General features: G+C 36.8%; 3 protein-coding genes across 3 annotated transcripts; 1 reads left to right on the top strand and 2 right to left on the bottom strand.

Moving 5' to 3' along the window:
- Positions 1-6,741: 6,741 nt before the first annotated feature.
- Positions 6,742-8,152, bottom strand: LOC116123810 (protein IRX15-LIKE-like). Its single transcript, XM_031409540.1, has one exon. It carries the CDS (start codon positions 7,938-7,940, stop codon positions 6,984-6,986), a length of 957 nt encoding a protein of 318 aa, XP_031265400.1. The 5' UTR covers positions 7,941-8,152; the 3' UTR covers positions 6,742-6,983.
- Positions 8,153-15,049: 6,897 nt separating this feature from the next.
- Positions 15,050-18,010, top strand: LOC116123820 (probable inactive receptor kinase At5g67200). The gene is made up of 2 exons (XM_031409552.1): positions 15,050-16,596; positions 17,212-18,010. Exons 1-2 carry the CDS (start codon positions 15,165-15,167, stop codon positions 17,769-17,771), a joined length of 1,992 nt encoding a protein of 663 aa, XP_031265412.1. The 5' UTR covers positions 15,050-15,164; the 3' UTR covers positions 17,772-18,010.
- Positions 18,011-19,565: 1,555 nt separating this feature from the next.
- Positions 19,566-31,688, bottom strand: LOC116123809 (kinesin-like protein KIN-4A). Its single transcript, XM_031409539.1, has 26 exons — positions 31,173-31,688; positions 30,528-30,674; positions 30,299-30,448; positions 29,879-30,132; positions 29,092-29,279; positions 28,884-29,008; positions 28,216-28,252; positions 28,004-28,095; positions 27,733-27,843; positions 27,508-27,621; positions 27,199-27,292; positions 26,594-26,706; positions 25,683-25,781; positions 25,490-25,603; positions 25,285-25,401; positions 25,102-25,182; positions 24,440-24,511; positions 23,281-23,374; positions 23,173-23,204; positions 22,719-22,816; positions 22,528-22,626; positions 22,108-22,329; positions 21,191-21,353; positions 20,698-20,853; positions 20,304-20,618; positions 19,566-19,900 (listed from the first exon to the last, which is right to left on the bottom strand). Exons 1-25 carry the CDS (start codon positions 31,290-31,292, stop codon positions 20,406-20,408), a joined length of 3,105 nt encoding a protein of 1,034 aa, XP_031265399.1. The 5' UTR covers positions 31,293-31,688; the 3' UTR covers positions 19,566-19,900; positions 20,304-20,405.
- Between the last annotated feature and the right edge of the window lie 23,066 nt (positions 31,689-54,754).

Here is a 54,754-nt window from a genome sequence, read left to right as displayed (position 1 = left end):
ACGGACCTTCCCAGTTCGGTCCTAGTACCCCCGCACTTGGCTCCCTGGTTCCAAGGAGAACTTCTTTTAGCACAAGGTCACCGACTTGGAAGTCTCTTCGCTTGACCTTTGAATCGAAAAACCTTTTTGCACGTTGCTGGTAGGCTGCTATCCTTAGCGAAGCCTTGCTACGGTGTTCTTTAACAAGATCCAGACTCGCTCTCATAAGTGCTTCGTTTTCAACCTCATCGTAGAGTCCCTCCGAACAGAACCAGTTCCTACCTCCACAAGAATCATTGCTTCGCAGCCATTGGCTAGCGAAAAGGGCGTTTCTGAGGTGGAAGTTCTCGGAGTTGTCCTGTATGCCCATAGGACTTCGGAGAGATTGTCAGCCCAATTTCCCTTGGCTGCCCCAAGTTTGGCCTTTAGAGTGTGCTTGATGGTCTTGTTGACAGCTTCAACTTGGACATTTGCTTGCGGTCTTGTGACAGAGGCAAATTTTTTATGGATGCCCAACTCATCGCAGAACTGCTTGAACTCCTCGTTGTCAAATTGCTTTCCATTATCCGAGATGAGGGTGTGAGGAATTCCGTAGCGGTACACTATATTCTTAAAAACAAAGTCTTTCATCTTTCTGGTCGTGATCGCGGCCAGCGATTCAGCTTCCACCCATTTTATGAAATAGTCTACCGCGACCATGGCATACTTAACCCCCCCTTTTCCGACTGGCATGGGACTGATAAGGTCGATCCCCCACATGGAAAATGGCCAAGGGCTAGTCATCGTTATCAGCTCGTGAGAGGGGGCTCGCGGAATGTTTGCGAACCGCAAACATTTGTCGCACCTCTTGACAAAATTGCTGGTATCTTTTTGGATCCGGGGCCAATAATACCCTTGACGAACAACCTTGTTCACGAGAGATCGTGCGGCGGTGTGATTACCGCAGATCCCTTCATGAATTTCCCTCATGATATAATCTGCCTCTTTACTAGTCACACATCGGAGGAAAGGGGCACTGAATCCTCGCCTATACAGCTGGTCTCCGACGAGAGAGTAACGAGAAGACCTTGTTCGCAGGACCCGTGCCTCGACCTTATCGTCGGACAAGATCCCATCCTTGAGATACCAGTAAATGGGCGTCATCCAGAAATTTGATTGTGTTACATTCACGGCCTGTTCGGTCGGGCTGATGCTCGGGGCCTCGATGAACCGAACAGGAATGCTATCAGGTGCCTCTGAGTCCAACGATGAGGCTATCTTTGCCAAGACGTCCGCCACAGAGCTGCTATCTCTAGGGATCTAGGTGATCGCGAAGTGCTTGAACGACTCGAGCGCGGCCTTAGCTTCTTTCAGATAACGGATCATGTTTTCTTCTTTGGCTTGGTATTCTCCTAGGATTTGGTTGACGACCAGCATAGAGTCATTGTGGACACTGATCGCGGTTGTGCCCATTTTTCTGGCCAATCGTAATCCAGCGAGCAGAGCTTCGTACTCAGCTTCGTTGTTGATCGCCTTGAATCCGAACCGCAGGATGCCGTGAATGCGAGCCCCTTCGGGACTCAAGAGGAGGAGACCTGCTCCTGCCCTTTTCTTGGTCGATGACCCATCGATGTAAAGGCTCCAGGTTGATAGGTTCTGAATGGTCTCTTAGATGGCTTCGCTGGGTTGTTACTCTGACTCATTCGGGAGATAAGAGAATTTTAAAATGAAGTCAGCAACAGCTTGCCCTTTGATGGTCGACTTGGGCTTGTACTTCAGGTCGAACTGGCTTAATTCCATGGCCCATTTAAGGAGTTTACCCGAGGCTTCTGGCTTCTGGAGGACCTGCTTGATGAGATAATTAGTCATTACGTAGATCGTATGGGCGTGGAAGTAAGGCCGCAGCTTTCTGGAAGCGATCAATAAGGCATAGGCTAATCGTTCCATTTCCGGATACTGCATCTCAGCATCCGACAGGCGCTTGCTCGCATAGTAAACAGGCCATTGAACTTTTTCCTCTTCTCAAACTAGAGCTGCACTGACCGCGAACTAAGAGACGGACAAGTACAAGGGCAAGATCTCTTGCGGAAGAGACTTGGAGAGGAGAGGTGGCTTCCCGAGGTGTTCTTTTATACTTTGAAAAGCCTGTTCACATTCGGGAGTCCATTCGAATTTCTTATTGGCCTTCAGAACATTGAAAAATGGCAAGCAACGATCTGTTAACCTCGATATGAAACGACTAAGTGTCGATATTCGCCCATTAAGACTCATGACCTGTTTTTTGCTAGTTGGGCTTTCCATATCGAGGAGAGCTTGAATTTTTTTGGGGTTGATTTCTATTCCCCGCCGGTTAACCATGTACCCTAGGAACTTACCCGAGGATACCTCGAACGAACACTTGAGCCGGTTCAGTTTCATTCTGTACAGCCGGAGGATATCAAAGATCTCTACGAGATATGCTACGTGATCTGAAGCGACATGGGATTTGACCAGCATGTCATCTACGTAGACCTCCATTGACTTGCCGATCTGGTCAGAGAACATTCGGTTAACTAGCCGCTGGTAGGTCGCGCCAGCGTTCTTGAGGCCGAAGGGCATGACCTTATAGCAATACAGTCCCCGATCTGTAATGAAATATGTGTGCTCTTTGTCTGGCGCATACATCAGAATCTGATTATACCCCGAGTATGCATCCATGAAACTTAGCAGCTCGTGCCCCGAGGTAGCATCCACGGGATGGTCAATTCTTGACAGGGGGAAGCTGTCTTTAGGGCAAGCTTTGTTGAGGTCGCTGAAGTCGACGCAGGTTCGCCACTTGCCATTGGGCTTCTTTACCAGAACCGGGTTGGCGACCCAGATCGGGTATAGTACCTCCCGGATGGATCCGTTATTGAGGAGGTTGTCCACCTCTAGCTTTAGGGCGGAGTACCACTCTGGATCCATCGCTCTTCGTTTCTGGCGAACTGGTTTGGCTTCACTATCGATATTTAATGCATGGAAAATGACATCCGAGTTGATCCCGACCATATCTGCGTGTGACCATGCGAACACATCGATGTTTTCCCTGAGGAAGCCTATTAGTTCGGTAGCAAGCTGGGGATTGAGATTTTTACCGACTCTTAACACCCTGCTTAGCTCTTTCTGGTCGACCAGCACTTCAGTCAGGTCCTCAACTGGCTCACTGGAAGGGCAGTCTTGAATGCGAGGGTCTAGGTTGTCCTCGGCCGGATCAGGTCGTGGATCAATCCTGCTGATTGCCATGGCCTGCTTATGATTGCCGCGTGCGGTGCCCTTTCCTTTATACGCTATCTGGACCGCTTTTACATAGCAGTCGTGCGATACGCGCTGAGATCCGCTAACTTCCCCGATCCCCGTCGGGGTGGGAAACTTCATCTTCAGATGGTAAATTGAAGTGACCGCCTTGAACTGTCTTAGCAGAGGTCGCCCAAGGATCCCATTAAAGGCTGATGGGCAGTCTACCACTAAGAACTCAATTACCTTGGTCACTTCGTCAAAATCGCCCAGCGTGACTGAGAGTGAGATTGTTCCCTTGGGAGTAGATGGTCTCCCGTGAATCCGTATAATGGGAACGAGGCAGGCTTCAGGTCGGTCTCGTCTAGATTCATCCTTTCAAAAGTGGATGCGAACAAGATGTTCACAGTGCTTCCGCTATCCACTAACATTCTCTGGGTATTATAGCGCCCTATCAGGGGAGTGATTACAAGGGCGTCGTCGTGGGGATGATGCAACCTGGCCACATCCTGTTCAGAGAAGGAGATTTCCACCTCCCTGCAAACCTTTTGTGGTCGCTGCTCCGCACTCATCACTCTAATGGGGTCGTGATGTGCTTTGCGAGCATACCTTTCTTGGGCACCTCGCGAATTTCCAGCGAAGTGCGGTCCCCCGAAAATCAAATTGAGACTGAATACCCCTTTCTGATCGCGACGCTTCTTATTCGACTCCCCCCGATCTTTCTCTTTCGAGGGAGCAGAGTCATTGATGTATTCCTTGAAATGCCCCTTCTTGACAAGATCTTCGATTTCTTGTTTCAAAGCTCGACACTCATCAGTATGGTGCCCATTGTCCCGATGATAGCGACAGTACTTTTTATTATTTCTGGCTGTCGCAGGGGTTTTCATGGGCTCAGATTGGCTTCTTCGGATTTATCAAGAATGGCAGATACAGAGGCGTTCAGTGAAGTATATTGGTGCCTGTCGCGATCGCGACGAGGAACAGATGCATAGGACTTTCTAGGCTCATAGCGAGGTTTTTTCCCTTTTCGCTGATCATCGGCGGCCCCTCCGTGATCAGCCCTTCGGCTTTCCCCCCTACCAGACATACTGCCAGAAACGCCGGAGTGCCGCCAGTGAATTTTCTATCTGGAGATATTTCTCCGCAAGGTTATAGAATATGGTGAGGGAAACATCGTCCTCAGCCTGTAATTCTTTCCACAGGTCGGTTTGCGGGCGAACTCCAGCTATTATGAGTGTTCAGATGGACTCTTCGGAAGCATGAGCCACCTTGTTGAGTTCCCTGTGGAAACGGTCAATGTAGGATTGTAGGGATTCATCCCTTTCTTGCCTTATATTGCTGAGATAGCTTAAAGGCATCGAAAACTTTCGATTTGCTTGGAAATGCCGAAGGAACGTCGTGCTCATCTGAGGCCACGAACTGATCGATCCCGCTGGGAGTGACCTTAACCACCGTTTGGCATGAGAAGTTAAAGTCACGGCCAAACAACGACATTTTGCAAGATCAGAAACCTGGTGAAGCTCCATCAAGTCGTTAAACTCATACAAATGATCCTACAGGTCATGGTTCCCATCAAACGGTCACATGTCGGGCATCCTGAACCCCGGTGGGAGTGGAGCAGCTAACACTTCGAGAGAGAAGGGGGATGCAGAGGTGACCTGGGCCTGCTCGTTTTGCTGCTCTCTCAGTCTGTCCAGAGCTCGCTGCAGCTCCTCAATTTGTGGTAACGGAGCCAGTTGGGGATTGCTTTCACCCATGCGAGTCCGGCCCTCACAATTACGGTTCAGGAAAGTCCTGAGGTCGGACTCCTCTTCGCCTCGGCCGGCACTTCCGGCCGCTCTCGACACACGCTGGCTATAGGCGTGTGAAGCGATAGATGGTGCGGGGTATTTTCACGACCCTCGCAGTGGTACAAACCGTCCCGCGAGGTGTAGGGACCACCCGCATGATAGCAATCAGGATCGTTCTGCTGGCGGTGATAAGAATCGCCCCGCCAGCACTTTTGCTTGGGTTCACCTGCGACGTGGAATGGGACAGCTCGGGATTTACTTTTTCGTCGAGTCTCAGCTTTGCCGGAACCCTGCTTGGGGCACGGTTTGTGTTCGCTGGCCCTTTGGAGCCCGTAGGCTTGCTTTTTGCCACTTGCTTACCCTTATGTCTACGTGCTGCAGTGCTCGCGACACTGGCTATTTCCCTTTACCGCGCTTTCGCGAGACCTGCAGGCGTTTTTGGCGGTTACACCGCCCCAGCTGTTCTAGATGGCACGCCTTGGTCCAAACGGTCCAACCTTTGGTTGACCGTCTAGAGAGTACTGTCGAACCTCTCTAGGTAGCTTCTGATGGCAGGGTCAAGCTGCGAAGTTGCTGGGATATCCACCGCAGCATTTTGTGGAACTGGAAGTATCCTGGAAGAGGTATCCCCCTGGGTTAGGGGAACTCCCTCAGCGCGTTGGCGGGCCATTTGTTGCTGTAGGACCAGTAGGTTAGAGATTCTCCTGATGAAGGATGAACACTAAATCGGGCCCTCCTTCTAGTGCCAAACTGTTGATGCGGATTTTGACACCAACTAATCGACACGTGCGCAACGCTGGTTGGCCATGAGACACACGTGTGAGTATGGATAAAGTGTGTAGTAAATGTAGTAGTGAGAGCTTTTTAAAGTAGTTTGGATGCTAAGGTAGCGAGTTCCACGTCCACCGATAGTTGTATTAATATTGTGGGTCAGGTCTCAACAGCGGACTGACTTACAAATGATTAGTGAAAAGTAAATGCAAAGATACAAGAGAGAGAGGGATAGCTAATTCAGAGTGTAAAATGGCCGAATCCCCTCAATGAAGGGTTCTTCTCCTTTTTATAGTGAGATGAATGTAAGTAATCATCATTAAATCTGTGGGTTGGTGTGAATGTCAGGACAAAATCATCTGGCTTTATGTCACATTGCCCACCTTCCAAACTGATTTCACGCGATTTGGAGCAGGGAATGGACACGTGGGATCTCCATAGCGTCTGGCAGGTCTGGCGCGCGCTTACCGTTCTGACGGGAGCATGTCACACTCCATCACGTGATTTCCCACGTCGGCCCTTGATTTTCCAGGCATAACAATTTCTAATGCGAATTAAACAAGTTACATGTGTGACGCTAATACGATATCTAATTGTTCATTTGCTCGTGTTTGATGAAGCCTTCGACTTATCCAATTTTTGTTAGGGGCTTGACACTTGATAGTTAAGTTCATTATTAAGCCAGCCTGGACTTTCCCTTGAAAATGCTAATCTATTTTTGATTAAACAAAACACAAAGTTAGCTGTATTTCGTGTGATACTGATACTTGAATTTGCTTGATGCGAATTATGTTGAACTAGACTATGGTGCCCACATTAATCCTGTCAATTTGGCATTTCATTAACATTAAGATAAATCCCATTTCACCATTTGAGCTATAATAGCTACTCTCTAGTTATTCGGTTCTCATGATTTATTTAAGAGGTCAAAAAAAAAAAAAAAAATTGAAATCACACCCATTAATATGGATTTGTACCAAAAGCTGTAGCAATCTCATTATAATTGAAACTTTCAAATGTCAATTCACTGATTACAAGTTGGATTTGCCAAAAACCAAAAAAAAAAAAAAAATTATTTTTTACATCCCCACAGGAGCAGAAAAGGTCTAAAAATTTCATATAAATGATAAATAACCAGATTTACCTCTTTATGCCATTGCCTTCTTGAGACAGTGCTTATGATCGATAATGACTTGACGATTATCCAAATGACTAAGTGGATGAAGCTCTTGATGATGATGATGTATTAATATTATTGCGGCAGAACTCAAAACTATTCTCATCCATCTTCTCCAGCACAAAATGTGCAAGTGTATCGTAATGTTCCACCAAATTTTCTCTGCACAAGAACTCATCACCGCACATTCTCTCCACCTTCCTATAATAATCATGCACAAAAATATGTGTCTTTGGATTCCCACTCTTCTTGCTCCTGGCAAGAACTCCAGCCGTGAAGATTGGAGACATCCTCCCTGGGCCTTCTGGCCCGTCTCCTCGCGGCCCATCAATCAATATCACATCCCAATCAACCTCATAAACATGGTTAGGCAAATCATTGAGACCAAGCTTGCACTCTGAGAACAATAGATTTTGCACTGGCCTGCATTCATTACGTACTTGTTCCTTCACTGAGGCTATCAGTTCTTTGGTTTCCCTCATCCTGGTGGTGTATTGGACATCGAAAACATCAATCTCAGGATGTAACTCTTCAAAATATGCAGCATAGTAGCGGTTCTCATCGATGAAAACAGTGCGACCATTGTGGTTTAGCGCTTTCCACAGAAGGGTTTCTTGAGTGAGGCCAAAAACGAGAAAGTTACAAGGAGATGAGCACTTGCGGAGGGCATCAGAGATTGGTTTGAGCTCAGCGTGTGTCATACGGAAAGAATCGTTTGATCTCGAGGCATAATGGAGGAGAGTGTTGATGACAGTCGTTGCTAATGGTGCATTGCCGAAAGTAGAAGAAACTGAAGAAGTTTTGGCGGCCATGGGGGTTTTAGTGGTGATTGTTTTAAGAGGTATGGACTCTCTTGTGTAAATAAGAGTGAGAAGAAAAGCAATAGTGAAGAATGATACAAAAGCAAGCAGCCATAGACGATTAGAAGTTCCTTGTTTTTGGATGTAAGGGTGGAGAAGAATCAGCTTTGTGTTGCTGTTGTTGTTCTTCATAGTTTTGCCAGAGAAAATCGGTGTCTTCTCTAGGTCTTTTGCGATGGTAGAGAAGATTTTGAATATCCTGATGGGATTGAGAAAAAGGGTTTGATTTTAAAGAAAGGAATTGCTCAAGGAAAATAGAGATGGTTGAAGAAATAGGGATTAGCAGAAGTTGAAGGTGACATTACAATAACCTAAATCATTATTCTAGAAACCAAAATGGTAGCATATGAAACACAATAAATGAATTTCTCTTAATTTAATATTTCTTGGTTTGTTTCCATGCAATCCTGACTGGGCAGTTCGGTTAATTTATCGACAAGAATTCAAAAAAGCAAAAAATTGGATGTGGATAGGAGGAGAAAACAAGGTGGTTGGGCTGGAGCTGGTGAAAGCAGGGGTAGCTGGTACAGTTGCAGCGACCCAATAACTAATTACAAGCCACAAGTCGCTTTTCCTTGTTCCTTTTAGGTTTATTTCTCACGTAACCTATTAAACTACACACCATTTCTTCAATAATTAGTTTCCATTGAAGGGGACAATCTACCTGCAAAGGACTCCATAATTTCAAACTTTGATTTGACTGTATAAGAAATTAAGTTCATCGTATATATCAGACTCAGAACTTGCAGTTTACGTAGTTGGTATGTACTCTTTTATGTACTTTTATAATACTTAACAGGTGTCTCTCTCTGTGTTGTTTAACTTAATTTACATAAATAAGCAATACATGTTAGCAATTTGAGAAGTAAAGTGGATTTTGAAAATAGTCCACAGGAGAGGAACATAACAAGAACAACCGAGATTTTATACACGCACTTATTTACTTCCAATTTAATTCAGTTTTTATTCCTTTTTTTTCAACATTCTATTAGACACCTACCAACCTGGTTTCTCCAATTAAAATACCTCAAATTCGTTAGGAACAAACACCTTTCTTTTATATCGAACGACGCATAGATTTTATGACTTTATTTGAAATTTAATCATTATGTATTGTTAACATATAATTTTCTTATACTATGATTCAAGGTTGATCCGTACCTAGTCATAAATTGATGCCGGGGCCCAGGCCATGGGATGAATAGTATCAACAGTATCAGAAGGCTGTGAAATTTGGGGCTCATTAAAAAGTAAGTTTTGTCGTTTTTTAGCCTCTTGGAATCGTTCGGATGATTTTTTGGACCTTTTTATTTTTATTTTTTAGGGGTGTTTTTGCAAGTTTCTGAAGTTTTGGGACTTTTTACTTTTCTGATAATTGTTTAATTTTCCTTTTTTCTTTGATTTTTTGGATTAGGTTTTTTTGGGGAAACTATTTAAAGGTTGGTTCAACTGCAACATAGACAGTTTTTTTATTATTATCAATAAACAACATATTAAGAACTTTGTGTGGTTTTTTTATCCAATCTAGTATTTGAATCTTGATACAATTCGGTGGTGGTTATTTGTATCACTTGTTGATTTTCAGGTTTTAGTCATCTCTGTAAATTTATGTAAAAAAGACATAAAACATTATTACTTTTCAAGTATATACTTTTCAAGTATGTATGCCCGTATGCATTACATGAATGGTTTTAGGTGTAATAAAAATAAGTTTTGGTAAGCAGTAGCTCTTTTATTGATAGTATATTATCTGATGAGCTTGCAAAATAAACCCATTGAGCTTATAAATGCTTGATTGGCCCAATTCGTACAATGGGTCTAGGTTGGAGTACTCATTAATGACGTTTTGTGTTGTATTTATAGCTAGGGACCGGCGTTTGCCCCGACCCCGTGGGGATCTGGCCCAACCCAACCCAAATGGGGCAAGGAATCCCCAGAAATGTCAGGGATAAGGTTGGGGACGGTCCTTAAAAAAATCCCCGACCTACCCCGTCACCACCACACCCTCCCGGTTGGAGCCCCACCTTCTTTTATTGAGAATTTTATGTTTTTTTTTCTTTGCAAGATTGCATATAATGTTCAAGTATAAATTTATGATATTTACTTTTATAATACTTTCTAATATTTGTATTAAATTTATAGAAAAAATAATTTAAACGAGAGAGTCTAATAATTAAATATATGTATTATCACTTTGTGAATTTCACAAAATAATAATACATGGCCCAAAAAAAAATTTGATTGTTTATTACAATTTACCAATCCAATATAAGAATATTCATAATTGTTTAATGACTTATAAATTACACAAATTCAATTATCCTTGTAATTAATTAATTGGTCAACTAAATATGATGTTAAACTTAATCAATGTTGAGAACTTGGGATAATGGGATTTGTCCCTTTCACAAATGGACTAATTTTATTAGTTATAGTAGAGATAGTGTTTTATGAACTAATTCATCAATTTACGTAGTAAATTATGAATTTAGTTATATTAATTTTGAGAAAAATTAATTAATTAACAAGGCTAACTAAGCCTAAACCTCCATACAATTGAATAATAAATTAATTTATCTAATAAATTATGTTAAGATTAGATATAGATATATTTATTTTATAAAAAATTAATTAATTAACAGGGTTGATTGAGCCTAATTGGCTAAGCCTTCATACAATTAAATAAGTAATCAATTTAGCTAGTAAATTATGTTAAGATTGAATTTAGTTATATTAATTTTATGAAAAACTAATTAATTAATAGGACAAACTAAACCTAAGCCTCCCTACAATTGAATAATTAATTAATTTACCTAATAAATTATGTTAAGATTAGATATAGATATATTTAATTATGTTCAAGGAAAAATTCCCGTGGGGCAAATTTCTCTATGAAACCTCGCTCATTGAGTTGGGCCAGGATGGGGATGGGAGTGATTCCATCCCCACGGTCCGGGGAGGGTCATGAGAGTTGTCTCCGCAAGCTGGGACGGGTCGAGGACAATCATGAGAGTGGATATCAGAGACGGGGATGAGGAATGTGGTCCCCGGCCTGCGCCCATCCCTATCTATAGCCATAAGAATTTGAATCCCAAACTATAGATATATTTTGGGTGAATGTTGCTTTTTATAAAACTCAAAAGTAAATAGGTGTAGACTAGATTTAAAATGGAAAAATCTTTTAAATTATATCTAAGCTGATATAATTTATACTAAAGTGAACTGGCGGCCGAATGGTGCGGTGTGACAACCTCACGAGAATTAAGGCCCATCAAGTAGGAGTTTATCACTTCTCATTTTGCTAGCTAATAGTAGTTTGAGTCAGTTTATAAAAGCTTATGTCCCTTCCACTAAGTAAAAACAAACTCTCGCACGATAGACTCATTATGAAGAACAACTTCTACTCAAGTTGGTCCAACCTAATACATATTAATTTGAAGCATCATCTATAAACCTAACCACTCCCAGTATTTGCCCAATTTTGCACTTCTATTTTTGCAAAGAGTTCTTTTTTTTTTTTTTTTTTTTTTTTTATCTTTATGTAAATAAAGTATATCAGAGTAATCAAAATTTTTGTTTGCTTGTAATGTTTATGTGTATCTTAAAGCATATATTTAGACAATTCTTTTACAAATTAAATTAGTAAATAAGAATAGTTTCTTAATATTTGTGGATTTGTTTTTATTTTTCCCAAAAAACAATTTAATTTGATATTAGCCACGAATGTAAGTTGATGGATATTAAAAATGATTCAGTTTTGAATAGATAGATTGATTAATTGGTATTATTTTCTCACATTTCAATATACTAAAATCACGAAGGTTTACTATCTTCATTGACTTTCTGGGTTCAAACTATATTGGGGTCACCTATCACATATTTGTGGGTTTGTTTTTATTTTTCCCAAAAGGCAATTTAATTTGGTATTAACCACCAAAATGGAAGTTGAAGGGTATTCAACATGCTTTAGTTTTGAATAGATCAGACTGATCAATTGGTATTATTTTCTCATATTTCAATATGCTAAAATCATGAAGGTTTGCTCTCTTCGTTGATTTTCTGGGTTCAAACTACCTTGGAGTCACCTACCACATATTTGTAGGTTTGTTTTTTATCTTTCCCAAAAAAGCAATTTAATTTGATATTAGCCACCAGAAATGAAGTTGATGGGTATTCGACATGATTCAGTTTTGAATAGATTAGATTGATTAATTAGGTATTATTTTCTCATATATCAATATGCTAAAATCATGAAGGTTTGCTCCTCTCATTGACCTCCTGAGTTCAAACCACCTAAGGGTTACCTACCACATATTTGTGGTTCATCTTGGAACATTGAGATTGTAAAGTGTTCAATGAGCTCTGTAGATTAGTTGAGGTGCGCACAAACTATGGCCCAGACAACTTGATCATATAAAAAAAAAAATCGTGAAGCATCAAATGACAAAATCTACTAGCTTATATTATATGATTGAATTTTGAATTGCTTACCAATAAGGCAATAACAAGAATATTCAACATAAACTAGGCTTCTAGTTATTAATAGAAGGAGAAATATTCTTTTAACAAGAGCATATAATCCTTTATCTAAATATAGAGCTAGGATTGTTTTGCAGGCCCAAAATATTAAGTAGTAATACAGACAAAAAATAGAAAGGTAAAATCAAAGTGCTATTCACCAAAAGTGCAGAAAATTCCAGAATTAAAGAAGGCTTTCGTAGAAAGTTTTGGGCTTTGCCGACCTTTTAAAGCCCATGACTCCATGATTGAGATTTGGTGGCGTCAACGAGGTCTCAGTAGTCAAGAAAGCACCAACTTTCTTTTGGTGATTGATGAAATTGAAATAGGAGATAAAATAAAAGGCAGAACGTCTTGGTACGTGTTTTTAACTTAGAAAGAAGGGACGGATAAGATGGGTTTTCTAAAAGATGAGAAGACGCTATCTTCGATTAACACAAAAATGAACATCACCATTCACCAACCCAAAACAATTGCATCGCTATAAGGCAAATCAGAATTCCAAATCACAAGCCACAACCTTCTTTATGTTGTAAAGTTTTTGAGAGTTTTGCTAATGGGACACACACACACTCATCATCATTCCCTTCAACTCACCCTTTGGTTTCTTTCTGACACTACAACTACAAAGGAGGGGCAGTCAACATTTTATTAGCTGGCTATAAATTTTTTGATGAAGTATTTTCAAAACACATTCTGAATGTGTATTTACTGTTTTAAAATGTTTTGCTGAGAAGCATTTTTGTTGACACTGAGCAATGTTTCAATGCTTTCCAGGCAAAAAAGGAGAATACTTTTTCATATTTCCGTCATCAAGGCTCCAATAAAATGAAAAAAATTATAGGACATTCATGTTATAGGAGGAGTTATGTTTAAGTTACAAATGAATAGAAACATGCAGAATTATAGTTTTTAATTGGTTATAATAAAAACTTAACGTGCACTAAAAGCTCCGATTATTATTACTATCGTTGCAATGCTGAAACGAACTCCAAAAAAGGCCTTAACAATGCAATTCTACTCCAGTACAACCAAACCAAACTTTCTGTGTCTCACTCAATGCTTCACGAGTCACTCAATTAACTCACCAATCCCTGCAAAACTCAGTACAGTACAGTGCAGAGCCAGGCCACCTTAAATATGCGCAGTGACCTGTCATTTGTTGACCAACAATGACCCCAAACTGGTATTTAATTTGATGTATACGTGAAGTTAAATGCAGACAGATCTGCCCTGCCACGCTCTTGGATAATCGGGTGAGATGTAGATCGTAATGGACATATTTGGTGGATGGATTGGAAGGAATGAATTTGGTGGTGATGATTGGAGGCTTGTTTTGGTTTTGTATTATTGATTCTACTGGAACACGCAATCACTGAAGAAGAAAGTAGTAAAATGAAAATGAAAATGATTAAGTTTTTATACTTATAAATCAAATGTTAAGTTGTTGGTGGATATTTTGAGTCAGTTTACGTGTATTTTAATTAATTTTTCAGGATCTTAAAACTATCTATCTAAAAGGACTCAAACTCAAAAGTTCATAAAATATTTTTTTACATTTTTACCCTCAGGTGTACGTGCTTCTCATTGTCTTCTTCTTTCCAGATCCATGTCGAATTTTATGGCTTTTATTCAATTATTTAACGCAACAGATTATGGCATGTTTGGCTTAAAGTCAAAATAATGGCAATCAATGTCTTAGGTACAAGTGCTTTGCCTTGTCTTTTTCAACTCTCCAACTAATATTCTGTAACTTAAACATATCTGTATCCACTTTAGAATTTCATCTACACAAAAAGGCTGCCTCAAAGTCCTTTTGACACCGTTTCCTTTATTTTATTTATTTTATTAACGAATGCATCTCTATGGCAAAATCACTTAACCGGTTAACCCTCAGTCGTGACATTTGTTGTAATACTCTTTTTGTTATTATTTATCTTGATGTAAATAAAATTTCAAAAATATGTATTTTAAGTAATATGTTAAAATTTTAAAATCTTAAATGATAGGTTGATAATACATATAAGATGCTATTTTGATTGCTTAATTTAAATTCATAAAAAATGAATTTTGTACGATGATCAAATATTTGTGACAATCCTCTTAATATAATTAGAGTAAACGCCTTTTTTCCACTCAAGGTTTGCCTTAATGATTTTTCCACCAAAGTTTATATTTTGTTTACTATTCACATTATACTTTTTGATTCGGCGATCAATAGAGAGCAAATTCGGTCTAGGATTTTGAATAGGAGATGTCAATGAGTATTTTAGTGTCGGGATTGATCAGAATCTAACTTGAGAAGGGTGATTGCGTGTTTCATAAAATTTTGATAATTGATGGGATTGACGAGAATAAAATTTGAGAGGTTTTAATACGTGATTATTGAATAAGAAAATGATAGTGGTGTGAAACTGCAAAGATGTCAAAATTGGTATAAACTTGAGGGGAAAAGACGGTATTTTGAAATTTTTTTTTTTATGGTGAAAAAGTCATTAAAGGGTGGGAAAAAATCGTTTATTCTGTATAATAATAATCCGGAAGGAACGGAATTATAACTCACAGTATCAGTACTGTTGGTAACGGTACTCGGAGGGGGCGCAGGCGCACTTTCATAAAGAAGAGTAGTGGGAGTCACGCGCTCCCACGACATGAAGGGAGGAAAGTCATATAAACGAAGCGGTCGACGCCCACAATTTCTCCAATCCCTACTTTCACGTGACTTCACACTCAAAGTCCCACTACATATCTAATCCAGCTGCTCCGCAACAGCACATCGCCACCGTCCCCAGTTCCCTCCTTTTCCAAAACCCTACCAACACTGCAAATGTTACACAAATGACAACCAAAACGTCACCGTTGCTCTCCCTCCTTCTCCTCCTTTTCCTCTCTTCTACTGCCACAACCTCCGCCCAATATCCACCATTAACGAACTCACTTCTTCCATCCGACGCTGTTTCGTTACTTTCCTTCAAATCACAGGCCGACTCAGATAACAAGTTACTCTACGCGCTTAATGAGCGTTACGATTACTGCCAGTGGCAAGGCGTAAAATGCGCTCAAGGCCGGGTTGTGCGCTTCGTTCTTCCCGGTTACGGTCTCCGAGGCACTTTCCCTCCCAACACTTTAACTCGCCTCGACCAGCTCCGAGTCTTGAGTCTACCCAACAACTCGCTCACCGGTCCGGTTCCCGATTTATCTCCACTTGTTAACCTAAAGTCTCTTCTTTTAAGTCACAACTTCTTCTCCGGAACCTTCCCGCTTTCCATTCTATCGCTCGATAAACTTACTGCCCTTGATCTGTCTTATAATAAACTAACGGGTTTAATTCCAGTTAACTTGACCGGTCTAGACAGGTTATACTCTCTTAAGCTAGAGTGGAACCGGTTTAACGGAACGCTTCCACCCCTGAACCAATCATTTCTTGTAATGTTCAATGTTTCCGGTAATAATCTCAGTGGACCGATACCGTTGACGCCTACTTTGTCTCGGTTCGGCACGTCAGCGTTCTCATTGAATCCGGATCTCTGTGGTGAGGTTATTAACAAAGCTTGCAGTTCACGACCACCGTTCTTCGAATCACCGAACGCCACTTCCCCTCCTGCACCGCTCGGTCAAAGCGAGCAATCACGGGGAATAGAAGTTCTAACTCCGCCGTCCTCACCAACGCATCACAAGAAAACAGGTTTAATTATCGGGTTCAGCATCGGTTTTATCTTGTTATTTTCATCCGTGTTGTGTATTTTCTTAATGGTCAGAAGAAGAGGCAGCGAAAGAAGAAACACAAAAGAAACAGAAACGCAGTCGTTTGACAACACGAATACTTACCCTGAGCCAGAAACAACTTCAAGAATAGCTGTTGAAGAAAACAAGTTCCGAGTAGAAACAAAAGCGAACAAAATCCAAGTTGAAGAAATTTCAATATCACAGAGAGTGAAAAAGAGCGGGAGTTTAGTGTTTTGTGCCGATGAATCTGAAGTGTACAGTTTAGAGCAACTAATGAGAGCTTCGGCTGAGTTGCTAGGCAGAGGAACCGTTGGGACAACATACAAAGCCGTACTTGACAACCAGCTGATCGTGACAGTTAAAAGACTTGATGCTTCAAAGACCGCCATTACCAGCGCTGAAGTGTTCGAGCAACATATGGATGTTGTCGGTGAGCTTAGGCACCCCAATTTAGTGCCCATTCGAGCTTATTTTCAAGCTAAAGGAGAGAGGCTTCTTATCTATGATTATCAACCAAATGGTAGTCTCTTCAATCTCATTCACGGTACGTATGAAATTTTCTTCCTTTGGTTTTTCTTTACTCAGTGAGTCAGGGAGCTCCCGAGTTGACTGTAGTTATTTCTGCTTGGCGTGGGAAATTTAGACAAATTAGCGGAAATGCAAGTGTAATTGCGTTTCTGACGTGGCCACTGTGCCCGGAAGAGTGGTATGTGTTTGTGACGTGGAGTGATGTTATTGGTTGAGGAGGAAGCATTCTTGACCATAGGCTAAGATATGGTGATGAGTCGTGATGAGTGTCGCAGCTTTTTAGAATTTAAGACTTTTGGACCCAATTCCATTGTTGATTGCACCCATGCCGACAGTCACGGCATCGTTTTCTATAATGAAAATGAAAAAGTATTGGGACACACCCACCCACACAATGCTCGCTAATGAATAATGACCAAAATTTGAAATAAATAGTTGACTTGACCTTTGTTGCTTAGGGTCAAGTTTTCTTCTGTTCTGGCTGAGGTTTCATGTTAACTAACCTCTTTGATTTTGTTGTATGAGATTAATGAGAATAGTTGTTCTTATAGTAGCAGGTTGATCGTTGTCCAATATTAATTAACCACGTTTCATATTCTTTACAACTAAGAAGAAGTTGAAAATGTGATAGGTTCAAGATCAACAAGGGCAAAGCCTCTTCATTGGACATCATGCTTAAAGATAGCAGAGGATGTGGCACAGGGCCTTGCTTATATACATCAAGTATCAAGGCTAGTTCATGGCAACTTGAAATCCTCCAATGTCATCCTTGGAGCTGACTTTGAGGCTTGCCTCACAGACTATTGCATCTCCATCCTTGCAGACTCTTCTTCTGTTGAAGATCCCGATGCTGCAGCCTATAAAGCGCCTGAGACTCGCAAGTCCATCCGCCAAGCCACCCCCAAGTCGGATGTCTATGCTTTTGGGGTCCTCTTACTGGAGCTTTTGACGGGTAAACACCCGTCACAACATCCGTTCCTTGCGCCCCATGATATGCTTCATTGGGTCAGAACAACGAGGGACGACGATGGTGGGGATGGTGACCAACTTGGAATACTTACTGAGGTTGCTAGTGTTTGTAGCTTGACGTCACCGGAACAAAGACCGGCAATGTGGCAAGTGTTGAAGATGATTCAGGAGTTAAAGGAGACTGTAATGGCGGAAGACAACGCAACTTTTGGTTACTCATAGTCATTTTCTACATCGAAAAGATTGGGGTACATTAAAGAAAATCAAAACTTGGAGGGGACATCATCTGTAATTTTGGATTTGAAGTATTCGCCCCAAAGCTAAGTTGGAAAATCTTACTAGACTTCCTGAGGCCTAGCTGGAGGTTGAGTTTTATCAGTACAGAAAATAGATTGAATTCATCTTTTGCAATCTCGTATATGTATCATAAATTTGTGAAAGCAGCTTTTCTTTTCCTTTCTTTTTCCCATTGTTTTCAGTTCTCACATTGGCTTTAAACGAAAGTTTCACCGTTTAAATTTAATTATGGTCGTCAAATGTCAAATACTCAAATGTACCCAAAAAGAAGTCTTAGCTTAAACAAATCGGCCAATTCTACTACCTGAATTCTTTCTTTTCAAATTCGGGTACTCTAAATACATTCTAAAATTTAAATATTAATTTTTTTTAAATTATTCCTTCGGACTGGGAAAGAAATAATTAATAAGGATGAACGTTTACGTAAGAAAACATTATAAAATTTTGACAGTCAGAAAGCAGGTGCGGTGGAGGTGATGAGTAGGAGGCATGTCTTCTGAGTTCTGACAGAGGAACCATGGCCATGGGAATTGCCCAAGTGGTGCGGCAGGTGTCAAGTGTGTAATTGTTCAACTAACAAAATTCAGGTGGGAAATCTTAATTTATTACGAGTAATTCTACGCCTATAAATAAATTTATTATTATAATAAATTTATTTGTAGAACGAAAGAGTGAATTTGTTTTTTATTTCACTTTTATTTATTTTTTATCATTTTATTTTATATTAAAAATTTATTTGTAAGTGTACTATTATTGTTATAAATTATTTATATTTGTGCTTTCTTATATCTCATCGAAACCTTAAAGTGATTAAGAATTTTGTGTTTACCCATCTCAGACGTGCAGAGTCGGCCCAGGCCCAACTGCAACTAAAAGACAGACGCAAATTTGATATTGGATTATTGAACAGGCCGATTTAGGCCTCACACGCTACGATTTTGAGTGGTTAAGCCCTTAGAAACCTAATCTCATAAATTCTCATTGGAATAGGTGGTATTTTCAGTCTTTTTCTAATGAATTTCCTAAAATTCAAAGTTTATTATCAAAAAACTAAGAGCTGCCACGTAGGGATTATAAAAGAGAGTTTATGAGATTGGATTGTGAATCGATCTTTATTGATATAATAATAATACACAGCAAGGAGTTGAGTTAAAAAAATAAAAGAAAGATGGATTCAAGTGAGACAAATGAGACATATAGGGCTTAATTTCAATATGTGATATTAGCTTTCCCATAACTGGAAACGTGATGAATGAATTTTACAAGCATTACAAGGCCTTTTGTAGCCTGCAAGCCGCATCACATAAGCCAACCAAAACCGTTAGATTTGGAGCAAGTTGGCACTAATCTAAGGGTCATTAGTAAGACACATGTAAGCTGCTATGCAAGTTGATGAACTATAATGGCAGCTGTCTCTTTGGTGGAATTGGAAAGCCACCCAAATTGCACTTATAGACTTATAGTGTAATACAAAATACTTCTATTATTTTTAAAATAGGAGCTCAGATTTTAAAAATATGCCCCATAAGAGCTCCACCATGGCAGATGGAAGCAACAAGTTCATGATTGACATAAATCTTGACAGTAAGGCGCAAGCTGGTTCGCAGATATTCTCAGATTAATTGAGCACAATTAAAACATAGATAAGGCACAAACTAATGAGCTCATAGTCTTATAAAGAAAACAATTCTTACAATAATATGTACAAAAAAAAACTGAGAAAAAAATAATAATAATTTGAAAGCTCGATGTTGCACAAAACTATTGACTTAGCAAGAGAATTTCTTCCCTTTCATTATAACTAACAAAACCTTAAAAAGAATACAACAAAATACATTATCACATCTACAACATATGCAACGATTCTTAGTCACCCTTTTGCTACTTTCTGTATCTTCATGTGAACCCACCAGCCTCACAAGATGCTCTCAATTATCACTATAAAACTTGAAGATAACATCAGGTGAGTCGCGCAAATTGCAATCTAACGTGTCAATAGTCAATACCATTACACAATGGAAGCACCAACCTCCTCTTCCCTATTCACAACATGTCTGCATCCAAGTGAAAGAAAAAAGACAAATCAACTTAAAGTTATGTTTTCAAGTTTTCTTGCTCAGAAATGTCAACATTAATGAATATGACTGCAAATGGAGCTGCCCTGGTTGAAAAACAAATATTGGAGGTCAAATGTATTAGCCACTCAAGATGGCAGATTCCAATTTCTTTTAAGGGAATAGTTATGAAAATTGTCATGGATTTCTGTTTTTCAAATTATGCAACAAATCATGCAGTCAGCTAATTAATTAACAAATCTACACAGCAGGCTGGAACTGAACCAGCTCTACTTTGAAGTCATCAGGAGTAGCAAATTAATGAATTCCAATGAAGCATGAATGAAGTTTCAGTGCTACTATTGAGGTCAATAAAACACCAAAACAGCAAGAGGAAGATTACCTGCAGTCATTCTTGTTATCACTCGGCCATAGGTCAGATCTTATATAGCAATCTAGATGTATATACAGGAAAAAGAGAGCTGGTGAAGATGAGGTTGTCATGTTATATCACATCTATTAGAGCCTGTTGACGGGGCCTTGACCTCATGATTGTCTCATCACTGTGCTTGATCCATTCTGAGAGTTTCCAAGGCTTCTGCCACTTCCATTTGAACTGAAGTAGCCACTGATGATGGCTCCTCTTCCACCTCCACAGTTTACCAGTTTGACCTACGGTAGCCAGTTTCTTCATTGACAAGTGGCCAACTGGAACCATCTGCATTCACAATCACCTCTACTTTGTTGATCAAGCCGAAAGACCAAATCAAAATGAAACCATTGAGCAGAAAAATTACCTTTCTCGTTTGGTCTAAGAATGCTGCTGACCCTTTAACTGACCCATTAGCAATGCCAGGTGTAAATTTGAGTTGTTTTGGTGCTGGAAGTGACACTGGAGATAAGGGTCCACTCATTTCGTCCACAAAGTGTTTTGATGAATTGCGTGAGTTCCCCTGTAGATTGCCCTTCAAAAGTATAAGAACAATAACCAAAACTAAAAATAGGAGTTCAAAGACAATTTTGTCAAAAAAGTACAGCAGTTTTCATTAGAGTGCCTCAAAAACATTAGTCTCGTATTTCAGGATTGTCTCAAATGAACAAAAGCACCAAGTTAGAAGGTAAATGGTACTGTCAATATTTTAACCCAGATTAGGATGCTATATTGAACTTGCTATTTTCATACTATATCATCAATTACAAAGAAAGATACTAATTTCTTCTACCAGCTTACATGAGAACCTTTTCCAATATATAAATAATAAACTGAGAACTGCTGGGCAGATATCTCACCGAAGGTGGTGTAGCCAAGGCAATGGCAACAGCTTGCTCTCTGATCTTTTGCTCCTTAATGAGTTCTTTTCTCTGGGCTTCACTTTGCTGTAATAAAGCTACAAGCTCATTTAGTTGCTCTTTGATGTCTTTAATTTCCATATCTTTTTCCCACAACTGGCACCTGTTGAAAGATGAGTACTGAAAGTATTAACACTAGAGAAATCACTAATATTTACAAAAGATATCAGCTCTATTTACAGTTGCTCACAGTTGATTCCAACCACTGAAACCAAAATCCAGATGTCATATAGGGTCAGAACGTGACAAAGCCGAGGATTTTTCTTATGTAAAATGGTTCTCAAAGTACATTAATGCATTTATATATTTAAAATGGCCAGATAGCAAGGAAAGAAGATTAAATTGTCTTGCAGTTTGCAGCCTGAAAAAAAATGTTGGAACATCCTAAACTAGGGAGATTTAAAATCTTGCACTCTTGTAAACACAAGACTCAAAACAGCAATTTAAAGGTATACAGAAGACAAGAAACCATGCATCATAATTGTCAACATCACTGGAGAAATCAAAGAAATGGAAGAATATATAGGAGATTCATATCAACAATTAGCTATGGAATGTTTTGATTCTTATGTTGATAATAAGAATAAATTCAAGCAGGAATGGAAGTGTTTGTACAAAAAGGATGCATGAAAATAGGTTTTCGCAGTTTCTTATTTATTAGCTTGTAACAATTTTCTTTTTTTTTTTGGGGTTAAACCACAAGAGTTTATTCTTTTCTATTCAACTATTCATAACGGATCATAAAAAAGATACTTAAAATAACTACACTTATCAGATAAAAATCGTGCAAAATTGCACGAATAACAAGTAAAAATAAAATCATTCATATTCTCACTAGTCACTAGGTTAGTTAATACCTTGTTTGTGCAGCAACATTAAACATATACTGAAGCAAGTACTTAGCATCTCCCATAGAGCGCAAATGGTTCCAACGCCCACGACCAATTAAGGAACGCTCTCTTTCCTCTGCCTCTGAAAGTTGTGAAGCCATCGCCATGAGTGCATTTGAAGACATGCTCAGCATGTTCTCCAGAGAAGCCATTCTAGCCATTCTTGCATTTGGTGATAAGGATAACAATCTAAATGGTTATTAAACACAACTAGTAAGCAGAATAGAATTTATTCCTTGTAGAAGTTAAGACATTGCTATAGTTCAATAATTATTGCTATTATAAAGTATATGGCTAAAGTAAAGGTCTCAGCATTTTCGGTGTAACAGTACACAACATATGGGAGGAAAAAAAAGTTCATAAAGAGAAAAATAGCAGATCAGATACCTGGACTGTCCATTTTTCCCTCTCTGGGGACTATGGCCATTTAATGACAACTGTTCCACTTGTTTCAATACAGATAACTCCTGTGCCAATGCAGCTTGCCTGTAAGAGTTGTAAAAATTTTAGAAATTCATAAACAATTTTGAAAGGTTAAAAGTAGCTAATATAAGAAGAAAAAAGGGCCCAAAACATACACTTGGCTTTGCTTCTCATATTTAAAACGAACTTCATGCACATTCACCGTGACTTCTAGCTCGTGGTCAAGCCACTTTTGGAGAGATTTTTCATTGCTCTAAAAAACAAAAACAGAATTAAAAATTTCCTGTCATTATCTCTGTATCATAATTAGTAATAAATTCTCCAATGAGACACCTTCAGATGGCTCCAGGTTGGGTTTCAAACTGTTCAGGCCAGTTGTTTTCGGGTTAAGAAAAAAAACGAAAAATACAAATGGTTAGTAAGTCAACTAAACCAACCTATGAACCCTGTTATATGGTTGATTGTCTAAATATTTTTTTTTAAACACAATTTTCTCTGGTCAGGAAACCTAACCAACCACAACCAAACAGGCTGCTGGATATGAAAAGGCATTGACTAATCAAGGTTAACATGCAGCAGTATGAGGACTGTTAAGTGTAAATTGTGTACCTGTCCATTTGGTGTATGTCCATTGGAATTAACTGAAAGACATAACATCAAAATTAGGAAATAAGCAAAGACTGAATGATTACAAAACAAAAAGAAAATGATATTCACCTGAGCTGTCACGTGTAGATGACTTGCGGGCTTCCAGCAACTCCTTTAGCCTTTTGGTAGCCATTGCCGCCTCCTCAGTCTTTCTTTGAAGAACCTGTAAGAAGAAGTGCAATGATCAGAAACAGTATGAATCTCTATGACTGCATCTCACAGAATCAACAGAAGACACAGACGCAACATGTGTTGTAATCAAAGATGAAAACACTTGAGTTTGACTTTCTTTAGGCAGAAAGAAATACTTCTATGATTGCATCTCAATGGTGTCACTTTTTCAGAGTTTCCAGGCTGATTCTAACTCTTGTTCACCTATATATATTCTGTCAATTTCATACTTGATGATTTTCACTTATTTTTAACAGAGGTTTGGTTAATTACAGTTTGAGTGTACCTTCTTCATCTTCTATTTGCAAAGTTCAATTCTTTTTCTTTTTCCCACCTTTTAAAAAAAAATTCTTGGTCATATTACTTTTACATCTTTTATCCTATTGTTTTGACCTCATACTTACCTTACTATTTGTCAAAAGAAAGAGAAGAATGGTGTCATCTAATTATCTCTATCTTTTCCATCAGCTTTTACCCTAAGGCTGAACGGGATCAATCCTCACTCACAGTGCCATAAAGTTGCCTAAACACTAATATAACTAGGTCAGAATAAAGCTATGACTGGATGTCCAGTGATTAACATTTCAAAGATCATTAATCATCCAAATCCCACGGGAATATTGGTTCAGATCAATAGCCAATCTAAATCCAAGATATATAAAAGTCTGGCACCAAATCCCACTTGAACCCTGTATTTGAAAAGCAAAAAAAGGTGCACCAATATTTTTCACAGTGGACCAACCAAGAGATCTACACATAGGATAAAAGCCCCATGTACTGAACTAGAAACTGGGGATCCATAAAAAGTTTCTTTTTTTTTTCTCTTTTACTGCCCAAAACTTCCCTGACCTCTTCTTAGCGTTCATAAAGTTCTAAACTAATTTGTGCTATATAATGTCTTGACCTCTTGACGAAACCAAAGGTCTTACCCATTCAACCCAATCTTCAGGGTTGCAGATCAGCAAAACACTAATGAGTATTCTTTCCATTAGATAGACATTACAATACAGAATCATGACACACGTTATCAAACAATTGCAAGAAATAATTCTTTTACCATTTTCTGGCGTTGATTCAGTGCTTCAAGTTTATGTCGCTCATATTCATTTCTCCTTCCCTCCTTCTTGAGCTGTTTCAGAAATATAAAAATAAAATTGTGGTCAAGAAATATACATACAAAATGCAAAACACAACATAAAAGAATTCAGTACAATTAAAATTTAAAAAGAAATTCAAGATCACGGCAATCAAAAGTATAGAAACATGATTCCAAATATCATTACGATCAAGAAGAATGATCAGGTCAACAAAAGCACTGGAAAATTTCTACAAATGATTTAGAAAGTGAAGATAAAAACATTGTAATGGCTTCAGTTTCAGTTTTAAAGAAAAAAGAATATTCCAGTCTCTTTTGCTGGAACATTTAATCGGGAATTATTTATCACAATTGATCTATTATGTGTTTCGTGTGTCATGTGTCACTCCAATAAGCACATTATAAATTTCCAAACCACATGCAATGAGAATCTGTCCAAAAGAAATGGACTTCAAATGAAAGCAGAGACTTAGTTGCAAAGTTAAAACACTTCTTTTTACCAGAAATCTTGACTTAGTGATGTATTACAATACATTGTGAAGCATGATTTTTGAAACAGAAAATCCATTGCATTTGAAAATACTTAAAACATTTGACAACTAAAATTTATTGTAGTCAATCACCTGAAGCAATTCCTTCTCTCTAGAGGCCTTCCATTGTCGGAATTGCTCTGATTCTTGTTTTATCTTATGTTGCAGCTGAACCTGCAATGCAATGAAAAAGCAGAAATATCCCAACATCATAAATATTGTGGTCACTTGTGTAGTTGATCTAAACTTGGTAAAAGCACCAAAAATAAAGCCAACCTTTTGAGCCTTGATATACTGAATTTCAGCCTGCAACCGCTTTGCTGCTTCATCGCTTTTTTGTTTTTGCTTTAAAAGCTCAACCTGGCTTTCTTGTTTCTTCTTAAGTTCTAAAATCTGAATTTGACAACGAAATTAGACAGCAATTAAGCAAGAAATCAAGTTCATGGCAATAGATTGATAACTAAATAAAAGACATTCTCACCTGTGCCTCAAGTGATTTTAATTTCTGAGCATGAATATCTTGCGTTTTGTTCATATGACCATCAGAATTGGCAGCAAGGTTCTCCACTTCAGTCAACAAACGGTCTCTCTCTTGCTGTGACAGTACTATATAACATCAGCAATTGAAGTGAAGGTGTATTTAATAACTAAAATGGAATAATTTCCGACTTAACCTGCACAATCCTTTTCTCTTCTTCGAGTTCAACAATTTTCTTCCCAAAGTGCTGCTTGAGTGCTTGAGGGTCAATCCCTCCAAAGAGTTTCATCTCAGACTACATTGAATTAAAAACGGCAGGGCAGATGTTAGATTAAAGATTTTGGATTAAACTCTGTTAATTAAACTCTGAGTGCATTTTCGGATGATTTGTAAAGACTAACAGAAAATTAAACGTTCATGTTATAAGGTGCTTCGGGAGCAATGACATTGTATGGCTGGCCACAGGAACGATATATGCTCGGTGATTACTACACCAGTTCCATATACAATATGTTTGTCATCATTAGCAACTTAGTTCAACAAAAAACCAAGATGAAGTAGGATATGATAACTAAAATCCCAACAAATACCTTGGTTTGCAATTCTTTATAATCAGAACCCTACTTTTGGATATAACTAACTTTTGTGGCTCCTAATGCGGAAAAAAGCTTAAATTATTGGAAATTGAGGAACCAAAAGGTAATTGAGGAACCAAAAGGTAGTAATGATTTCCCAAGATATCCAATACATAATGCTGAAAATCTAGGGGCAACAGATGTCATTCAACAATATTGGTTATGCATGCACACTTAATCCTTTTTTATAGGCTACAGCCATAGAGGTAATGTAGAATGTTGTTAATGATGCAAATGTGAGCAATCCTAAGACACATGTTCAGGAATATCCAAACTTGTCATTACCTTTTAAACTTTTTGCGCAGACCAACATTATACATCATGTGATGAATTCCTAGGTACATACCAATTTCAATTTCTCATGTAAACATAATTTGAGGTTTAAAGTGTTCTCTTTCAAGCCTACAAATAAACAATAAATATCTATGAATAATTTTACGACTGCGGATAAATCAAAGCCTATAAATAAAACCTCTTTCTGCTCCAAACGCTTGTTCAACTCATTCAATTCTTTATCCATGGTACTTCGCCGAAGTGCATGCTCCAATTCTTTTGCTACTTCTTCCATTTCCCCAGAATTTCCATCTGCATAAATGGAAATTTTGCCCAAATTCAGTAAAAAAGAAAAAGAAGAAAAAAGACAGGGAGTGACATGATAAATTACAGTTTTAATAGATAGAGCCATCACCAAGATGATATGGCACATCAGACACACCCACTCAATAAACCCCATCCAAAACAGTAGTAGTATCAAAAGCAATATTTAGGGGACGAGCAATGAAACTTTACCAAAATAAGTAAAAGGAAAAGCCAATAGTGTTCCATGCTTTATCTACAGGAAATACTGCTAAAGTTCATTCACTTTCACTTCCAGTATCCATAATCTAAAGTGGTCTTTATTACAAAATAAATAGAGTAATATCACACATTCCAGCTTCATCAATTGTTAGAACATTTGTATATATATTATTTGTCACATTATCTCATTATCCACAAGTCAATGCAATTAAAGTTTCACCTCAGTTCAGATAAAGAAGTTGGGATCCATAGTATTACTCAAACTAATTGGTGGTTCACCTGATGTGACTTCATCCATTTGGTAGTCAGATGAGTCCATACTCTGAAAGCCCCTCTTAAGACCATCGCTTTTGACAATACAGCCAGGACCTTCCTGAAATATATAAAAGGAAGAATAGACATAATAATCATCCAACATCGTGATAAATATGTCACTGAACTAATAACATGAACATAAAATAAAAAAAAAAATTGTATTAGTATTAAAGTGTATGATTGTCATTCAAAATAATACAAGGGGTGGAAATTTGAGAAAACATCAGGAAGGAGAAAATAACTGATAAACAACTGAAGTTTCTCTTGACATACTTGAGCATCAATTTCACTGTCCCCCACAACTGCACGTCTGCTGCGATATTCATGAAGTTCTCGACAAAGGTCTTCATTGGTAGCCTCCAGCCAAGCAATTCTATCTTTGAGAACCTATTCAACCAAAAACATTACGTGAACCATTAAACAAACCCAAAGGTATCTTCACTTAGAGGAAGAAACAACTAACTTTGAGCAAAGATAGATTTATAGAAGGCTTGATACCTGCACTGTATCTGATGGAGATTCTCCAGCACGAGCACCAAGTTCAGCTTGTAAGAACTTTAGCTGCTCACGCATCTTTTGCATCTCATTGGATATTAAATCTCTATTAACCTGTACAATAAAAAAAATAAAGGAAAAAAGAAAAGAAAAGCTTTTTTCATTGTGAAAAAGATATATGGAACTTAAAACTAGATCAAGTTTCCCAATCTATAAATTGCAGTCTAGGGAGCATAACTAACAAGATATGAAAAAGTCAAATGCAAGAACTCACAACAGGTTTATTCTGAATATTACGAGCACGGTTTGCATATTTCAGAGTGTTAAGACTTTCCTCAGCATTGATGTCAGCAGGACTTACACAAGCTATAAAAAGAGTAACATTCACAGTATATAAGGAAACGAAAAAAGAACATATAATTTCAAAACTTGTAGTTACAAGCATAAAATCCCAATTGACAATCAAAGGATCGCTTAAACATTTACCTATCATGACAGTTTTGCTGTTCCCACCAAGCGAATCCTGCCAAAAGACATATGTAAATGTAAATCAGAAAGTTCTTGAAAAAGAATAAAACAAGCCAAAAAGAGAACAAACTTCCATTAACTAGTACTTCATCACTTCATAAATCATAGTAGATCATGGTGCATTTATTACAGGCCAGAAGAAAAGATCAAAAACAAGTATCAGCTAAAGGCCTAAACAATGAAGAAATAGCAAATACTCAGCCTTGATATGGATGAGGATAATTTTATATATATATATATATATATATAAAAGATAAACAAGAAGATAGAAATTCACAGTTTTGAAACAGATATTAGACAAATACTCATGAGCATGTGCTATTAGACAATATACCGTTAAGATCTAACAAAGCATCAGATAGTAGAGAAGAAGCCAGATTTAATTAGATTTTTATGAGGCTGAATGATCCTATTTAATGTATGTTAGATTTGATGTATCCTCTGAAGACAACTATATGTATGTTACTTAGAATATGACTGATAGAGATAGAGCTAGAGCGAAACATAAACTTGTATGATTTAAATATCAGGTCATCACTTAATATGCTAACATCAGCATTGAGATTTAGTAAGTAAATTATACTCTTAAACAGCTCAATCAACACATCAACACATAGTAATCATACCTGTAAGAGTCGAGTCAATTTACTGTCTCGGTATGGAACATGCACACCCTCTTTCCGCTTTTTCTCATCTCCTAATGCGCTGATGACATTACCAAGTGCAAGAAGTCCTCTGTTAATATGAATACCTGTAAGGTAATAGAAAAAGTGTTAATCATCATTATCATTAGCACAAATAGAAATACAATAAGAGATAAGTAGATATACCAACCTTCTTTCAAACGTAGACCGTCAGAACCTGTTCTCTTAGCTCGTTCTGATCCAGCAAGATCAACCAAATGCAGCTTTGCACAGAAATATTCTTCACCCATATCTTCATCTGGAGTGTCATTATCAGGAGAAACTGAATGGACTTTACGCATCTGTTCTAATGTGATTGTGAAGATTGCATGGGACCGACTTTTATACACATGCAGAGGAATCACATGCCCCATCAGATTATGAAGATTCATTAATTAGTTATAACAATGAAATCTGCTCTTCCTAGTAGAATTTAAATTATTTTCTTTTTTACAAAAATCAACTAAAATAATTGCAAGTTTCAGCAACAACAATATCGATTTTTTTTTTTTTTATAATATTGCACTGGAAAATGAATTCAGGTAGTAGAATTGCCAATCTCAAGTCAAGACCACTACATAAACATCATTATCTTAAACAAAATGATGCTTGAAATCATGGTGTCCAACTTAGTTTACCATAATACAAATCCACTAGTATTTTGTTTATGAAGCCTCCTCTTTTGTTAAATAGTCATGTACCCATGGTCAAACATAGAGGTGCTGCTGTGAAAATCTGGGAAGGACTAGAAAGCAAATACAATGTCTAGATAATTGTATAAAGGAAAGATGGTGATCTATGCTAGAGCTAAATTTCCTCGACAACAATATTCTTTAACACACAATCAAAATTAACACCCTCAAACCAGAAATAAGTAGACAGCACTCCTGTCAGAATTTTCTAGGATGGAAAGAAAAGATTGAATTTCCTAGGTTTACCTGGATTGGTTGTTCATATTTGTACTTCCCGTTGCCCGGCTTAATGATCCTTGCTCCAGGCAAGCAGCCATTTCTTGTAAAGTATTAATGGCAACTTCAGTTGATCCTGCTAGTGTTATGACTCCATTTGATGATTCACGAATTTGTATTGGAGGCCTTCCAGGAACATTAACTTTCCCAGAGTGTCCATTAGTAATCACTGACTTATTCACAGATACAGAATCCAGCAAGTCCCTCACTTCTTCCTTGAAAATCTTCAGATTCAAAACCTCTAATTAATCCTCAGCAATGAATTTTAAAACACAAGAAAGAGCAGTCTTGAACGAAAATAAGGGAGCCAGCCATCACATTCTAGCTTGAAACTAATAGCTTCAAAACTGAAGCAAAATAATAATGATAATAATGATACAGTGAAAGTACCTCAATGAAGGAAACATGTAATTGGAACTCTGTTTGATGTCTCAATGTATCAATTTTATTGAATAATGCATTCATTACTTGAGGAATCAATCCTGTCTGAGTACCTTCTTTAAGGCCAGTACCCATGGTGTATGTTTTGCCAGATCCTGTCTGCAACATTTGTAAATGTCAACTGTAATAAAAGCTTCTGCAAACATAAGGCAATTTTGTACAGAGTAGATATTATTACCTGACCATAAGCAAGCACGGTAGCATTATATCCTTGGAATAAACCCTCAACAAGAGGAGCCGCACATTCTTCAAACATGGCAGAGGACGGAGAGCCACCATTTCCATAGACATGATCAAACGTGAAGGAATGTGTGCCAATTTGTACCTGCGGCACACCCGTTACCATTTTAAGTAACTCGTGATAGTAGCTAGAAAACCACAAAGGTAAATCAAAATTTGATGTATTCACATGAATTTACATAAGTTTCATCGAAGAATGCAGACCTTTCAGCTTCAATTATTGTAATTAGCATGATTTTTGAACAATTCAGTTTCGACTTGACTTCCAGAGTCTTATTAAACTGGAAACAATCTTCTTACTAATAGTGAGATTGGATATTGTAAACCAGTTATTAAATTGCCCTCACAGTTTAAGCTAAAAAATCCATCTCTTTCGTATAAGCTAACACAAAAACAGCTAAGTGGAATATTTATGCATGGATAATCAAGCATATTTGACTAAGAAACAACAAGATGATTTCCGTCATAAAATAAGCTTCAAAAAAAATGAGAATGCAATAGAATTGTTTAATTCTTAAGAAAATAGCTGAAAGCACAATCGATTTAGTTAATCGGAAATGAAATTGTGAAGTGGTGAAGTCACCTGAGGCTTTCCAGGCGTGACAGTAACACATTCTTTACAACCTTGGGCACGTTCATCGCCAATTAAGGGACGTATGTGAACGGCAACCTTAACACTACAATTCTCGGATGATGTTTCCATGATGTGTGATAAAAGTGAGAGAGAAAGAAACTCAGAAACAGACAAAGATAGTTTGATTAATTTAGCAGGGAAAAATTAATCGCATTGTCTAATCAGTTGAGATTAGGATGAAGGAAAACGATGCAGCAACAGAAGAGCAGAGAAGCTTGGGTTTTAACAGAGAGAGGTAAAAGAAAAGAAAGTGGTGGTGGTTGTTGTTGTCGTTGTTGCTGCTGGTGGTTTGGTAACTGAGAAAGTGGAAGCTGAAGCTAGGCGCGGATTGGGCTTTTGTTTGAAAATTAAGGAGAAGAAGTAAGTTACCGCAAGATAGAAGAAGGATATCAACATTCAACAACTACTGATTGATTACTATCATTTTCATTTTCCTTGTGCTTCACTCTCTCTCAACTCTCTCTATTCTTTTTCAGTCTGACTGACCATGCTTTACTGTTAGGTGTACTTTGTTGTGCTTATGCTGTTTCTTTTTACCATTATGCCCTTCCGCTCTGGGCTCCACCCTCCAAAGTCCACAGGCTAATTAATTTATTATTTCTTTTCGGGAAAAAGAATGATTATTGTATTTCCCTAATTAATATTCACACGCTATTTAGGCGGAAAATTATACCATTTCTTGTCCTATTAAATCATTATTTCTAATAGATCTATAAACATAATTAACAATTAATTTACACATATGACTGAAAAAAATCGCACGGATCTGACATTTATCCCGATCTTATAAAGAAAAACAGTAGATTTCATTTATTATGTCTGGTGTTTTTTGGGTTCATTCATTACATGAGTACAGTTTGGTAATAGACTCAACTGTCCTTGTTATTTCCCTTCATTTATCACATTTCTCTGCGCGCTGTTCTGGCATTAAACTACAAGGGCCAAAATTCTGTGATTGTAGCATGATAAATGAATAAGAATATTAAAGATGGATTAACCACTTGATAATAGAAAAACAAAAAGGGAGGTTCTCTAAATTCATAAGTTTGAATCTTCCATACTCTAACAAGAGTGGCAATCGAAAGGTTATTGATTATTCGTTTATCTTTTCAGAATCCTGAGAGATGATGATATATATATATATATATTAAAGATCGATTTACGAAAAGACAATTTGAGATTAAGAAAATATTTGACAATCACATAACATGATAGAAATTTAAAAATGGATATCAGTTTGTTATAACTAATAGAATTCATAAAGAAGCCTTGTTATTTTATATGCATATTGGGATTGACTGCCAGTCGTCCTTTTAAGGAGCCAATGGAATTTGTACAAGAATAAAAAAGAGTTGGTAACTAATTATCATTCACCTTCTCACTATTTTAGAATTAAGTAATTTTAAAAATATGTTGCAAGATTCGTTACCAAGAAAAAAAAAAAGAGTTTGAAAGCGTTAAACCTTGGCTGGCAATGGTGGACGGTGAAATAGAGAGGCAGAGAAGAAGTAAAGGGCAAAAAAGAACCGAAAGCGATAGCCATATAGCAGCAATAAGCCATTGGGGCCTACCTCACATGGCATCTCTACAGCCAGGTGGTCCTACTCACTGTCAGACACCACCGGGTACTACTTTGTTATTGGTAAGTTTCAGTTTTTCTCTTTTCTGTTATTCTGTTTCTGCCCGGCCACGGTTAAACACAAGCTTTACATGCTGTACGTTTGTTGAATTATTATTCCTTACTTCACTACAAATACCAACTCACCGATAAGGCCAAAATATGCAACCAACTCCCGCAAATCAACGACTTTGTTTAGATCATCAATTTTGAATTATGTTGAAAAAGCCATCACTGAACCAACGGTTCAATCAAGACTTTTAGATATATTATCCAAAAAGTCTTGATTTTAACCCATTTCAGTTATTAATAGAGGTTTTCATTATTGGAATTCATCTAACTATCAATTTTAAGGTCTGAGAAATTAGTTAAGGTGTATACAAGCTCACTCAAATACCCTGATTAGCAAAAAAATAAATTCTATTGAAAAGTCTTTTGATTTTATTTTGGTGCCTAAAAATAATTTTGTTTAGTAGTTGAACCATGAAAATTAAATCTAAAGTTATACTTTCTCTTTTTTTAATATAAATCACATTGCTTGAAGCGTGGATTCTGGTAACATTTTAAGTCAAGCAAACTGCCCCACGAAAAATGACTGGCTAGGTACCTTTTACTTCAATCTTCTTTGTCTAGAAGAAATTCTAATTAACCTCAAAGTTTCCCTTAATCTGAATACCTAATCCTCAATTTATACTTCATTCGACCGTTAGCTAAAGCAACCTCAGAAAGTTGACCACTTATATGACTTGAAATAGTCAAATACATTTTGTTTTAGATTAGCTAGTTTAAGTGATGTAATGTAATTAGTTTAACAGATTAATATAATCTGGTTGTTAAAATGTCTTGGTCTGCACCAACCTTATTTCTGCCAAAAAAATAATATGAAATTAAGAAATAATTTGTGGGTTTAAGGTCGGCTTGAGAAAAAAAAAATAATAATAATAAAACAATTGTTTATTTTGCCGGTGAGTTGAGAAGTCATGATTTTGCAACGTTGATGGGAGGGTTTGTTAGGCTGTTATAAAATGATAAGATTTAAGAATTAAGAATGGCTTCAATTGCAGGGAAATGATATATGCATCCACTTAAATCATTCCTTTACTAGAAAGCAATTTACACACTATTAATAGTCCATTTTGACTGAGCGTTACATATAATTTCAAGAAAATGGTTTTCATGAGTTCATATACTGTATGAAATATCAAATATACACCAAAGGCAGTTTTTAGAGAATCTGAGTTTAATTCTGATGGAATTGGCGACTACTTCAACAATGAAGGATTCGCTAATAAGGGACGATGCACACATGGCTTCTAAAAGGGTTTGATTTATACAATCTCTCATTGTTTACGCAACATGTTCCTGAAAATTTGAAAAAGTTGGTCAGATTTTCTACTAAACTATTGATAATACTTTCTTTTTGACCCTAAGTTACTAAGTTTCAGGAATAGAGATTGGTGCTCATAATGTTGATGCATGTTGAAGTGAGATTAAGAATTGAGTATTTATCATGTGCAGCCATTTGGTCCAACTGTAAAAGGTATCCAATGCCATTCTTTTAGTAACACTTAGGTATGTGTGAAACATGGGAAAGATCAAAAGTGACAATAAAATTTTCATCTCTGTCAGAAATACATTTATATATCTGGACTCTTATTAAATTTTGCAGTGATCACTCGGTAACTGCAAAGCTAATAGAGCTGTGGTCCATCTCCAAGGCAAAACTTGGGAAAAACCAGAGTTTGGCTCCATTTAATTTGTTACATAGAAGAATGGAGATTATACAATACTCTTTATTCTTGCTTCTCTGTTCTTTCCCAATATTTCCCTTTCTGAGAAAAAAGAATGCAATGGTGCGGTGCCTTCAGCTCATGTGGGTCTTTTCTTCACATGCATGTTCCCACTTTTTGATCCGATCATTCTCATTGAGTTTACTAGCTTTTATTCAGTGTCAATGATATCTTGGGCTCCCTGGGATCCAATAAGATCTAATTAGGACCTTATAAGTTAGTTTGACACTTTGACTCAGACAAACACTCTCTAAATGAATCAAAAGCTGTAGTCTCGAAAAGTGGGCATCCTATTGCGATGTATATGAATGATGAATTATAATGTAGATTAATGATGGGTATGGTCCTCTGAGTCTGAAGCCAAGCCAAAACAAAACCACCCCGGTTATTATTGCTTTAGTTTTGCTTAACTTTTATTCTGAATGACATTTTTTGTCTTAGAGATCAATGCAATGTCTCCAAGCTTTATAATGCTCAGAGCTTTTATCTTTCTTTTTCCCTCTTTCCAGCCCAGCTTTGAAGATTCACAAACAGATGCATGTGCACCGCTTCCTCTTCTCATCAGTATGCATAAATTACCCTAAAGCACTGGGGTACCATTACCACTTTTGCATTCGACTTTTCTTTATCGTTTTCATCCTCAAAAACCCCATTTTATTGGCTGCCGAGTTTCTGTTCTGATAACAAAGTTTGAGTTCAACGGCTTTATCCCAGCTTCGGTTATTCAAGAAATCAAGAGTTCTACGGCTGTCCATACGGATAATTAGAAACTTTACAATATGGACTCATTTCTGCACATCAAGTGATACATTTCAACTACTATATATTAAGATAAAGTTCTAGCATGATGAGTGATGACAAAATATATACAGAAAACATCTTTTAATTCCAGTCTTTGCAAGAATCATATAGCCATAATACAATAATTAAGGTTTTCTTAGTCATATATCCATAATCTCCTGGGCCCTTCATTTATTCAATAAAATATAATCAACATTTGAGTTTTGATAATATCATGTGATATTTTCATAAAAAAATTTAGAGTTAAAGGACTTTTTTTCACCCAAATAATGATTTAATTATATTTTTTCACCCATAGACTTTTATATTCCTACGGCGAACAGAGAGCAAACTTGGTTCAAACTGTTGGGGCTTTTGAAAATGTGAGGCTGATGAGTCTTTTAGTGGTGGAATGTTGATTTTGGTGGTTGGGATTGATTGAAATTTGACTTAGGAGGGACGACTGTATAAACCCTAATTGCTCAATTGTCGGAGATTAGCAAGGTCGACGGAAGTAGGGTTTGAGGGGTTTTGTTGAGTAACGATCAAGGAAGAGAATGATGGTAGTGTAAGGTCGCAATCGATGATGAAATAAAATATAAAATATAAATTTATATAATAAAATGGTGATTTAAAAGTCGGTGAGAAATTGTTCATTAAGCCACATTATTTGGGCGCAAAAAAGTCGTTTACTCTAATTTTTATTCAAATAAGGTAGGACCTTAAGCATTTGTTATGTACTTATGTTGCGGGAAGGTTATCAAGAGGGAGACACGATTTTGTTTTTAGTCAAGATTTTTTAATTCATTACTCAATTACTCAAATGTCTTACAAATCTAATGGTGGGAAATTTTTTTTTTATTTAAAAAAATTTAATTAATTAATGTACTTGAATATGAGCATCACATCATTAAGGTGATTGATTATCCTCAAAAACATGAATCTTTTAACATATTGACTGTGACATTATTTGCTTAAAATGATCAAGTTGAAAGCTAGCTAATTAGGGCCACCTAATTAAAACCTTATCTTGGTGGGTCTTACAAGCAATAATGAATTTGATCTGTATATGAAATATTTTTTCATACCATAAGATGATATCCAAATTAGTGGTCAAATAACTTTAGAGCTCATCGGCCAACTTCATTTGTCATTATCACTTTGTAAGAGTGGCTGCAATTTCAAGAGTAAAAGTGTTACAACTATTTTTCCTCTTTTTTCCCATCTCATTTTTCCACCAATTGGATGTTGTAACATCAAATTTTTCGATTCTTTAAATCTGAGTCTAAAAAAAGGAGTTAATTTTTTCTTTTTATAGTTTTATTAATTCATATAATTGAATTTCTTGTTAAAAGAAAAAAAAAAATTGGATCTAATCCTAATTCTTGGTTTTTTTTTTTTTTTTTTTTTAACCAGGTGTTCAAGCCAATTTACATACACCTCAATTATTCTTGACGTCATTGAATACCCTACAAGCTCAAAAGACCAAATAAGCCACAATGGGTGCGTTTGGTTTATTATTTTTGATAGAATTTTGGGAATAATATTGGGTAGTTGGATAGGGGAGTATTATGAGGTAAAATTTTAAAATTTATAAAAAAATCTCCTAGGTTTGCTAATTTGATAAACACCCCAATATATTAAAATATTGTAAAATGACAAAAATACCCCTAAGACCCGCAGTGCCAGATTCCGGCCACCATCGCCGGAATCTGATCGAAAAATTTTTTAAGGACACATACCGGTCGAATCTGGTGGGTATTCGATCGATATGGCCTTTTCCGGTCAGATCCACCACAGATCTGGCCGTTTCCGGCCAGATCTAAGACCGGATGTGGCCATCGACGGCAAAAAAATTCCATCTTTAGCCGTCAGTGACGGCCAAATTAGTGAATTACTGGCCATTTCTGGTGGTGGTGTGACTATTGTGAGAGATTCCGGCTACCATCGGCAATGATTGCCGAAATCTAGCAAGTATTGGTAGGTGGGGGTGTTTTTGTTAGTTTTTAAACTTTTTTTCTAGGGGTATTTAATAAAATTAATAAACTTAAGGGGTTTAAAAGTAATTAAAAAATAGACTAATATTTCTGGAATAATGTGCCAAACAATATTTGGGGAATAAGATTGAGAATATGAGTAGAAATAATAGGTCAAACGTACCCAATATTATTGTGGTAGATTGACCCAAGATTTGAACTCAAAACTCAAAAAAGGGAGCAAACCTCTTTGACCATCAAATCAACCCCTTAAAGTTAGTTCCAAGTTATTTAAAGTTTACTTGCCTTTTTTATTTACATGATACGTCATGATCTCACTGGCTTCTAAAGATAAGAAAATGAATGCAATTAATATTGAAATTCTCCTAAGATTCCTTGAGCTTAATTATGCTTCATTTTCTTAGAATGATATGTCTCAATTTCATTGGCTTTCCTAAGATCGTGAATCTTTTCCCATTGTTATATTTTATAAGGGATATCTTAATCAACTCTAATCGTGATTAGTATAGCATGCGATCACAAAGGTCCACTAACGCGAGGATTTGAGTTTTTATAAGTGCAGAATGTAATTAGCAAAAATTCTATTTGAGTTTAAGTTGGGCCATCCAAGCCCACTATAACGAGGCCATATATAAAACAAGGGTAAAAGTCATCCAACTTCATTACACCCATCTTGTTTGAAAAAGTATTTATTACCCCCACATTGAGTCTTAGCATTATTTAACGATGGACTCTAGCCCTTCCAAATCCAACAAACGTAGAAATTCGACTTATTGTTGGTAACAGCAAATATTAACATTTTTTAATCTCCAACAAATTATAAAACAAAACTACAATGTAGAGTATCCGAGAATTATATGTAATAAGCATATTTGTCTTTCTAATAAGCATCCCACAACAATTTTTTTTTTTTTTTAAAAAAAAGTGTTTGATCAAAATTATTTTCCAAACCAAAATGGTGTGTGTTGATGCTTGATTCTAGCACTAACGACCTTGCACATGCAAAAAGTGCTAAGAGAGTCTTAGAAATTACATGTGAATAATTATATGAGTTAAGTATGGAGTATTGTTATCACAGTAACATGCAAAGACGTAAAGTAAATGAGACAAGTAAGATTTTATAGTAGTTTGGATGCTTAAAGTGAATCATACATCCACTGTTTTCTTATATAATAGTGAGTTCTTGGTTATTAGCTAAGATTACAAGAGGTCACAAACCACAATCTGAGTTACAAGTGTTTGGTGTTATAAGCGTTCTTAGAAAATATCAAGGTAGTCTCTTTCCCGTAGTGTGTCATTGTTATAAAATAATCAACTATTATATTAGTAACCGCAAATAATAAATCTATTGAATATAAAACAATAGAATTAAATGACAATAAAATAAAATGACAATATAATAAAATTAATAATACCAACAACGTGATTACGTGTAGGAAATCCTTCAGAATGACAAGAAAAGATCCGGAGAATACAACTTTAGGATGAATGTCGAGGCTTGTGTAATACACAATTTCCTTAAAATATATTCGCATCCTTCAATTGGGCACACAAGGATTTGAGCAGCGTCTGTTTTCTAGAATACAGCAATAGATGAATAGCAAGAGAAACACCATTCTTATATTCTAACGAACTAAATTAAGTCTTAACTCCAACAAAGGAAAACCTTAAAAACTAGAGAGAAAATGAGAGATTGAAAATTTTTTGGTGTGTTTGAAATGAGAGGAAGAACACCTTTTTATACTACTCAGGTGGGACAAAACATTGAATTCCACCATTATTTTCCACCTTTTCACTTTCCAATTCTTAAAACCTCCTCCATGAATGCACTAACCTTTCATCTTTCAAATTCTCAACTTACACCACCACTTTCATTCCATTTATTTCATTCAATTTATTAAAATATTCCAACAATCCCCCTCATGAATGAAATTGATAGATCTAGACACAAGACACAATGATAGAGTTTAACGGTTAGACTTGCATAGGATAGGTAGATGTTACCTTTTGAACCTTCCTTTATGAAAGTATGTTTACTTTGCTGACTGATTAGTAGACATGATGTCCTTGAACTAATTTGTCATTTATGTAAATGATGACATAGTTCACACAAGAATCCTCCCTGACATTATTAAATTCTCATTATTACGTTGTTTTGGCCATAAACATACCCCTGGTTCTGCAAGAAGTTCTTAAAAATTGAGCCCTATACAATTCCCTTTAGAAGCGGCCCTACTTTTTTCTCACATAGGTGATCTCTTTAAGAGTAACTTGCATTACTCTACTCGAAAACCCGACGTATAAGAATCATTAAAAGCTTTTGCTTAACCTTATTCCTTACGGGCATCACTGTTTTATTTAATCATAGAAACAGACTGAGAGTAACTCTCACAGTGATTTGTCTAAGTCTTTATAATTAAGTTGTCTCTTTGAACCTAAATCTTGGGATCTACAGTCAATTAAGTTGAGTTTCCATTATATCAACTTATTTCATGGGCTTTAGTCCCATTCGTCTCGATCATTTTTTAACTACCTCTCTATTTAACCATTTGGTTAGCGGATCCGCTAAATTATCTTTTGATTTCACATAATCAATAGAGATAATTCCTGTTGAGAGTAGTTGTCTAATGGTATTATGTCGACGACGTATATATCTAGACTTATCGTTATACATATTGCTCTGTGCCCTTCCAATTGCAGATTGATTATCACAATGAATGCAGCTTGATTATCACAATGAATGCAGATTGTTGGCATAGGCTTTGGCCATTTTGGAATATCCTTTAAGAATCGACATAACCATTCAGCCTCTTCACCACGCTTATCTAGAGCAATAAATTCAGATTCCATAGTGGATCTAGTTATAACAGTTTGTTTAGAGGATTTCCATGATACATCTACACTCCTAGTGTGAACACATATCCACTAGCAGATTTTGAGTCTTTTATATCAGATACCCAGTTTGCATCACTATATCCTTCTAGCTCATCTGGATATCTAGTATAGTGCAGCCCATAACTATGAATATACCGTAAATACCTAAGTATTCTTATTATTGCTTTCCAACGATCAGCTCAAGGATTACTTGAGTACCTACTTAGTTTACTAACTGTGTAAGCTATGTCTGGTCTAGTACAACTCATTAAGTATATCAGACTTCCTATAATTATTGAGTACTCTACTTGAGAAATACTCTCTCCTTTATTCTTCGATAGATGTTGGCTAGTATCTAAAGGTGTTCTAGCTAAGCTAGAATCATCTTTATTAAATTTTTCAAGAATTTTATCCACATAATGTGATTGACTTAAAATAAGCTCTTTTGAAGCTCTTGAAATTTTAATTCCCAATATTACATCAGCCAAACCCATATCTTTCATGTCAAATCATGAATTCAATATATCTTTGGTATATTTGATCATTTTATCATCATTACCAACAATGAGCATGTCATCAACGTAAAGACATAAAATGACATAACCATCATTCGTTTCTTTGATGTAGACACATTTGTCACATTCATTGATTTTGAAGCCACTAGCCATCATAGCACTATCAAATTTTACATGTCATTGTTTTGGTGCTTGCTTTAATCCATATAAAGACTTGACCAATTTACAAACTTTCTTTTCTTGCCCTGGGACAAAAACACCCTCATGTTGTTCCATGTAGATTTCTTCTTCCAAATCTCCATTAAGAGAAGTTGTTTCTACATCCATTTGATGTGCTTCTAGATTTCGCAGAAATGCAATCGCGAGTATCATCCTAATGGATTTTATTCTCATCATCGAAGAATACGTATCATGGTAATCTAGGCCTTCTTTTTGCTCGTATCCCTTAATTACAAGTCTAGCCTTGAACTTGTCAATTGAACTATCTACTTTCTTTTTCATCTTGAAAATCCATTTGGATCCTAGAAGTTTACAACCCAAAGGGAGATCCACTAGTTCCCACGTATGATTTTGCAGGATGGAGTCAACTTCATTCTTAATAGCCTCTTTCCAAAAAGGTCCTTTTGAAGATCTCACAACTTCTTCAAATGTTTGAGGTTCATCTTCTAACAAACAAGTTAGAAAATCTGGATCAAAGGATTTTATTGTCTTTGCTCTTTTGCTACGTCTAGGTCCATTTTCAACTTCTTGACTTTTTCAACCATAGTCTCATATGTTTGTTTGGACAAACTTGATCCTTCTTTGAATCTACATGGAAATAAATATTTTAAGAAATATGCATTTCTAGATTCCATTATCGTGTTCTTGTGTATGTCTAGGATTTTGGACTCATGCACTAGAAACCGATAACCACTACTATTATGTGCATAGCCAATGAAGATGCAGTCAACTATTTTTGGACCTATTTTCACCTTCTTTGGTGTCAGTACTGCTACTTTGCAAGACACCCCTACACTCGCAAGTGTTTATAGGAAGGTTTCCTTCCTTTCCATAATTCATAAGGGGTTTTGTCTTCCTTTTTATGGGGTATCTTATTTAAAAGATAATTGGCCGATAACATAGCTTCCCCCCACATGTTCTGAGACAACCTAGAACTTATTAGCATTGCATTCATCATTTCTTTCAAAGTACAATTCTTTCGCTCAATAATTCCATTTGACTGAGGCGAATGAGGTGATGTGGTTTCGTGTATAATTCCATGTTGTGCACAAAAATCACAAAACGGTGATTCATACTCACCACCTCGGTTACTTTGTAACACCGTTATATTTTTATTGATTTGATTCTCAACTTCATTCTTATAAAGAATAAACTTATCAATAGTTTTGTCCTTGCTTTTTAGAAAATACATATAACAGTATCTTGTGTTATCATCAACAAAAGTAATAAAATACTTATTGCCACCCTTTGTTTGTACAAACTTTAGGTTTCAAATATCACTATGAACTAAATCAAGAGGATTTGTGATTCTTTCAATACTATTAAATGATGACCTTGTCAATTTTGCCTTAACACAAGTTTCACACTTATGTTTGGAACCGATTTGGAAAATAGGTATGTGATTTAAGTTAATTAATTTACGCAAAGTATTATAACTAGCGTGTCATAGTCTACCATGCCACACATAGGAAGACTCAAGCAAATAAGCAAAAGAAATTCTCTTATTAATGCTATTAGGTTTTATAACACAAACATTGACCTTAACAGCCCATCACTCACATAACCCTTTCCAATATACATTTCATTCTTTGACAAAACTACTTTGTTAGACTCAAGAACTATACAGAAACCATGCTTGTTCGACAAAGAACCAAACACTAGGTTCTTACGGATTTCTGGCACATACAGAACATTGTTCAGAGTTAGCTCTTTCCCAGATGTCATATTTAAGACCACCCTTGCTTGGCCTTTAATCTTGAAGTAGCTGAATTTCCCATGTACAGTTTTTCCCCATTCTCATTTGGTTCAAAGGAATTAAATAGTCTTTTGTCTAAGCAGACATGCCGAGTGGCTCCAGTGTCAAGCCACCGTTCTCTTAGGTTAGACCCAACTAGATTCACTTCTGAAATCATCGTAGAGAGACTTATGTCAAAGACATCCTAAGTAATATTCTACATAACATTTGCCTCTTTGATTCAGTTTCTCATTGGCAATCTACAATCAGAAGCCTTGTGACCCATCTTGTTACAATTAAAACACTTGCCTTGGAACTTTTTTGGCTTCTTAGAGATGCCTCCTTTTGACCCCAGCTTGGCCTTTTTTCCTATCTTCTTAGAATTAGAACTCTGACCATGCTCCATAACATTTGTTTTTGCTGCTGCAGGAGTAAACTCTCTATTTTCAGAACTTATGTTGTCTTCTTCAATCTGAAGTCTAACAATGAGTTCTTCAAGGTTCATCTCATTTCGCTTGTGCTTAAGATAGTTCTTGAAATCTTTCCATGCGGGAGGTATCTTCTCAATAATGGCAGCTACTTAGAAAGTTTCACTTAGCACCATCCCTTCAGAATGAATTTCGTGTAAAATCAACTGGATCTCTTGCACTTGACTGATAACAGCTCTTGAGTCTACCATTTTATAATCGAAGAATCGTCCCACCACAAACTTTTTGGACCTAGCATCCTCAGTTTTATATTTACGGTCTAAAGACTCCCATAATTCTTTGGCCGTTTTCTTTGAAGCGTACATACTATACAATGAATCTGTCAGACAATTCATGACATAATTTCGGCACAAAAATTCAAAATGTTTCCAAGCATCAATAGCACTGATAACTTGAAAATCGTGCTCATCTTCTTGGAGTGTAGGAGCATCCTCAGTCAAAAATCTTGCAAGATTCAAGGTGGTCAGATAGAAAAACATCTTTTGTTGCCACCTCTTGAAATGCATTCCATCGAATTTTTTCGGTTTTTCCGCATGGTTCATAGGAATAGAGGCTGGTGCCACATGAGTTGGTGTGGGAGCCACAACTTGGTTCTTTGATTTAGATGTCATTTTCAGAAAAATCCAAACCAAAAAATTATTGTGTGAATTTTTTAACAGTAGTCAATAAATAATTCCCAAGAAACATTGGAGGGGTCACAAACGGTCCCTCCTAAAATCCAGTCTCCTTAGACGGAATTTTTTTAAATCGTACTATTCAAATTTCGCCACCACACTTTCACTGCACAAGGATGGTAGTCTTTAGGAATATCAAAATCCATTGTTTTTAACAAAATAAACTACGATTACTAATAAAATCAAATCTGTTTTAAGATTGTTATAAAATAATCAACTATTATATTAGTAACTGTAAATAATAAATCTATTGAATATAAAAAAATAGAATTAAATGTCAAAAAATAAAATGACAATACAATAAAATTAACAATACCAACAACGTGATCACGTGTAGGAAATCTTTCAGAATGGCAGGAAGAGATCTGGAGAATACAACTTTAGGATGAATGTCGAGGCCTATGTAACACACAATTTCCTTGAAACAGATTCACCTCCTTCACTCGGGTGCACAAGGATTTGAGCAGCGTTTATTTCCCAGGATACAACGACAGATGAATAGCAAGAGAAGCACCACTCTTATATTCTAACAAATTGAATTAAGCCTTGACTCCAACAAAGAAAAACTTTAAAAACTAGAGAGAAAATGAGAGATTGAAAATTTTTTGGTGTGTTGAAATGAGAGGAAGAACACGTTTTTATACTACTCAAGATGGGACAAAACATTGAATTCCATCATTATTTTCCACCTTTTCACTTTCTAATTCTTAAAACCTCCTCCATTAATCCACTAACCTTTCATCTTTCAAATTCTCAACTTACACCACCACTTTCATTCAATTTATTAAAATATTCCAACAGTCTTTGCTATTTTCTTTTTTGAATTCAGAGTGTGTGATCTCTATTTTGTGAGGGGTAGCTGCCTATTTATACCTGCTGAGCTCAAGATAATGATTACATATCTGTAAGTGGGTTGGGGCTATGCAAATCTCTCCTATCTTTCCATTGGCTGCGAATTTAAGAAATATCCTTAAATTAAATGGGGCTTGGATAGGTGTGCGAACCAAATCAGTCACAGACAAAACTTGAGTCTAGATTGTTGATAGCTATATTCTTTTTGTCTTGGGCAACATGGCAGACTTTGGACGGTGTAAAGTCTTCCTGAACTCTGATTGGTGCTCGTTGACATCAGCTTACGTTAGCCCTGATTTTTGAGGCATAATATTGTGTTTGGTAGTTTAGACTTGATTAAATCAATTTATTAGGATTCTTATGCCAAAATATACGCTGGCATCATTACCACCAATTAGGACTCAATTGACACTCAATGACAAAATAACATTAGGTGTCAAACCCTAAACTGCCTCAAGAAGATATTATAGACACCTATCTCAACTTTATCAAATTTGAGGATAGGGATGAAAGAAGATCTTTACAAATCAAGACAACTTACAAAAACACTCAAGACATTGAGATAAAAAGAGTATAAATAAGCAACTCCTCTCCTCAAAGAGGAGGTTGGATACACACTTGCATATATATATAACTATACTAGAAGGAGATTGGCTTACAATTTTCTAAAAACGCTTTATTCTTGTATACTAAATGATTTTTTCTCTTTGTATGTTGCATTAACAATAGGAGAGAAATTCATTAATGAAACCATAGTGGACATAGGACTTGCTTACAATAGAGCCGGTGGCACGGCATGACCCATGTAATACCCAAGATGTCAAAGGTATGTTCCTAACTCAAAATAGTCCTTTAAATGTTAATTTTATGTTAAAAAGCATAAAATCTAACTAAGGGCAAAATAGTCAATTCATTTGGAACGGTATGAATCAATTATCCATAGAGAGGCTTAGGGGCAAAATGGTTATTTTGCCTATGGATAAGCATTGAAAAAGTCAAGGATGAGTAGGCTTCATTGCATTTAATGGCATTAATTAAGTAATAATTATGTCTAGTGTGAAATGACCAAAATGCCCTTATATGAAGAATTAAGGACTTATGAGTTATACAATTAAAATAATTGGGCCAATTGCATAATTTTGGAAAATAAATGAAATATTTTCCTATAAATGAGATGAAATTCGTTCAAGCCAAAGGAGAGAGCCTTTCTTCAACATTTCTTCCATTTTCTCTCAAATCTTCCATGAAACAAGCTTTCTTTCTCTAGGTTTTCAAGGAGTTTTGCATAATTTTTCAAGGAGAACAAGATAGGAGCCTTGGATCTTCAATTAGAAGGGTTTAAGGTAAGGATTAAAAACTTTAGTTTTGATGTGATTTGAAGATTTGAGGTAGATGTTGAGGTATAATGTTATATATGTAGGATTAAGGTGTAAAAGAAGTCAAAGGCAAAGGATTTGTTGGAGGAAGTCTTTAAAAAGGTAAGGAAGAACCTCCCATGACTTTAGGGTTTATGCTAGGGTTTGTAGATTTTTATGAAACCTTAAATTAAAGCTTTAAGGCATAGAATTAGTTGATGGCAAGTGTAGTTGAACTCATTTATTCTACTTATTGCCTTGAATTCATTATACATGAAGTTATTGCTATTTATGTTTTATGAGTTGTGATGTTTGATTGAAGAAAATGAAGTGTGGATACTGATTGTGGCAAAAATTGTAGTATTGGAGGCCACATGGTGTTGAATGGTTGCTATTAGAAGTGTTGATGTGTTGTTTGCATTAGCTTACAATGTTATAGCAATAATGGATGATTATGGGAATGAGATTTTACACTTCCTTTAAGATGTTAAAGACTATTAAGGGGAGGTTTATTTGATCCATAAGTTAACCTATTGGTTAATGTCAATAGGAATTGATGTGGCATAGTAAATATGAAAATTCGGATTTAGTGGGCTTAGGGGTTTTGTTAACCCTGCTTCAGTATTTCGACCATAACTTGAGTTATAAAAATCGAAATGAGATGATTCTTGAAGCATTAGAAAGCTAAGACACAGACCTATAACTTTTATGTTTATGCCAAGAGCCAATTCGTTTGAGAAAAGGATGGAAAATGGCCTGAAGCATAAACTGGTTATTAAAGTTTAAGATTTAACATAATCAATTCTTATGATTATGAATTGATTATTAATGTATTATTGTAATTATGCCATGTACTAATGTTTACCCATTAGTTAGATGATCTTTGAAAGATATACATGGTCATGATGTCAATGCATGATTAATGTTATGAAATGGCATGAAGATGCAATGTAATACATGTTTTAAGATGATGTATGTGAGCAAGAGGTAATGTAAATGGGTTGATAATCCATAGATGAATTAAAAGTATTAAGCTCACCAAAATATGTATTTACATGCCATAAGATGTTAGAGATGCAAATAGACATGATAGAGATGCATATAGACATGATGGAAAACGCGTAAGCATATCCTCGTATACCGGTTGAGGAAAGATGAATATATGCTTTAGATGCTAAATAACGCGTAAGCACGCCTCCCGATGATATGAGCTCTAGATGAAATTTGAGGCTAGATGATATGAAGTGCTTAAGATGCTAAGAAAGGTCCGATCGGCTAGACGTTAAATGTTTCATATGCATTTAGTTGCATTACATGAGTTATGATGTTATTTACATCATGAGATGATTTATACTCATGTTAGATGATTTTAGATGTTATGTCATGACATGTGATGTGTGTGTACTATGTTTACATACTTATTTGTATGTGTACACATTGATGTTTATCTAGCCATGGGATAAAATGATGAAAAGCATATGAATTAGTAATAAAAGGGGAAGTATCCCTAGATGTAAAAGATAAGTGATGTGTTAATAAATATGTTTAAATAAAGATCAAATAGTACATTCAGAATGAAACGGATCATTCCTTACTGAGCGATTAGCGCTCACCCTTTCATTGTTGATTGCTTTGCAGGTAGACTAGAAGCGAGGGATGCTAGAGACAGCGGGACTACACGTGAGGGGAGATGATTTATTGTCATCTCGATGTTTTTATCTTGATGTAAATAATGTAAATGATAAATATTTGTGAAATACCTTTGGAAGCTTCCACCCTATAAATATGTTTTGATTGTATAATTTCTTAAAGTTTGTAAATTATAAGTTTGGATCCTGCGTGACATTTTATATGCATGTTTTGGATATTATTATTATTATCCTTACACAGATTTTTTCTAAATACAACTCGTTCTCCAGACATGTATCCTCGGGATTCTCATTGAGGGATATTCAGAGGATACCTGACTGGAGGGGGGTTTTACAACCCACAATTATGCAGGCCGTGCCGTGGGCCTTAAAAAAGGCACATGGGCCTACACAGCACGACATGAAAAAAATAAAAAAATAAAGAAAAAATAAAATACTAGTCTATGTTTACAACCAGGGGCGAATGCTACTCTAGTTGAGGGTGGGCCAAATTATATATATATGCACAATTTTTGGATTTGGCCCACCCTAAAAGAAATATTTGAAGAATTTAAGAATTTATAAATTAATGAAAATGAAGATGTAAATTCTTAATCTTAATTACTAAGTTTGTATTTGTAATTTATAATTATAACTTATAAGTGATAACAAGTGTTGAAATTCAATTAATATTTCAATGTCTCATTATTTTATTATATTTTATAGTGATTATATATTTTTTTAATTAATATAAATACAAAATGTCACTAAATATAACATATAAAATATTTTTATAATAATTATTAATAATAAATCAAAATTACCATAATTTATGAATATTAAAATTAAATATTTTTACAAAGCATGTGGGCCGGCCCACAACACAACAAGATATATAGCGGGCCGTGCTGTGGGCCTTCAAATTTGGTAGGCTAGCACGGCACGATAGGGCACCAATTTTTGTGGGCCTTGGCACGGCACAGCCCACAATACAACAGGCCTTGAATTTTTAATCATGGCACAGTCCACCGCCTACTCTAGCTTACAACATCCAAACCACTCTAATAATCTCTTTTGTCAATCTTTTATTTATGTTTCTTCAAATATATAACATCATTACATTACAAACACTTTCATAATCACCTCATGTGTAGATTCGTAGCAGTTTGCATTTGCTAATTTCGTTAGTGTCAAAATGACATGTCAACAAGGATAAATATAGTATTTACCGATTCAGTTTGGTTTAAAACCGATTCAAGCAAAAACCAGTTTAAGTAAAAATCAGTTTGGTTTCAGTTCAAGTTTCTACTTGAACCCGAAAACCGATTTGGTTTAAAAATGGCCTTATCCAGTTCGGTTAACCGGATTTTCCCACCCCAAAATTTTACCCCAGTACTAAACTCAACAAGATTACATATTCCAACATTAAATTCAATTCATTTATCATGAACAAAACCTGTTTAAATAATTAATATTAAAAATTTAATTATCTTTATTAATAAATACATTGTATACTTAATAATTATTCTATTGAATTAATTTATTATAATATTTTATATTTTATCAAAGAGCAAACGACATGTTCCCACCCAAGGTTTAGCCAAATCTCAAGTTCATATCACTGGTTCTATTTATTCCATATTCCCACCCTTAAACTAACACTGTAAGTTGATTTTAAATTTTGATTTGTGCAATTACCATCTTGCCCTTCATTCTTATTTCGCCCCACCCAACCACCATCACCATCACCCTCACCATCCAACCACCACCACCACCACCCATAAAACTCGATCGCCGTTCAGGCCCAATTTGGCCTGATTCCGACGCTGATTGACCAACCCAACACCACCATCAGGATCCTTTCATCTCCCTCTCGAAAACCCCTCTCATCTCTAATTGTTTGCTGCCACCGTTCGTCGACCACCGCGCCCAATTTGTTCGCGTGCTGCAAGCAAAATTCCGACGGTTTTTCGACTCCAGAATCCCACCACTCACCACCATTAGCCTCTTCACTTCCTCCCTGAACAAGACCCCTGCCAACATTGACCACCGTTGCTTCCCAATCACCGGCCACCACCTGTTGCAATTCACGACTAAACCACCAATCCAACCCGAAATCAATCCAACCCAAAAAACAACAAAAAAACTTCGAAAACAAGCATAACCAACCTCCAAATCAATCACACACCCACAAACTCCTTGTAAAATCCTGAATCAACCTCTAATTAAATCTAATTTTCACCAAAATGGCAAAACCCTAAGGGGAGTGACGAACGGCGAATGACGGGCAACCACGTTGGATTTGTTTGGGGCTTTTTCAGGTGGGATGTTGGTGAAGCTATTGGTGGTAATGGGGAGTTCGATCGGCAAGAAAATAAAGAATAGAAAGAAAGAAAAGAAAGAATAGAAAGAAAGAAAGAAAGAATAGAAAAGAAAGAAAGAATAGAAAGAAAGACTAGAAAAGAAAGAAAGAAATAAAGAAAAAGAAACATAAAATAGAATAAGAAAAATAGAAAAGAAAATGCACAATTTATGCATTTGTGCATTTGCATCATGAATATGCATAATACCATGCTCATTATCATGGGTAGTGAAAAAATTAGAAAACAGAGAGAAAAATAGAGAGCAAAACAGAGAAAGAATAGAGAATACTCGAGAAATGAGTTGTAAGGAACAAAAATTTAGGATTTAAGCAACGGAGAGAGAATGGTAGCATAGCGGGTTTACTTACTGAGCCATTAGTGCTCACTCCGTTGTTTTTAATGTTTTGCAGGTAATAGGTGAGTTGCGGTCGCTCGGAACGTCACACAGTGGAAGGGTTGGGCTACACTGTCAAGATGCCATTTTGAGTATATTTTGTAAATATTTGTATGTAAAGAAAAATAAATTATGGGCCCATACTTTATTACTCGTATATATATATGTATTTTCTTATATATATTTTTAATGAGTTTTATTGATTATTTTACATGTATACTAGCTAGAAAGAAAGTATTACATTTTTGGTATCAGAGCAAAGGTTTTCGGATTTGACAGTGTGCCTCTCTTGCCACGTTGATGCTCCGTAGCCGACCGCTGTAAGTTATTTATTTCCTTACTTGTAATAGATGAGTTGATTGAGTTGACTAAAAGTGTTGGTTTATGTAGATGAGACGTAGAACCCGAGGAAGCAATAGGAAGGAAATGAGCATCGGTGAACCTTCTAACCCTCCAGAATCTACTCCCCCTATCCTCGATGAAGCGATGATTCATAATATTATATAGCAGGTCTTGGCAAAAAATCGGGGAGGCTCTGTACCGGAGAGAGCTGAGACCCTGCTTATTGTATCGACCCCTAGAGAAGAGAGAGAAACGCCGGTACCCCTAATAGTGCAAAATCATATTGAACCGATTTATGGGTTGCCTAGTCAACACCAGCCGTCAAAATTTAGGGGTACAATGGACCCACTAGTGGCAGATCAGTGGTTCAGATCAGTGGAGCGTACGAACGACACTTTTTCCTATGACAGACCGGGAGAAGATTCAGTACGCTAGTTTTTTATTTAGGGGTGATGCCCGTATATGGTGGGAATTGATGGAGGATACTCATGATACAGCTTTGATGACCTGGGGAGATTTCAAGAGATTGTTTGAAGCAGAATATAGAACAGTTCATCGAGTCCATGAAAAGATTTAGGAGTTTATTAGTTTGCAATAGGGGGCTAATTCAGTGAAAGAATATTTAGTGAAATTCAATTCCCTGGCAAGGTTTGCGCCAGGAGTAGTGAGTACACCAGAATTGAGGAGAGATAAGTTTGCGCATGGGCTGAAACTAGAAATAGCCCGAGATGTGATGGTCGGTGCCCAGCCCCCTCAGACATACAGTGAAGCTTTAGAACGAGCTTTATAGGCATAAATATTTGTGAATAAGCTAACCCCGACAACTCCATCAGTAGTAGCCCCCAATGTTCCACCTCCTACTCCACAGAGAGATAGAGCTGATGCCCCCATTAATAGAGAGGTGAGAAATAAGAAAAAGTGTCAACCCAAGAAGAATATGAGGGATTGGCAGAAAAAAAAGTCAAGAACCACTAAGGTTCCCTAGTGCCAGAAGTGTGGAAGAAATCATTCTAGGGAGTGCCTTAGAGATTTGGGCCGAAATGTATGCTATAGATGCCGGCAGCCAGGGCACATGATGAAAGATTGTAAAGCCCCTCCTGCACCGGCAGCATAGACATCTAGAGGTACCAATGCTCGAGTGTTTACAGTAGCCCAGAGTGAAGCTGAAGCTAGCCCATTTGTAGTTACTAGTTAGATATTATTTCATTCAGTTCCCCTTTATGCATTAATTGATTCTGAAGCCACACATTCGTTCATTACGCATGGGATTTTAGAGAGATTAGGTTTAAAACCTATTAGAGTGTATTGTCCTATTAAGATAGAGTTACCAGATGGTGTTAGTGTAATAACTCAAGAGATGCTTCCAGGAGAGTCTGTAGTGATCCATGGAAGGGAGTTGCCAGTGGATTTGATAGTGTTTGATATGCCTGATTTTGTTGTTATTTTAGGCATGGATTTCCGGGGAAGATTTGGAGTAGAGATTGATTGTTGAAAAAAGAAAGCAAGATTTAATCTTGATGATGGAGATAAGTTTAATTTTGGCGAGGGTTACTAGCTTAGTATGTTAATAAGTAGTGTAAAGGCTAGAAAGATGCTAAGAAAAGGGTGTTCGGGGTATATTGCTCATGTAGTGCACAATAGTGATGTCCCACAACTAGAGATTCAGAATGTGCCAGTAGTTCGGGATTTCTTAGATGTATTTCTGGAAGATTTTCCGGGTTTACCTCCGGAAAGAGAAGTAGAATTTAGTATTGAATTGGCATTAGGGACCGCACCAATTTCTGAAGCCCCTTACCAGATGGCCCCAGCCGAGCTTCAGGAATTGAAAAAGCAGCTTCAGGAACTCTTAGACAAGGGTTTTATTCGACCCAACCATTCTCCCTAGGGTGCTCCAATTTTGTTTGTGAAAAAGAAAGATGGATCTCTACGGATGTGTATAGATTACAAAGAATTAAATAAAGTGACATTGAAGAATAAATACCTGTTACCTCACATAGATGATTTGTTTGATCAGTTGAAAGGAGCAGCAGTGTTTTCAAAGATAGATTTGAGGTCGAGTTATCACTAAGTAAGGGTTGCAGGGCAGGATATTGCCAAGACTGCTTTTCGGACCAGATATGGGCATTATGAGTTTGTGGTGATGCCTTTTGGATTAACCAATGCCTTAGCAATCTTTATGGATTTAATGAACATGGTGTTTCAGGATTGTCTTGATAGATCCATAGTGGTATTTATTGATGATATCCTGGTTTATTCTAAGACAGAAAAGGAGCATAAAGAACACCTAAGATTTGTGCTACAACGATTGTGAGATAAGAAGTTGTTCACCAAATTTTCTAAGTGTGAGTTTTGGCTAGATCAAGTTATTTTTCTAGGCTGTACTGTCTTAAAGGAGGGTGTATCAATGGATCCAAGTAAGGTAAAAGAAATTCTGGAATGGTAATAGCCGAAGACAGTAAAGGAAGTTAAAAGTTTCTCAGGGCTAGCAGGCTATTATAGGCGGTTTGTAGCAGGGTTTGCTCAGTTGGCTAAACCGCTTACAACTCTCACTAAACAGAGAATTCCTTTCATTTGGTCGAATAGTCGTGAAGAAAGTTTTCAAGAGTTAAAAAGAAGATTGACCACAGCTCCTATTCTTGTGTTACCACAGGAGGGTGTAGATTATGACATTTATACATATGCTTCATTTCAGGGACTTGGTGCAGTATTGATGCAATTGGGTAAAGTAATAGCTTATGCTTCTCATCAGTTAAAAGAGTATGAGATGAGATACCCAACACATGATCTAGGGTTGGCTGTTGTAGTTTTTGCACTGAAAATATGGACGCATTATTTGTATGGAGCAAAGAGTAACATTTATATAGATCATAAAAGCTTGAAGTATTTCTTCACCTAAAGAGAGTTGAATATGAGACAGAAGAGATGGTTAGAGTTGGTTAAAGATTATGACTGTGAAATTAAGTATCAGCCGATGAAAGCCAATGTATTAGCCGACGCTTTGAGTAGAAAAGCTTACTTATCCCAACTCACAAGGCAGAAAGAATTAATAGAAGAATTGTGCAAAGAACAGATTGAGTTCATACCAGGAAGAATTGCCAAGTTAGAGGTTCGGTCTACTTTATTAGAAGAAATCAGAAAAAAGCATGCTGCCGATGAGTGGTGTAAGAAAATAAGTCAACAAGTGCTTAAGGGTAAGATACTAGAGTTCCATCTCTTAGATGGTGTCCTCCGTTTCAGGAGTCGTTTGTGCATTCCTCAAAATGATGAGTTAAAGAAAAGAATTCTTACGAAGGCTCATGACACACCATACACTGCTCATCCTGGAGCAGCTACGATGTAGCGTGCCGAATGCTCCAAATTAATAACCTTCCTAACCTAACTACTGAATTGTATATAGGGTAAGCAAGGGTCGATCCCACAGGGAATGATTCGATTAATTTCTATATTCTAAAACAATGAAAACAATAGAAAAATAAAATAAAACCCTAAACAGTAAACATGACAACAGTAATGAAAGGGGGTTGTAGTCAAGGCAAACTAAAGTAAAACAAAGAAATCTCTAACGGTAGAAAATATCAGGTTAAAAGCAACTAGTTCTTGGTTCAAGATCCACCTAAACATGCATTGGACATGAACTAACCGTAACACTATTCTATCTCGTTATTATGTAACTACTAACCCTAGGAAACAACAAGCTCTATTACCCAAATTTTCCCTTAATTGTCACTACTGAAATAAGCTCTCCAAGTAGATCCCAACCCTTGAACAACCTAGAATAAGCTCTTTAAGTTTAATTCAATGGTAGCCTTAAGAATTAGGAAAATAGATCAATCTAAGCAACAATCACGCAAGTTCGGATTATTTAACTTAGGTTATGTTATTCAAGATGACAGATTGAAAACTTGTC

This window comes from Pistacia vera, unplaced genomic scaffold (assembly GCF_008641045.1).
Source record: "Pistacia vera cultivar Batoury unplaced genomic scaffold, PisVer_v2 Contig145, whole genome shotgun sequence".
NCBI classification, from domain to species: domain Eukaryota; kingdom Viridiplantae; phylum Streptophyta; class Magnoliopsida; order Sapindales; family Anacardiaceae; genus Pistacia; species Pistacia vera.
The sequence above is the reverse complement of the archived record's forward strand: the minus strand, read 5'-3'. Positions and strand labels throughout refer to the sequence as shown.

What these genes read in the sequence shown, in the direction of transcription:
- LOC116123820 (XM_031409552.1), top strand. Translation starts at nt 15,165, where the DNA reads ATGACAACCAAAACGTCACCGTTGCTCTCCCTCCTTCTCCTCCTTTTC. An exon ending in TCTCTTCAATCTCATTCACG is followed by an intron (nt 16,597 to 17,211) that starts GTACGTATGAAA and finishes AAAATGTGATAG; the next exon opens with GTTCAAGATCAACAAGGGCA.
- LOC116123810 (XM_031409540.1), bottom strand. Translation starts at nt 7,940, where the DNA reads ATGAAGAACAACAACAGCAACACAAAGCTGATTCTTCTCCACCCTTAC.
- LOC116123809 (XM_031409539.1), bottom strand. Translation starts at nt 31,292, where the DNA reads ATGGAAACATCATCCGAGAATTGTAGTGTTAAGGTTGCCGTTCACATA. An exon ending in AATATGAACAACCAATCCAG is followed by an intron (nt 29,280 to 29,878) that starts GTAAACCTAGGA and finishes TGTGTATAAAAG; the next exon opens with TCGGTCCCATGCAATCTTCA. An exon ending in ATCTACACGTGACAGCTCAG is followed by an intron (nt 23,205 to 23,280) that starts GTGAATATCATT and finishes TATGTCTTTCAG; the next exon opens with TTAATTCCAATGGACATACA.